The following is a 72,089-nucleotide window of genomic DNA, read 5'->3' as shown; positions in this document are numbered from 1 at the left end:
CGCAATTGCATCCTATCCCCTTACCTCTCGCATTCCTTCTTTACCTCTTTCCCTCATTGCAAGTCATTCCTTTGCTCTCTATTTGTCCACTACTTTGCTACTCAAATAGTGATTTTAAGGCTTGAAAATGTATGTGCTTCATGTGTATGTGACTTGCCGACTACGCCACTCCATTGTCTGCCGATAGCCCTATAAAGAACCCATAAAAACATTAGTGGCTTTTAAAATGGACACTTATTGCTGGTTGGAACCCGTGCCTCGCTGGCAAAGTGGATAAAGGCCATTATAACGAAAAACATTTAGTAGCAGCTATTTTGAAGTCTTGGAAAAATAGTTATTTGGCAAGATGTACTTTTCCCATCAAGAAATAAATACACTTTTGCGAAAACATGGAGGTTGAGATTGGATTGAAAAATGGGTAACATTTTATTTGGCACCTAGGGTCATAATACATTATGACACGTTCATAACCATGTCATAGAAGGTCATAACAGCTGAATCAACAAACTCATTATATGGTCAGAACATTGTCATGGCACATGTATTTAGACCTGTTGTGACATTTTTATGGCTGATTATGAAACCCACAAAACCTACCACAAAAAGCAAACAATTCCATTACATCATAGCCTACTTGTAAACAGTATGTTTATGTTATATTACATTTTCTAATGTCGTGAAGTGTGGTCATAATGGTCATAATGCTTAATGACAGTGTCATAAACTGTATTTTCTTAGTCCAAGTAAAGTCACACAGGATGGTCATAATGCTTCATGACAGTATGTTTTTTCCATGGGTTACTCAAAATACGATGAAAAAAAAATCATTGCAACAACATCAAAAGGACTTAACTCTAAATTGTATTATTTATTCAAATGGGTTTTTTCCCTGCCAAGAAGCCCTTGGATGCAGCAGATGAACATAATAGACTATGCTGCAATGCAGTGACACCACTAAAGAAAGCTAAAAACTGAAACTTCATACCAAATATACTGCATTATGGAAAACAGCAAACACTTTCACACATCCTCAAATACATTACAATCCTGTTTTCTAAATGTTTTATTTTCTAAAGCTAGCTCTCAACTACTTATGTAGCTAGCTACTTAAATGTTAGCTACCATCTAGTTACAGTGGTGTTTGTTTAGCTAAGGTTAGCTGCCCTACCACTAAATATGGTGGTGTTCAAAACAACTCATTACACTCAATGCTGTTGTTGAGAAAACAACAGTACATCAGAATCACTTTCTCTATATGGTGCTACTTGTACAAATTAATTACAGAAGAGTCTTGTGTGCTAAATGTAACAAAAACCCATTGACAACAAACAACAATTCGCTAGCTATGGTTGGCTTGCTAATGTTAGCGGTTAACAGCGGTGTACATAATGTTGTGAACAAACAAGCTTTGTTGCCAAAATATGGAATTGTTTTGTTGTTGTAAGGGTAATAATAATATAATTCAGATATGTCTATCACGTACATGACCATATGTCAGTTATAAGTTCCAAAGAGGGTGTTTGGTCCTTCTCCTGTTTTCATCCCAATCATCAGTGACAGAGCATTGGGCTAGGCACATGTTTGACATCAATGTCTGTACAATTGCAATGGTGGTGAAATTGCCAATTTTAGGAAATGTTATATAACATACTATTTACAACTAGAATGGATTGGTTTGCCTTGTGTGGTAGATTTTGTAGGCTTTGACACATAGATGACATAACCAGACATAACATATTTTAACATACAATACCAGTCAAAAGTTTGCAAATTCAAGGGTTTTTCTGTATTTTTACTATTTTCTATTTTCTACTATGAAATAACATATATGGAACCATGTAGTAACCAAAAAAGTGTGAAACAAATCAAAATATGTTATATTGTAGATCCTTTGCCTTGATGACAGCTTTGCACAGTCTTGACATTATATTAACCAGCTTCACCTTGATTGCTTTTCCAACAGTATTGAAAGAGTTCCCATACTTTTTGAAATCTGACAAAGTGGCTGGATTAACAAGAAGTGAATCTTTTAACCGATGTATAACACTTATTTTTTCATGTTTTTTTATTTATTACTATTTCTGTCATTTGAATTTGGCGCTCTGCAATTTCACCGGATATTTTCAAGGTGGGTCGCTAGCGGCACGCCTGCGCCAGAGAGGTTAAATAAAAACAAAAAAAAATACAAATTTGACCATGAAGGCCTGATTCACGCAGTCTCCTCTGAACAGTTGATGTTGAGATGTGTCTGTTACTTGAACTCTGAATTAGTTATTTGGGCTGCAATTTCTGAGGCTGGTAACTCTAATTAAATTATTGTCTGCTGCAGAGGTTACTCTGGGTCTTCCTTTCCTGTGGTCGTCCTCATGAAAGAGAGTTTCATCATAGCACTTGATGGTTTTTACGACTGCACTTGAAGAAACTTTCAAAGTTCTTGAAATGTTCCATGTTAACTTTACATCATGTCTAAAAGTAATGATGAACTGTTGTTTCTCTTTGCTTATTTGAGCTGTTCTTGCCATAATAGGAACTTGGTCTTTTACCAAATATGGCTATCTTCTCTATACTGTACCACCGCTACCTTGTCACAAGACAACTGATTGTCTCAAACGCATTTAGAAGGAAAGCATTTTAACAAATTAACTTATAACAGGGCTGTTAATCTGTTAATTTACATGCATTCATGGTGAATCTGGTAGAGAGAATGCCAAGAGTGTGCAAAGCTGTCATCAAGGCAAAGGGTGGCTACTTTGAAGAATCTCAAACAGAAAATCTATTTTGATTTGTTTAACAGTTGTTTGGTTACTACATGATTCCATATTTGTTATTTCATAGTTTTGATGTCTTCACTATTATTCTACAATGTAGGAAATAAAAAAATAAAGAAAAACCTTTTAATGAGTAGGTGTGTCCAAATATTTGACAGTTTTTTTTTATTTTCTTTTGGAAAAGTTTTGTTGTTGCATGTCCTTTATAACAGCCCATATATTTTGTGCACATTTTATACACATAAAAACTGCATAAAAAACATAATTTAAATGTGTTAAAAAGTAGATGTTGTTAAAATCAATAGAAACAACCATGAATAAAAGTATGTTTTCTTGTAAAAACCATCCAACTCTGTAAAAGCCATTTAAAATGTGTGCAAATTATTTAACAAAGGTAAAACATTTTTAAGACATGAAAAACATGTTAAAAAGTCACTGTTAAATGGCTGTCTTCGGTCGTTTGTACAGGAACTGGGTGAGTCCTTATCAAACTCGCCTCCTCCTGCTCCTCCGCGGCCCAGAGGAGATACCTCCCCTAGGCGCGTCGCCCTAGGTGCCGCAGCGCTGTCAGGCCGTGGCCGCCAGGACCTTGGGTGTTGTGGGGGACCTTTCGCCTTGGGTCAAGGCCCCCTTTCTTCTGTACCACCCCAGTACTTCCGGGGCTACCATGGCCACTGTCTGGGGGGGTGGTCTCTACTCCGCAACCAGCAGGTTGTGGGAGGATCACAGTGCATTTTTTAGACACGTGAGGGTAGACCAGAGCTTGGTGAAGGCCTTTCGGTGGAATAGGCCTTCGGCCCACCCCATACAGCACAAGCTGGGGCGTTAGGTCCTCCCCTGCTAGCAGACACTGGGAGATCAGGGGGGCACAGGGTGATCAGGTCCCTGGTGGCTCTGCACACCCAGAGCAAGTGTTTGACTGGTACTGTGTGTCACAACAAGTCTAAATATATGTGTCATGACAGTGTTATGATAATGTTATGACAAGTTATGTAAAATGTTATGACAGATTATGACATGGTTATAACCGCGTCATAATGTATTATGATGCTAGGTGTCAAATAAAGTGTCACCAAAAAAATTAAGTTGTATTAATGTTGACTTGTCATCTATTGGTTTAGTGACATGTTGTAACATTGTTTACCTGGAGGTTGTATTGGTTATTACCACATCTTGGTCATGCCCAAATGTATTTAATTGTCACCTCCCTCTCCTTTGATTTCAAACATATTACATATTAATATAATCTAAGGGCAGTAATTTGGACTGTAGATTAAGAATACCATACAAGTATGAACATATTGTAACAGTATTGTCAACAGGTGTCAGACTTTCCAGAGGGTCAGCTATTGTTTGCAGTGTTTCCAGGTGTGCCAATGGCCGCTGAGCTCTTCCTGTTACCACACAAGAACCAATCAGAGGGCAAGAAACAGAGTGAGGTGGAGCTAGAGCAGGTATGGGATAGTTAGATTGGACACAGACATTTTGAGTGTCATTGTAAATCTGTCATTGCATGTATGACAAATTGTTTCCAATCCTTCACGCCAATTCACACAATAGGATAAAGACATTGTCATGGCTGAAATGACAGACACAGACACATTAATTCTACATGCCCGAGTCTGACAATTGAGACAAAATATCCAAAGTGGTCAGTATCATGACAAGATGTATATTTAATTATGCAGTGTGTGTGAATTGAAAGAGCTGTAAAGGGTGATAATTGTTTGACTAAATGATGTTTCTTTCATCTCCTTCAACAGATCTCTGAGATACTTGCCAGCGCTCTGAACCAGAATCTGGTGGAGTTTGAACTAAAGCCAGAAGCAAGAGTAATCGTTTACATCACACAGCTAACTGTGGGTAGGGAAAGAAGTTAGTATCAATCAGGAATCAAGGTAAGACCCAGAATCAGACACGTAGAATTGGCAATGGTTTAATATTCCAACAGGGGCAAGCAATAGACAGGTCAAGGCAGGCAGGGGTCAGTAAAACAGAGGTGGGGCAAAGGTACATGTCAGCAGGTAGGCACAGGGACAGGCAAGGGTCAAAAGCAGGAGGGCGAGACAAATGAGAGACTGGGAAAAGTAGGAGCTGAGAACAAAAATGCTGGTTGACTTAACAAACAAGACAAACTGACAATGGACAAACAGAGAACACAGGTATAAATACACAGGAGATAATGGGGAAGACGGGCGACACACGGAGGGGTGGTGGAGACAATCACACGGACAGGTGAAACATATCAGGGTGTGACAATATCAAAATAATGACATATATTAACTGTATGTACTTGCAAGAGAAATAATTATTTTCTCTACACATTCACCTGTTTCTTTAGCTGTGTTTGTTTATTTTTGTAACGTCAGAAATGCAATGTAATTTACTGGAGATAATGTCTTCATGAGCCATATTTGGATAGGATAAGCCAAGCACATGTTTTGTTCTGTTCTTAAAATGCATTATATGTTCGTCATAATCCTTGGTGTATGAAGATTGGAGGAGGACAATGGAGGAAAGGAAGGATCGATTTTATTTTAAAGTGGAACTTCTTGAGACAAGGCATATTTTATATCTACCATCAATATGCCCAACATCTGTTCACTGTCTTTACCATCCAACCACAAAATTTGTGTTGCACTGAGAATAATTTGTTGAAAAAAAAAGAAAAGTTTGGTTATAAATATATGCAGAATTCAGAATGTCCTAAAAATGATCAACAACATTACATCAGTTTGAGTATTGGCTCAAAATGAGACGAACAAATAACTACTCTTGGCTGCAAATGAAATGATTTGCCAGCGTCTACCCAAAAACAACACAAAATCTCCTCCACAATGGAAAATAGAGTATATTGAGAGTTGAGAGTATTGAATGGATTCAGAGCAGTAGTCCAGCCTCCTTCTATATACTCATATAACACCATACGTACGACACCAGCTGGGTCCATATTGAAGAGTTGAGGGTTAAAGTTGGAGCGTGGGTGGGGATAGGTGTGTGTGTTTGTTTGTGTTTGTGTGTCTCTCACCTTAGAAAAAGTGGGAAGAGCCTTCAAGCCGCTTCAGAAAGGCCATTGACATCAGAGGCCACCTCTCAGAGCTGGGGCTGGAAAAAATACAAAGTAGAAAATATACTGTGTGCTAGCTTTGATAATAGTTATTAATATGCATTACAAAGTCAATGTATTACCCCAGAGAGAGGGTGAGATGAATGTGTTGAATAGTATAATTAGCATCACAATATTCCAGTTTATTCCACAGTAACTGTTGCACTTTATTTGTGACAGTTCTCATTTTAAAAGGCTTGTTTTTAGCATTATTTAGCATTTACCTTGGAATATGAATGTCGCTATGCTTATTTTAAGCAGATGGCTTTTAGTTAGAGAAAAGGGCGCAAGGGCGAAGCATCAGGGGCGTGCCCGAGCGCAGTGATAGCACAGCTCCAACACCAGCCTCGGACACGTCTACCTCCACTATGAATGCCAAAGAGGGGCCCGGATGCGCCAATATGGGAGCATCGGTAAACAACGCCTTCAGACGACCAAAAGCCCTGTCCGCCTCCGCCGACCACCGCAAACGCACTGCCTCCCCCCTTCAGCAGTGAGGTAATGGGAGCAGCCACCTGCCCAAAACCCGGATAAACCTCCAGTAGTAATTGGCAAACCCTAAAACCGCTGCACCTCCTTTACTGTGGTCGTAGTCGGCCAATTACGCACGGTCGCAATGCGGTCACACTCCATCACCACCCCAGATGTGGAAATGCGATAACCCAGGAAAGAGATGGCTTGTTTGGAGAACACACATTTCTCGGCCTTGACTTACAGGTCATGCTCCAACAGTCGTTCAAGTACCCTAATCACCATAGACACATGCGCGGTGCGTGTGGTGGAATAGATCAGAATATCATCGATGTAAACCACCACAGCATGTCCGTGCAGGTCCCCGGAGAATCTCGGCTACAAAGGATTGGAAAATGGCTGGAGCATTTTTCAACCCATACGGCATGACGAGGTACTCATAATGGTACTGTGGTACTAAACGCAGTCTTCCACTCATCTCCCTCCCGGACTCGCACCATACAAGCTCCTGAGATCCAGTTTTTTGAAGAAGCATGCTCCGTGAAATGACACCACCGCCGTGGCGATGAGAGGTAGCGGGTAAAATGAACCCCACTGTGATGGAATTTAGACCTCTATGGTCAATTCACGGATGCAGACCTCCCTCCTTCTTCACAAAAAATAAACTCGAGGAGGCGGGTGTCGTGAAGGGCCGAATGTACCCCTGTCCCAGAGATTCGGTGACATCTGTCGCTCTTCCTGGGAAGAGCGGCGTTCACCTGGAGGTTTTTCGCACAATCCCCTCGTCGATGAGGTGGTAATTGGGTCGACCTCTTTTTACAGAAAGCGATAGCTAAATCGGAATATTCGGGGGGAATGCGCATGGTGGTGACTTGGCCCAGACTCTCCACCGTCGTAGCACCAATGGAAAATCCCACACACCTACCTGAGCACTCCTCTAAGAGCCCCCTGTGTCCACTAAATTTTGGGATTGTGATAAGCCAACCAGGGAATCCCCAGCACCACTGGAAACGCAGGAGAATCAATGAGGAAGAGACTAATCCACTCCTCATGACACCCCTGCGCTACCATATCCAGTGGAACCGTGGCCTCCCTGACCAGCCCTGAACCTAACGGTTGACTATCTAGGGAGTGCACGATTAAGGGTTGGTCCATCTGAACCAAGGGAATCCCTAACTTTAGCACGAACCCGCAGTCCATAAAACTCCCCGCTGCGCCTGAATCTACTAGCGCCTTATGCTGGGAATGAGGGGAAAACTCAGGAAAGGAAATCAACACATACATATGACCAACAGGGAGCTCTGGGTGAGCCTGGTGCTGACTCACCTGAGGTGTCCAAGCAGTGCTCTGCCTGCCCTCTCGACTCCCAGATGAGCTCCTCCAACACCGATCAGAAGTGTGCCCTCTCAGACTACAACTGGTGCAGGAGGAGGCTCCTCCTCCGGTCACCCCAGCTGCCACCCCTCCTAACTCCATGAGTGTCGGAGAGGGAGCGCTGGGAGGTGGAACGAACAGACCCCTATCTGGACGCCTGTGAGCAGCCAGCAAGTTGTCCAGCCTGATGGACATGTCGATCAGTTGGTCCAGAGTGAGGGTGGTGTCTCGACAAGCAGATGTCCTATCGCAGGCTACACCTATAGTGGTCCATCAGGGCCCTGTCATTCCAACCCGCACCGGCGGCCAGGGTCCGGGACTCCAGCGCGAAATCCTGTGCGCTACTCATCTCCTGCCTCAGGAGAAACAGCCGGTCACCCGCCGCTCTGCCCTCCGGTGGGTGATCGAACACAGCCCGGAAGCGGCAGGTGAACTATGGGTAATGGTCCCTCGCCAAATCTGGACCCTCCAGGCCGCGTTGGCCCACTCCAGGGCTTTGCCCAAAAGGCAGGAGACGAGGACGTTGACACTCTCCTCTCCTGAGAGAGTCGGGTGAACGGTAAAGCTCCAGGGAGTCGGGTGAAAGGTAAAGCTCCAGCTGGAGCAGGAACCCCTTGCACCCGACAGCCGTCCCATCGTAGTCCCTCGGGAGCGCGGGCCGAATCCCGCTGGGTCCGGACGCCGCCGGAGAAGGTGGTGGTGCAGGCTGGAGAGTGGCTGAAGACGGGGTAGGGAGGCTGCACCTCTCCCATTTCTCCATTCTCGCCATCACTTGATCCATAGCCGTCCCCAGACGGTGTAGCACGTGTCTATAATTTGACGTTTTAAGATAGTTTTGTTTATATATTTCATGTGTTCCAAGGTTAACGACTGGTAGGTTTTATATTTGTATTAAATGCTGGAGGACAAGCTCCCCCATGGACGGGGAGGGCGCGTCCGTTCCTGCTGACTCCATGATTTGCGGTGCGGGATTCTGTCAGATTCTCCCTAGGAGAGGTGGGTGTGGAGTCAGGCACAGGAGAGAGCAAATTGCAAGAAAGGGCATTTATTTACAAGTCCAAAGAACAGGAACAGGACACCAACAGTAGCCACAAAACGACAGGAACGAATTCCAGAAAAGAAAAACACTTGTTCCACAGAACAAACCCAAACAAATGATAGTTACACAAACAATCCCGCACAAACCCAAGAGGGTAGGGCGAGATTTAATATCCCACTAATAACCTAAACTAGAACCAGGTGAGCAACAAGAGAGACAAAACCAAACGAAAAAGAAAAGGGATCGGTGGCAGCGCCGCCCGAACAGGGAGAGGAGCCACCTTCGGTGGAAGTCGTGACACATATCATCTTTAGATATCTGTTATCGCTCTGTATATAATATATGTATATTAACTTTCCACATTCTTGTAGTAAACGTACAATGCCGAACACAGCAGATCTAGTTATGGCCTGTTATCAGTTCTTAAAAGTTTGTTAAAAAGAATTATGTTATTTATAGAAAGAGTCCAACTTTGTTTTTAATGAGGTCCTTGACTTGTGCATGTTATTATTAAGTACGAGATGTATGTGTTGTAGATAAGCAAGTGTTGTAAATAGTTATTTTCTATTAATTAAAAGAGCTCAGACATTTTTACATACAGTATATATAAAGACTTGCATATTATTAATTTAGTTAATTTACAATGTATCTGTCTTGTACAAAGGGTTTAACTGTTAAGATGGGCATCATTTTCTAAATATCAAACCAGGTTTACACAAAGCCACCCCTGCTTGAAATTTAAAAAAAACACAGAATTGGTGGTAATTTTTACCTGCATCTCAACAGTTAAACTCTTTGTAACAGACAACACCTGCCATAAACATCATGGGATTATTTTTATTGTTTGCCCTTGAATGTAACGAGAAAAGTGGAATCAACCATTTATGATTCATGAATATAATGTTTGTCTGACTCATCATGTCACGCCCTGGCCTTAGTTATCTTTGTTTTCTTTATTATTTTGGTTAGGTCAGGGTGTGACATGGGGGGATTTATGTGTTTTGTCTGTTCTAGGGGTTTTGTCTGTTTATGGGGTGTGTTCTAGTCTAGGTGTTTATGTAAGTCTATGGTTGCCTAGATTAGTTCTCAAATAGAAGCAGGTGTTTATCATTGTCTCTGATTGGGAACCATATTCAGGCAGCCATGTTCTTTGGGTATTTTGTGGGTGATTGTCTTCTGTCTTTGTGTCATTGCACCAGATAGGACTGTTTTGTATTTTGTAGTGTTCTCGGTTATCGTCTATATTAAAGATGTTGAACACTAACCACGCTGCAATTTGGTCCTCCTCTCCTTCAGAGGAAGAAAACCGTTACACATCAAGATGATCACACATTGTTGTACATATCAGTTATTATTACTGATGAGTATATTGTATAAGGCCTATCAGCGTCACAGGGACAAGTAGCTTCGGGGTATTTTGCAGTGATGTATTTGATCATGTCCTTTGCTGGAATCTGTTCATAGAGTGTTCTGTCTCTGTAAAGCATATCAACTCTCATAGAGTTTCATTTTAATCTCCTCAAACATTGTCTCTCAAACATTATCTTTCAAACATTATTTCCATACAAGAAGGGAACAAAACAACTTTGTGTTGACTTTCCACTCATCTTATGAGGTGTCTAGAGTAAACACTACACAAGACAATGATTTTCAACCACCACCCCATCCATATGAGTCTTATCAAATCATCCCACTATCAACACATTTCATCAGCTTCTTTTAGAACTGTCCAACTGTCGAGTCAAGTTCCACCACTTGAACTCCCTACTGTAGTGAAATAATGTACACACAATAGTGTGCATGCTAGCAAGTAGCTAGGTTCCTCCACTACACCGCTGTGCAATGCAGTCCTCTGAAAGCTGTCACTAGCAGGAGTAGCAGGAGGTCCAGTCAGCCAGCCAGCGGCTTGAAGGCACGCACAGGTCCCTGGCAGCAGGTGTAGCCAGTCTCTCGGTAAGCGGAGCACCCGAGCTATCCCACAGAGCTATCCCACAATGCCGTGCCTGGAGTCGGCATGTGACTACACACATGAGAGTGAGAGGAGAGAAGGACAGGAATGTTTAGAGATTGTTTGTTGCACAAGGAAAGTGATTCCCATGATCGTGTATATAAGTTCAGTAGTAAAGATAAGAGGTGGAGCTTCTTTGTCTGTAGTCCCTTGTTACATTGTAACAAGAGTGGAGTTACGTTTTAATATGAGTGTTATAGCAGTTGTCATAACAAGCTGTTGCAATAGCAACAATCTAACGTTGTTATGATGCATGAAACTCCATCCACAGAGGCATTCTTCCTGACATGACATAACACAACACTTTGTTTTGTTGAATGATAATTGCATCATCCTCACTCATCTGATTGTCCCTATTTTGTTTGTTGTTGACAACTCACTTTGATGTTCTCAAATTTCACGCCGGATTTGTTCAAATACTTATTAAAAAGAAACATGATTAACGTAGTGACAGATAACGGGAACATTAAAGTGTTTTTTCTTTGTGTCATCTCTGCCACCACCAGTTCCTACGGCAACTCCTCCGCGAGCAGACAAAGCTGAACTAGCTGAGTGTTATGGGATTTTTATGAATAATGACCAAATGATGTATACATTTAACGCAGAAATATAAATAACCGACTACCACCCTGTCACTGTATGATTGTATGAATCTTATTAGAATCATTACACTAAATATAATGTGTGAAGTTTTAGTTCTGAATTAGAACAAGGACTTTCTGTTCCTTGTTAGAAACAAATGGAGCTATCGTCAGACCGACTGGAATACTGTGTTCCTTACAGGACATTCTGTCCCCACCCAGGGAGGGGAAAGACCTTGGGCTTGTAGTAGATTGTTTAACAGGTGGCAGACAAGGTGAGAAGACTTGTGAACTATGTTGCTATTGTATCTGAGGAGGAGGGACATTCATGACAAAATGTGAGATATGTAAACCAATGTGGTATTTGATCAGAGCTCTGGAGAATAAACGCTATTGGTTAATGTTGATGACTGGTCTCTGTCTATTTTATGTAAATGAGAACCTTACAATTTCTTATAAACGGACAGAGTGTTTTAATTGAATTGGTTAATGAACACACAGGAACTAAATTCCTCTAACACTGAGCTAAAAGGTCACTCAGAGTTCATCCACATGTATAATTCCTTTTATTTCTCCTGAATTTCTTCGGAAAGACTTTCCTTTGACATGTAAGGCCATTAGAACGGTGGATTACAACCATTCATCCCATGAGCCTCGAAGCTCCTTTTACCCTATGAGCGGGAAACATAGGTTGGCATTTTATCCTTGGTCGTTGATCATTCAACAGTGCTCAGTTCTTCATACATCCTTCAGAAGCAAGACCTATTTTGAAAATATATTTGTCTGTACTGGTGCAGGTTTGTAGGGAAAGTAGTTGGGTTTTGTTACATTCGTTACAGTGTGTGTGCTTATTTATTGGTTTAGATATTTTATTCTGCAAGGTTGGTTTTAATAGTTTTCTCTTGTGTTCATTGCTATACATCAGATTATATTAAGTTGGTTTGATTATTTTTTGGTACAAATGTTGAAAACCTATTAAATCGGAAAGGGAATCAAGATTGTGGGAAAGGGAAATTAAGAAATGTTAGTGTACACAGATGCAGTAATGAGGTCAGTTGAACTCGACCAAATTAATGGAAATGCCATGAACACGCGTGAGGGAAAGATGACATGGGAAAAATTTCCTGAAACTCCTCATTGCCCCACAGCAAAATTTGCATACATTTAGGCTTTTGTTTTCTTCACTATGATGAGGTAGAAATTGGAGTTCAAGCCTTGTATGGATGTCATCTTGACCAATCAACTGCAATACAGTTAAAACGACGTTGACTACCATCACAGATTTCTATCTCTCTTTCGCACACTTGCTGTCTCGACCTCTGAACGTTCGGCTGTTAAAAGCCAACTGACATTTACTCCTAAGGTGTTGAGCGGTTGCACCCTCTATAACCACTGTTTATATTATTTGACCCTGCTGGTCATCTATGCACGTTTGAACAGCTTGAAGAATGATCTAGCCTTTATGGCCATGTACTCTCATAATCTCCAACCGGCACAGCCAGAAGAGGAGCCACCCCTCAGAGCCAAGATCCTCTCTAGGTTCCTTCCTAGGTTCCTGCCTTTCTAGGGAGATTTTCATAGCCTCTGTATTTCCACATCTGCATTGTTTTTGCTCTTTGGGGGTTTTAGGCTGGCTATCTGTCTAAGCACATAATGACAACTGCTGATGTTAGAAGGGCTTTATAAAATACATTTGTTTGATAGATTGATGGTTGTTAAACTGATGTTATGCAGATCATTCCTTCTTCATAACAGTTGTCCAAGTATTACAGTGTTAAAACAGTGTAGAGAAAAATATTGTTTTGGGAAAACCAGTGCTGAAAAACAGTGTCAACAGTGTTGTGGAAAAAAGTGTTCAAAAAGCCAGACTTCAGCAGATACCTTTACTCAAAGTATAACAACTCCAGTTCCTCCTAGTTCATCAGCACTGAAGTCGTTAAGGAGCCAGCAAATCGCATCACTGTACACTGTCTGACAAACCTTGATACATTACACCTGCTTCAGCCAGCTACAGAAGCTACAGACGGGAGTTAAAGTGTACACAATGCTCTCCCTAGCACCAACACTGCAGATCAGAATCAGCCATCACTTACTTTCACTGCTGCAGGCATTTAGACAATATACTGCTGTATTCCTGTCCGTCACAATGTTACTGTGTGGAGAAAACATTATCTACAGCTATTAGGGGGATATGTATGTGTGTGTCTAGTGACGGGCATGCAATTAGCAAATAGCAGCTACAACAGTTATTGTAAAATACTTGCAAAGGCGGTAAGACAAAGGTAGATAATTAATCTTGTTAATGGGATAGTTTGTGATAGCAGTCACCGACACTTGTTCAGTAATGATAAAATCAGTTATGTGTTACAAGTTAATCTTCCGATATTGCAGGCATGTTATACAGTAAGTTCCTGTTAAACCTACTGCATCTTGTTACTGTAGATATTATACTGTATTTCATTATTGTAGATACTAGACTGTATCTTGTTATTGTAGATGCTATACAGCATATTGTTATTATATATACAATACTGTATCTGGTTATTTTAGAGAAGTTTCTCAAATTCCTTTATGGTAGCGAGGTCACTGAGTGTCTCCTTCCTGAACCCAAACAGGTGATGAGGTATTGCTATGAGGCACTGGTTTACTTATCACCACTGCGCCAGGATGACTTCACGGTGTTATGGGATGCCACTTCCCCTTCTGATCTGTTCTACTGCCATTCTTTTGACACTGACAGGTAAATCGTCCTTAATTTGACAGCCACGTCATGTGACACCTTCTACCACTCGAACATCAACAATGAGTGTTGTCTAAGTGGCTACTCTTCTTTCATTATCCTCTAGCCACCTATAGACGGTAAGAGCGGACGAAGCGGTGAAGTATTGATTGGAGGCAGAGTTTTTGCAGTTGATAAAATACCCTTTATCAATAAATATTTCAGCATTGTCATCTGCGAAGCCACCGTCCTCTCAAGGGATTGGGCCTTCACCAGACTTTAAACGTACTCTGTCAGCAATTGGCGAATAAAGACTGTCCTTCGAATACAGTTTATTTATGTTTCGCAGTTTCTGGCGTAGTTGGCAGATCGGCAGACTTGAAAATTAAATGAATGCCGCTGGACAGCAAAGCCTGGCATAAACAAGGGCCTTTAGAGGGGAAAGCCTTCAGAGCAGCCTCATTATACCTAGGGTTAGATTAATATTGGGGCCTTTCTCCCTCTTTCACCTTGGGACCCATCACACTGTTATGCATGTCTTTTAGGCTGCGTTTACACAGACAGCCCAATTCTGATATTTTTCCCACTAATTGGTATTTTGACCAATCAGATCAGCATTAAAAAAGACTGAGGTGGAAAGATCTGATGTTATTGGTCAAAAGACCAATTAGTGGACAAAAGATCAGTATTGGGCTGCCTGTGTAAACACAGCCTTAGAACCCCAAACACATACTCTAGTGATTGGCGAGGGTTGCTGTTAGACATGTGGGTAGGGGAATAAAAGCTATGCAAAAGTGTATTTACACATTGTTTCAATGTTAGCTGGGCTCCCATGCATATGCAAAGCTCCCACATGTAGGATAACACTGATTTTGGTTAGGATGGCAATACTGTGAAGAGGTGGTTTGATCATAAGGATGTACATTTTGAGACCGCCCAGGGCCCAAGACTGTTGTGGTGCATAGGATAGTTGACTGTGAGTAAGCATAACAAAAATAAAGATTTCAACAGCTATTTTTTTCTGTTATAAATTATTTTAGGATTACTCCATACCTCCCACATGTTGTTTATCATATGTCAACTAAAATGAACTTGGCTTTCAGTATAATCACTCAAACGTTGACTTCATCAAAATAAGTATTATATACAGTGCCTTGCGAAAGTATTCGGCCCCCTTGAACTTTGCGACCTTTTGCCACATTTCAGGCTTCAAACATAAAGAAATAAAACTGTATTTTTTGTGAAGAATCAACAACAAGTGGGACACAATCATGAAGTGGAACGACATTTATTGGATATTTCAAACTTTTTTAACAAATCAAAAACTGAAAAATTGGGCGTGCAAAATTATTAAGCCCCTTTACTTTTAGTGCAGCAAACTCTCTCCAGAAGTTCAGTGAGGATCTCTGAATGATCCAATGTTGACCTAAATGACTAATGATGATAAATACAATCCACCTGTGTGTAATCAAGTCTCCGTATAAATGCACCTGCACTGTGATAGTCTCAGAGGTCCGTTAAAAGCGCAGAGAGCATCATGAAGAACAAGGAACACACCAGGCAGGTCCGAGATACTGTTGTGAAGAAGTTTAAAGCCGGATTTGGATACAAAAAGATTTCCCAAGCTTTAAACATCCCAAGGAGCACTGTGCAAGCGATAATATTGAAATGGAAGGAGTATCAGACCACTGCAAATCTACCAAGACCTGGCCGTCCCTCTAAACTTTCAGCTCATACAAGGAGAAGACTGATCAGAGATGCAGCCAAGAGGCCCATGATCACTCTGGATGAACTGCAGAGATCTACAGCTGAGGTGGGAGACTCTGTCCATAGGACAACAATCAGTCGTATATTGTACAAATCTGGCCTTATGGAAGAGTGGCAAGAAGAAAGCAATTTCTTAAAGATATCCATAAAAAGTGTCGTTTAAAGTTTGCCACAAGCCACCTGGGAGACACACCAAACATGTGGAAGAAGGTGCTCTGGTCAGATGAAACCAAAATGGAACTTTTTGGCAACAATGCAAAACGTTATGTTTGGCGTAAAAGCAACACAGCTGAACACACCATCCCCACTGTCAAACATGGTGGTGGCAGCATCATGGTTTGGGCCTGCTTTTCTTCAGCAGGGACAGGGAAGATAGTTAAAATTGATGGGAAGATGGATGGAGCCAAATACAGGACCATTCTGGAAGAGAACCTGATGGAGTCTGCAAAAGACCTGAGACTGGGACGGAGATTTGTCTTCCAACAAGACAATGATCCAAAACATAACGCAAAATCTACAATGGAATGGTTCAATAATAAACATATCCAGGTGTTAGAATGGCCAAGTCAAAGTCCAGACCTGAATCCAATCGAGAATCTGTGGAAAGAACTGAAAACTGCTGTTCACAAATGCTCTCCATCCAACCTCACTGAGCTCGAGCTGTTTTGCAAGGAGGAATGGGAAAAAATGTCAGTCTCTCGATGTGCAAAACTGATAGAGACATACCCCAAGCGACTTACAGCTGTAATCACAGCAAAAGGTGGCGCTACAAAGTATTAACTTAAGGGGGCTGAATCATTTTGCACGCCCAATTTTTCAGTTTTTGATTTGTTAAAAAAGTTTGAAATATCCAATAAATGTCGTTCCACTTCATAGAGTGTGTCCCACTTGTTGTTGATTCTTCACAAAAAAATACAGTTTTATATCTTTATGTTTGAAGCCTGAAATGTGGCTAAAGGTCGCAAAGTTCAAGGGGGCCGAATACTTTCGCAAGGCACTGTAAGTATTATATAAGTATAGGTCTAGGTCAAGTATAGGTCCACTTTGGTATGGCACAAACAGTGATGTCATGTGATGTGCAATGGTATGGTCTTGCTTGAAAACTGCAATATCATCATCTTGTGTCTCCCATTGAGCATAACGTAGAGGAAAACAACCTCCATAAGCATCCATTGCCTCTTACTTCGGGTTATTTTCCTCTGCTAACAACACGCAGGCTAGAGGACAGCTTTCCCTTGTCTTACATCCCACAGGGACCGGAAGAGGACATGAAGCCATTACAGGGGTGGCTTATGCATATTGCAATAATAATAATCCATTTATTAAATCTACCACAAAATCACATTCACAAAGAAGCCTATTACATGAACAGAGGCACTTAGCTAGATGAAAAGCCCATCTAGTCACTCTGTCATGACTCCCGCCGAAGTTGGCTCCCCCGCCTGTTCGGGATGGTGCTGGGCGGTCGTCGTCACCGGCCTACTAGCCGCCACCGATCCCTTTTTCTTTTCAGTTAGTTTTGTCTCATGAGTTACACCTGTTCCTATTTTGTGTGTGCTTGATTTGCTTCCCTATTTAGCGTGTGGATCCCGCCCCTTTGTTGTGCGGGATTATTTTCATGTTCACGTTGTGTCGTTGGTGTTGTTTGTGCTCTGGACCATGTTACCTGCTGTTTTGGGTTGGTCAGTGTTTTGCGCCCTGCGTGTTTGGGCATTTACTTTGGTGTCACATTAAAGTGCATCTTTCCCCTGGACCTCTCTGCGCCTGATTCCTCTCTACACACCTAGCCAGCCGTGACACACTCAAGAGTTCGGCAAACACTTACACTGAAGAGAGGGGATAGACATCTACCTCTGTCGACTATCATAAGAGAATCGGTTTGATATCCCCTTAAATTAGCTCAGAAACTTTTTGAATCTTCAAGTGGGAGTAAATTTATACATTTAACATTAGAGATTATCTTAATGAAAAATGTGAAATGAGTGCTAGCCCATAACAGCAACATATTTAGTATTCCTTCTAGGGTCCTACTACAGACTGAAGAATCTGAGGAGACGTACTGCTGTCCACAATATTTGAACAATGTCTCTCAGAGTTTAGCATAAATAAATTCGTAAAATGAGTAATGAAACATTCATATTTATATAATATTTAAAAAACAAGGGAATAACTCATTTATTTATTGATGATTTCACACGGTCAGCAGACTAAAAAAAATAATTATTTACATCTCTTCAAAATGGAGCTGTCAGACATGCAGGCATTTTCGATCAGTTAGCATGACAACGCCGGAGGCTATTTGTTATAATTCAAAGGCTGACTATGTATTGTTGTCGCCATATCTAGGTAAACTTTGTTTGAAAAATGATCTGCACTAACACGTTTGGACATGAGCTCCATCTAAAGCGAAAAGGAAATACACTACGTTCTAGTTTAACTTTAATTTATGAAGGTAATATAATTGGCTAAGCCTGATAGTAACTCTATGACCTCATGATAACAGGTTCATGGAGGAGCATGGGTGAGCAGAAGGTCCAGCTTCACTGCAGAGATTTAGAAAATAGATAAATAAGGGAGATATGGAGGATCCGTTAGTTAGATAATGAGCTTACTGTCAATATCAATATATTGATCGTAATGTAGATATTTGGATTAGCAATATCCATTAAAAGACAAGCGTATGTACGTAAGAATATCAAGGCACATGCATAAACTTGTTAAGTTTGTAATATTCTGTCATGTATGTCTTTGAGAGTGAGAGAGAGAGAAAGACAACCAACTCGCTCTCTGGGGCCCTCCGTTGTCACGTGTTGTGGACAAAACTCTGAGGGTGACTTCCAGAGAGTGGGGATGGGATCAATAAACCCATCAACTTCGGGACACACTCCTGACTTGAATGATGCAATTCATGTTACACTTTTAAATAATAAAACAAGCATGAAATTCTAATGAACAAATCCCCCCTGTCGTTTCATATATAATTTCGGAACTATTTGGTCTTTTACATGTCAAATCTCAAAATCAATATTTAGTATAAAATTGAGCAAACTTAAAACATATGGCATTGCGTGCTGGGATAGCACTTTGCACTGAGGCCAGCAGGCTTGCTTGTCCAGTCGACGTGGCTATCTAAGGGTCTAGTTAGCCCCTCTATAGTTTTCACTCCCTCAGCTTTGGGACACGTGCATGCGCAAATGGTGGTGGCGCGCGTGAATGTGCAAATGGAGGGCCGAGTGGCGAGGGGAAGGGGGTGATTTGGGATGTAGTCAGAGAGAACATGGTGCTTTAACAGTTTATGGAATAGCTGCTTTTCATCATTGGGCCAACTAGATAGTTGGTTCATTGCTAGTTCAAGGACAAATCACTGTACATTTGTGTGAAAGAACCAGCACACACTAATGCTGCACATTACACTGTCTAACATTGGACTGTGGAGACAAGATAACATAACCTGCTTTCTATTGCTTTCCCTCAATGATATGATTCGACTGACCTTAGAGAGAAAATGTAACTTATACCTTATGTAAGTGGGGTTGTCAGCCCTCGCCTGCACTGAGCAGCATATACTCAATGGTTTTGGTATTTCGTGACACTTTTAAAACTCTTTGAGGAAGAGTGATCCCCGAACGTACTAAGACAGCATCTATGCTTTCATTTTCAATTTCGCCGCCACCAAAGGACCATACTGAATGTGTCTAAAGCTATTGTGTCTGAAGCTATTGTGTATTCAGATCATCGAGCTCCTTCCACAATGCCGCAAGGTTTCATCTCTGAGTTTTAGCACGGCATCTTCTCAGTGTGCCAGACACATAACCAATTCAGCGAGGCTCATAAATACAAATGAATATCAGTTGAGCTTTTGTTTTTGCTTTGTATCTGTCAGTCTCAAGAGTGGAGGCAATTTTAGTGGAGGAAGATACAGGTAACTGACAAAATAAAGGAAACACCAACATAAAGTGTCTTAATTAATAGGGCGTTGGGTCACCACAAGCCAGAACAGTTTCAATGCACCTTGGCATAGACACCGCTCCAGAATCTACCATGGGGGTTCAATTACGCTGAGATCTGGTGACTGAGATGGCCATTGCATATGGTTTACCTTGTTTTTGTGCTCCTAAAACAATTCAGTAACCACTTGTGTCCTGTGGATGGGGGCAATGTTATGCTTTGGGGGCATAGCCATGGTAGCTAAAATAATGGCATGCACAAACATTTTATACATGACCCAATTCATGATTGGATGTAAATTGCTTAACTAAGTCAGGAACCAGACATGTGTGGAAGAATCTGCTTTCAATATACTGTACTGTATCCCTTATTTACTTACGTGTTTCCATTATTTTGGCAGTTACCTTTATGTTAAATACATTATCAACGCAGCCACCTGTGCCGCTGAAGATATACACTCAAAGGGCTCTATTCGATCCGTAGTGCTGAAGATTAAATGCGATGTTCCCACATTTGTGGAGACTGTATTCATGGTAGGCCTAAACACTGCATTTGTCCATTTTTAAGCAGATTCTCCACGGTACTTCAGCGATACAAATTGATTCAGATTTGATATTCAGGTGACTCTAGGATTATTCACTGTCTATAACAGTGGATGGGTCTATAAAAGTAGAACATTTGTCGCCATCCACTTCCTTGTATCTGAAAAACAGGCTTCCAGGGAGGGGAATTTTGGGGTTTTCTCCATGTTCCATTGAAATGTACAGCTGTGTGTCATCGACATAACAGTGAAAGCTAACATTATGTTTCCAAATGACATCATCAAGAGATAAAATATAAAGTGAAAACAATAGTGGTCCTAAAACGGAGCCTTGAGGAACACCTACATTTAAAAATTGATTTGTCAGAGGACAAACCCAAACTGATATCTATCCAACAAATAAGATCTAAACCAGGCCAGAACTTGTCCGAGTAGACCAATTTGGGTTTCCAATCTCTCCAGAAGAATGTGGTGATCGATGGTATCAATAGCAGCACTAAGGTCTAGGACCACGAGGACAGATGCAGAGTCTCAGTCTGATGCCATTAACTTCTTTGGGGCACCCCCCCTTCTTCGCAAATTTCCGCCTAAAGACATACCCTAATCAAACTGCCTGTAGCTCAGGCCCAGAGGCAAGGATATGCATATTATTGGTATCGTTTGAAAGGAAACACTCTGAATTTTGTAGAAATGTGAATTGAATGTAGGAGAATATAACACAATAGTTCTGGTAGAACAAAATACAAGGAAATAAACAAACGTTTTCTGTTTTTTATTGCCGCTGCATCATCGTTCAAATGACCAAGAACAGCCAAACATACAGATAGGATGCTGTGGATGATATGAATGAAAAACATAAGATGGCAACAATAGCTGAGCAAAGTTTTGGACAGATAACTTCAAATAATTTAGCTTAAAGCCTCATCAAATTACAGAAATACTCATAATAAACATTGATAAAGATATGACTATTATACATGGAATTAGAGATATACTTGTCCTTCATGCAACCACTTTGTCAGATTTAAAAAAAACGTTAGGGAAGAAGCAAACCATTTAATAATCTGAGAACAGCGTTCAGACAACAAAGAAGCCAAAGCGATATACGCCATATTGGGTAGTCAACAATAGTCAAAAAGAGCATTAGAAATATTCACTTACCTTTGATGATCTTCATCAAAACGCACTCCCAGGACTTCCAGGTCCACAATAAATGCTTGATTTGTCTGATAATGTCCATCATTTATGTCCAAATAGATCCTTTTGTTAGGGCGTTTGGTAAGCAAATCCAAACGCGCGTGCAGGTACAGCAGAAGTGAGACGAAAAGTTATATAATAGTCCGTAGAAAACTGTCAAACTAATTATAGAATAAATCTTTTGGATGTTTTTAACATAAATGTTCAATAATGTTCCAACCGGAGAATTCCTATGTCTGAAGAAAAGCAATGGAACGAGAGCTAACTCTGCACTCTGCCAGACCACTGACTCAAACAGGTCTCATGAGCCTCTCCTTTATAGTAGAATCCCCAAACACGTTTCTAAAGACGGTTGACATCGAGTGGAAGCCTTAGGAGGTCAAAAATGACCCGATAGACAATGTGCATTCAATAGGCCAAGCTTTGAAAACCTACAAGCCTCAGATTTCCCACTTCCTGATTGGATTTGTCTCAGGTTTTCTGTTAAACTCACAGACATCATTCAAACAGTTTTAGAAACTTCAGAGTGTTTTCTATCCAATACTCAATACTGCCCCGCTGTCACCAAGAAGTTAACTGATTTTTGTAAATGGGTAGGTGGAGGGAGTCTGGAAGGGCATCTAGGAATCTTTGGGTTGTCAGAGATTTTATAGCACGGCTTTGGTCTGAGCAGATGATTTGTTGCGATTGCAAACGTAATAAAATGGTGGTCCGGTAGTCCAGGATTATGAGGAAAAACATTAAGATCCACAACATTTATTCCACGGGACAAAACTAGGTCCAGAGTATGTCTGTGGCAGTGAGTAGGTCCGAAGACATGTAGGACAAATCCCACTGAGTCGATGATGGGTCCGAAAGCCTTTTGGAGTGGGTCTGTGGACTTTTCCATGTGAATATTTAAGTCACCAAAATTATAATATTTTCTGCAATGACTACACGATCCAATAGGTATTCGGGGAACTCAGTGAGGAACGCTGTATACGGCCCAGGAGGCCTGTAAACGGTAGCTATAAAAAGTGATTGAGTAGGCTGCATAGATTTCATGACTAGAAGCGGGTGATATGGTCACTAGTGTAACCAGAAGGAGAGGCCTCATTTAACACAGTAAAGCCATTTTTCAGTCAGGCCAATCACATCAAGATTATGATCAGCGACTAGTTAATTGAATATAAATGCCTTGGAAGTGAGAGATCTAACATTAAGTAGCTCTATTTTGAGGTGTGAGATATCACAATCTCTTTCAATAATGACAGGAACGGAGGAGGTCTCTATTCCAGTGAGATTGCTAAGGCGAACACCACCATGTTTAGTTTTGCCCAACCTAGATCGAGGCACAGACACGGCCTCAATGGGGATAACTGAGTACTGACTACACTGACTGTGCTAGTGGCGGATTCCACTAAGCTGGCAGGCTGGCTAACAGCCTGCTGCCTGGCCTGCACCCTATCTCATTGTGGAGCTAGGGGTTAGAGCCCTGTCTATGTTCGTAGATAAGATGAGAGCACCCCTCCAGCTAGGATGGAGTCTGTCACTCCTCAGCAGGCCAGGCTTGATCCTGTTTGTGGGTGAGTCCCAGTAAGAGGGCCAATTATCTACAAATTCTATCTTTTGGGAGGGGCAGAAAACAGTTTTCAACCAGTTATTGAGTTGTGAGACTCTGCTGTAGAGCTCATCACTCCCCCTAATAGGGAGGGGGCCAGAGACAATTACTCGATGCCGACACATCTTGCTAGCTGATTTACACGCTGAAGCTATGTTGAGCTTGGTGACCTCTGACTGTTGCATCCTAACATTGTTGGTGCCGACGTGGATAACAATATCCTTATACTCTCTACACTTCAGATTAGCCTTAACGTCGGTAGCCCTGCCACCTGGTAAAAGGTGTATGATCGCTGGATGATTCCTTTAAAGTCTAATACTGCGGGTAATGCAGTCGCCAATGACTTGGGTTTTCCATTTGTAATGGTGGGAGGCTTCGGCGTCTCAGACCCTGTAATGGGAGGAGGAGAGACCAGAGAAGGCTTGGCCTGTGACCCGTTGCTTAATGGGGAGAACCGGTTGAGAGTTTCTGTCGGCTGAATGAGCGACGCCGGTTGAACATTCCTACAGCATTTCCTTCCAGAAGCCATGAGAAAATCGTCTTGTGCGGGGACTGTGCGAGGGGATTTATACTACTATCTGTACTTATTGGTGGCACAGCTGCTGTTTCATCCTTTCCTACACTTAAATTACCCTTGCCTAACAATTGCGTCTGAAGCTGGGCTTGCAGCATTGCTATCCTCGCCATAAGGCGATAGTTCTCCTGTATATTATGAGTACAGTGACCGAATTAGAAGGCATAACGTTAATGTTACTACTTAGCTTCGGCTGGTGGAGGTCCTGACGAACCACGTCCAGATAAAGCATCCGGGTTGAGAAAGTTGAATGAAAAAAGCTTGAGCGAGGGAAAAAAATCAAAACTGTGAAGTTGGCAGTTGGCAAAGTAAGGTTAGCAACAAACCTCATATCAGCACGTAACACAGCAGCACATAAACAAGTCTACAAGTTGTGACCGGAAATAACAGTGGATGGGTCTATAACAGATCTGTAACCTGTCATTATATTGTATCTCTCAGTTTCAATAGAGGAGGCAATTTCGGTGGAGGAATATATGTTAAATACATTATAAACTCATCCACCTGTGCCGTTGAAGATAGACAACCAAAGACTTGTCTTAAAGTTTAGGTACCAACAAAGTTGAAGCTTAGCTGTGTCAACAACAGTAAAGTCAAAGAAAAAATGGAACCTAGTTTTGGTTTTTAAGAACTGGATATCCCCTTCCCCAAATGTAATACCTTGGAGATCCATATAACTGAGTGGGTATTCTGATCCTCTCTGATGCACATTGATATGACACTGTTTTGATATAAGATTCCCTGACAGGGTTTTGCTTTGCATATGGTTAGCTACATATTCAAGATGCTTTGTATGTCAGAATGTGTGGGAAGTTGTACGATACACATTTAGTAAGAAAGGAGCCCTGTTGAATGGGATGAGCCAGTTGGCATAACAATGAGTGTGGCTTTTTCAAGTCTCACTTCCTGAGTCCCTTAGCATTTTAAGTCACCTGTCAAGCACAGTTCACCTGTGTACTTGAGGCGCTGAGTAGAGTCTCTCAACTGAACGTCACTTGGTCACAAGATGTTGTCATCTTGATGTGGTTTTGATCTTTACGAACAAACAAGCTTTTAAACATATTACTTTTCCATCAACAGTGGATGGGGAAAGAGGACTATGATCTCATTTATGAAATGAAAAAAAAGACCAAAGATGCTGGAATTGTAATTCATGTCCCTGATCCCTGATGTTTGATGTTAATGACTTTCGCATAATTTGAAATAAATAAACACTTTTTATTATTACATCTTGAAATCCACAGATAATGTAAAATAATCAACAGGCCAGCAGGCCATGTTTGAAACGTGAATCATTAACAATAGAATAAAAGAATACATTCTGAGTATGTTCAGATGTATATCAAAGGGTATTAAAAGTGTTGCACCCACAGAAGTTGTTTTGTCATTTCAAACCAAAAATAGAGATAAATAAACACGCATATGGATCTGCCTGCGGTTGTCCTCAGTCAACGGAAAATGAAAGACACACATCTCAGCTGTGAAATGTATCCAGATTTGTAACTCCAGATCATTGGGCAAATGTTACATCAATGTTAAACAGTAACTTTCACCTCATGATTTCAGCAATTGCTGGAAGATTCTGAAATATTCTAGTACTTTTTCAAAGCCAGAGTGGAGTGCAAGCTGAGTGGAGTGCAGATGCCGCGCACTACAGAATAACATGAAAGTATAATGATGAAAGACATCAAGTCCTAATGAAGCATCTGGAATCATCAAATAAGAAGATAAACTGGTGTACTCCTTTTCACCCTCCCTCTCTTGTGGATGCTTGTCCTTGATGCTTGGCGCCTTGTAAAAAAATCAAGGTGGATGCCGTGGGGAGTTACCAATAGTTCATGTGTCGGGGGGCTAGGGTCAGTCTGTTATGTCTTGAGCATTTCACCTGTCTTATCTGGTGTCCTGTGTGAATTTAAGTATGCACCCTATAATTCCCCCCCCCCCCCCCCCCCCCCCCTCCCCTCATACTCCCCTCCCTTCCCCTCCTGGAGGACCTGAGCCCTGGGACCATCCTCAAGAATCCTTGCTGTCCCCAGTCCACCTGGTTGTACTGCTGCTCCAAATTTAACTGTTCTGCCTGCGGCTATGGAACCCTGACCTGTTCACCGGACGTGGTACCTTGTCCCGGACCTGCTGTTTTCGGCACTCTCTCTACCGCACCTGCTGTCTCTAACTGAATGCTCGGCTATGAAAAGCCAACTGACATTTACTCCTGAGGTGCTGACCCTTTTGCACCCTCTACAACCACTGTGATCATTATTATTATTTGACCCTGCTGGTCATCTATGAACGTTTGAACATCTTAGCCATGTAACATCTTGGCCATGTCATTTTCTATGAGTTTGTCTGACGTTTCTTAAATGTTTGAAGTAGGCAATGAAATTGATTACAATCGAAGGTTGAACTAGACCCTGCACATTTGAAACTGAGCGTTTAAGACGTACTTTGTATTTCACAGAGTTGTGTGTCGAGTGGGGAGATATGGTGGTATTTGTTTCATCACAGCAGTGATAGATACCAGCACACAGGGGGATCTTTAATGCAGGTATAGCTGTCTGTAACGGTGTGTGCGCACGTACATGAATGTGTGTGTTGAGAGGATGGACAGTATTTTCAACCTTCCTCCCTTGATTATTTATGCCTGTATTTACATTGACACAAATCAACAGAGCTAGGCAAGGACAGCTTAAAAGCTTACCCCGCAAGGTTCAAATATCAGTTAAAAGGTCAATTAACTTTTATATCCTCTCTGACTCGGCACAAAACGATGTCTCGTGGGCAGTGGTGGAAAAAGTACACTCTTAACTGTTGGGTTGAGAGCCCTGACACAAAGATTACAAAGATACACCCTCTTAGTCAACATGACAAACAACAGATGTATGGAATGAGTCATAAGGTTAGCGTCTGTATGAAAGAAAATAATAATTCACAGCAGGCAGTATCTGCTGTGAAGACTGTTCTCACTGTAAGGAAAACAGGGTTTGGCCCCCAAAACGAGGTTCTTCTCAACACGAGCCATCTCTTCCTGGTACCTTCCATTACACAAACACCAATTCAGTGTATGTCCTGCAGGCTCAGTTAGACCGGAGCCGTCTCCCTCACATTAATGGAATGTGGCTTGTTAGGTTTATCACCTAAGGCATGGTAAATCTACTGTCAGTTTAGTTCTTAGGGCTAGGCCTCTTTTATCTCAATTTCTGCCTGAATGATGTGCCCAAAGTAAACTGACTGTTGCTCAGGCCCCGAAGCCAGGATATGCATATAATTGGTACCATTGGAAAGAAAACACTTTGAAGCTTGTAGAAATGTTAAAATAATGTAGGAGAAAATCCAAAGAAAAAACAACCAGATTTTTTTTGAGAGAGACCATCCTCTTAGAAAGGCAAGTAAAAGGTCATGTTGAAAATTAGCTCCCTGCATGCACTTCCTATGGCTTCCACAGGGTGCAAGCAGTCTGTGTTCAAGGTTTCAGGCTTGTAACTTCAAAACCAAATAAGATATATCAGTTTTAGTACAGGGACACTGTCTTGGAAATTTGTGTTTGAGCAAGCCATGAAGACAGTACGCACCTGCTAAAATCGGTTTCCTATTGAACATAGTTCTTTCCGCAAGAAATATTATAGTTTGATTATATTTTAGGGTATCTGAGGAGTAAATTGAAACGTATTTTGATTTGTTGAAACAAGATTTAGGGGTAGATTTTTGAATTTGTTTCTCTGCATGTTGAATGAGTGGATTACTCAAATCGATGGTGCCAACTAAACTGACTTTTGGGGATATAAAGCAGGATTTTATCTAACAAAACGACACTACATGTTATAGCCGGGACCCTTTGGATGACAAACCAGAGGAAGATTTTCAAAAAGTAAGTGAATATTTAATCGTTATTTGTTAATGTATGAAACCTGTGACAGTGGAAAAATATTTTGACGTGGGGTGCTGTCCTCAAACAATCGCATGGCATGTTTTCGCTGTAAAAGCTACTGGACATCGGACAGTGTAGTTATATTAATAATTAACAAGACGTTAAGCTTTCAGCCGATATAAGACACTTATATGTATCTAAATGTTTAATATCCATACATTTTATGATTATTTATTGAGATGAGCGCCCTCCAGCTTCACCGGAAGTTGTCCCCTTAGCAGGACTGTCACGTTCTGACCTTTATTTCCTTTGTTTTGTCTTTATTTAGTATGGTCAGGGCGTGAGTTGGGGCGGGCAGTCTATGTGCGTTTTTCTATGTTGGGGTTTTGAGTTCAGCCTAGTATGGTTCTCAATCAGAGGCAGGTGTCGTTAGTTGTCTCTGATTGAGAATCATACTTAGGTAGCCTGGGTTTCACTTTTGGATGGTGGGTGTTTGTTTCCGTGTGAGTGTTTGTTGCCACACGGTACTGTTTAGGTTTTCGTTCACGTTTATTGTTTTATATTTCATAGTGTTCAGTTCATATCTTATAATAAATGTTATGGACACTTACCACGCAACGCATTGGTCCTCCGATCCTTCTCGCTACTCCCCCTCAGAAGAGGAGGAAGAATGCCGTTACAGAAACAGCCACCAAGAAAGGACCAAGAAGCGTGGTAAAGGGCAGCAGCAGCAGCGGCAAAGAACACAGGACTCCTGGACATGGGAGGAGATTCTGGACGGCAAAGGACCCTGGGCACAGCCAGGGGAATATCACCACCCCAAAGCAGACCTGGAGCCAGCGAAGGCAGAGAGGCGCTGGTATGAGGAGGCAGCACGGCGGCGAGGCTGGAAGCCCGAGAGGCAGCCCCAAAAATGTATTGGGTGGGGGGGGGGGGGGACGTGGCGAAGCCAGGTAGGAGACCTGCGCCAACTTCCCGTGCTTACCGGAGAGCGAGAGGGACCGGGAACGGTGCGTGTTATGTGGTTGAGCGCACAGTTTCCCCAGTGCATGTGCATATCCCGGTGTGGTACATTCCAGCTCCTCGTATCGGCCGGGCTAGAGTGTGCATCGAGCCAGGTGCCATGAAGCCGGCTCTACGCATCTGATCTCCAGTGTGTCTCCTCGGGCCAGCGTACATGCCACCAGCCTTACGCATGGTGTCCCCGGTTCGCCAGCACAGCCCTGGCTACGGTAGGTGTCTGATAGGTGTCTGAATTAGACAATTTCCTGTCCTGCTAAGGTTGGGCAGGTAAGGTTGGACAGGCTTGGTGCTCAAGAGCTCCAGTGCGCCTGCACAGTCCGATCTACCCAGTGCCACCTCCACGCACCAGCCCTCCAGTGGCAGCCCCCCGCACCAGGCTGTCTCTCCGTCTTCTGCCTACCTACTCTCCAGCGCTGCCAGAGTCTCCCGTCTGTCCTGAGCCGCCAGAGTCTCCCGTCTGTCCTGATCCGCCAGAGTCTTCCGTCTGTCCTGAGCCGCCAGAGCTGCCAGTCAGCCAGGAGCCGCCAGAGCCTCCAGTCAGCCAGGAGCCGCCAGTCAGCCAGGATCCACCCAAGCCGCCAGTCAGCCAGGAGCCGCCAGAGCCTCCAGTCAGCCAGGAGCCGCCAGTCAGCCAGGGGCCTGTCTGGCGCTGACGGAGTCTCCCGCCTGTCTGGCGCTCCTGGAGTCTCCCGCCTGTCTGGCGCTGCCGGAGTCTCCCGCCTGTTCGGCGCTGCCGGAATCTCCCATCCATTCGGGACCCATTTCTAGGGTCCCCAGTCCGAGGTCGGTGGCGAGGGTCGCCGTGTTTAAGAGGCCACGGAGGCGGACAATGAGGCAGAGAAAAACTGTGGTGAAGTGGGGTCCACATCCCACGCCAGAGCGTTTGAAAATCTATGATTTACTTTACTATTTATATTTTTGACAACTTGTACTTTTACTTGACTACATTCCTAAAGAAAATGATGTACTTTTTACTCCATACAATTTCCCTGACACCCAAAAGTACTAGTTACATGTTGAATGCTTAGCAGGACAGGAAATGGTCTAAATCAGACACCTATCAAGAGAACATCCTTGGTCAGTCCTACTACTTCTGATCTGGCATACTCATGGCAGTAAAATTGAAAGTCACCCAGTGAAATACTACTTGAGTAAAAGTCTAAAAGCATTTTGTTTCAAATATACTGTTATTGCAACAATGTTTGTTTTATGCAATAGAATACAGTTCTATTAGTACACGCTTATCTGTGTCTGTATTAAAAAAAACTTCTTAGGGATAGGCGTCCTTGTAACGGCATTTTTCCTCCTCTTCTGAGGAGGAGTAGCGAGAAGGATCGGAGGACCAATACGCAGCGTGGTAAGTAACGTTTATTATAAGATATAAACGGAACACTATGAAATATAAAACAATAAACGTGAACGTGAACAAAAACCGTAACAGTACCGTGTGTCAACAAACACTCACACGGAAAGGTACACCCACCATCCAAAAGTGAAACCCAGGCTACCTAAGTAGGATTCTCAATCAGAGATGTAAATGTTTAAATATGAAACTATTTGTGAAAATATGAAATGTAATTTTTGTTTTTAAAATGAGAGAATTGGTTTTCATGAATAAAATATGCTAATCAGTGGCCATGCCCACGTGAATAGGCATTGGTTGGAAATGATGAGCCAACGCCTTTTCTACAATTCTATAAGAGCCCCCGTGACCCAATTCATGGTGAACTAAGTCAACCTCAGCGTGAGCTCTGGTTGCGAATAGTTGAACGACTACAACCTAACGAAATTAACATTGGGTTCTCGATGACGTGAGGACTGATATCCATAAGTTGAGAAGGGTGAATTTCAATGTGGAGGTGACGATCGCCACGCTGGAAGGATGAATTGGACTACACCAGCCAGAATATAGCATGAGCTTATAGAATGGCAACTTGGTATGAACTTTGAACTCTTATTCACTAATGATACATCCTAGATGTCGAGTTATCAGCAGCAGCTGTAAATGTGCGTGGCCTAGGAAAGGATGGACAATCTCTTCAGAAAGACAGGTTACTACAACGTCTCCGTTCTACGACAGGACAACATACCACAATGTATCCGCCCAGAAATGTTCTTCAAAGGACAAGGGTGATCTCTGGTGGGCAACACAGCCTTCCATCTTCGACCAATCTATCGAAGCGCAGCTCAGAGTAAATATATTTCTTGCAATGTCCTTACCGAATGGGCGGTTATTTAGAATGCATAAGATTCTGTATTTACGATGGCATAGCTTCATAAGGTCCGATAGAGACCAAATCCTTTTGTTCCTCAGTCTTCCCACGTTTTCATTCAAACCCAACGACATTTCTTTGTGTAACCAGCCGTCATATAAATTTGTCTGCCAGGGATGCTTTCTTTTATTACATAATTAGTAATTAATGTATGATCCCTTATGTGTATATGTAGTTCTGTGTGATTATTTAGGTATTTAGTAAATAAATAATTCAACCAAATGCTGTATTGCTGATTCAACTTGTTAGCCAAGGTTCGTGAAGATAACCAATAATTTTACAATGTTCAGATGAGACTGAATAAGGTGCAGATTAATAATTGACTGCCATTGATATAAAAGATTACCAGGTCTTTAAGAGTTTATTCGGAAGACAACAGCTCTATAAACATTCTTCTGTAGTGCCCCGACTTCCTAGTTAATTACATTTGCATGATTAGTTTAATCAGGTAATATTAATTAGAGAATTTATTTAATAAAATAGCATGTTATATAATTTAATCCATAGTAAAGACACGACAACATTGTGCAACATCAAAACCACATTATTTCCATATTTTTGCAACATTCACAAATTTCGATACTCTCGTCTTGCCCTCTGCTCTCCTCTGCTGACTGACGGATGGATTATTGAGTAATTAATCAACTCACGAGTCGGCCGCATAATTCCAAATGGGGGCCGATATGAGTCTGAACGGCACACTGAAACATGCACTGTGACTCGACGTTTAGGACTTTGCAATTAAAAATGCAATATCTAGTCTTCTCCTCCAATGATTCTCTTGGTGGAAGTGGATGACTCTGGGTTATGTCCTTGCGAAGGGGAAAAACTGTCAAAAGTGTCAAAAGTGAGTGTTAGTTTGAAGTTTTACTGTCATGTGCACAAATACAGTGGAATGCCTTTCTTGCAAGCTCAAAAACCCAACAATGCAGTAACCAATATCAATGTTGTACCAAAAATAACATAAAGTAGAACAAAAACATGAGTAATAAAAAAAGAGAAGCAAGCTATACACAGGGTCAGTTCCAGTATCATATTTACAATGTGCAGGGATTCTGGAGTGACCGAGGTAGATATGTATGTAGATATGTGTAGGCCGTCATTGTAAATAACAATTTATTCTTATTAAACTGACTTTCCTAGTTAAATACAGGTAATTAAGGTGATTAAGCATCAGGATAAATGATAAACAGAGACGTAGCAGTGTATATGATTATTGTATGTGAGTTTGAGTGTGCAGAGTCAGTATAAAGGTGGGAGCAAATGGTGTGTGGGTGGGTGTGTGCGTGCATGTTTAAGTGTATGTTTAAGTGTAAGTGTGCGTGAGTGTATAGAGTCCTGTGAGTGTGCATAGAGAATTTGTTTTATAAAATACAAGGGTCAACTCACATACTTTGCCAGTTTGTTGGCTATTTAGCAGTATGCTTTGGTATTGGGCTGCTAATGGGTGAGAACTAACACTAATTTCTTGGCTAATGTTTCTGACAGTCTTAAATGTCACAGTGATTTCATGTAACTCTGGTGGTGTAGATCTGCTGGTAGAATACTACAACATGATGACTCATTGGTGTTTAGGGAATATGAAGCAATAAAAGGTGACTGCATGTCAAAATTCCTCTTGTTTTACTGCTTATTTACAACAAAACATGAATGCAACTATGATGATTGCAAATCTTTTTCATTTGGGTAATTTTCCATCAAATGTATTTCTTTGACTAAAGACACCAATTAGAACTAGAGATGTAAGATCTTAATTTGAGCTAGTTTGCTACAGCAGGAAAATAATCCTACAGCAACAAGAAAGGTCAGTTATTATGTGGATTATAAATCATGGACATTACATAGGGGTTAATACATTTTTCGTTAGGCCAAAACAAGTCTAAAATGTCAAAGTGGAAATTACAAACTCTAGAACTTTTTTTAAACCTCAAATACACAAATAATTTAGCATTTCCTATAGTGTAGGAACATTCCCATCAAATTAAGATCCTACATCGATAGCACACAAACAATACATTGAATTCCAAAATCCCTCGGTCCAGTTGTACTACAGTAGGTTCGGTACTAGCCATGCATAATTAGAGATCAAGTCACTAAATCAATACTTTTTCTCCAAAGGTCATGCATTACCAAAACTTCCTGTAGCATATGTCCTGCATCAATTAGAGAGATAAACATAATTAGCTGAGAGAAAATGGCACAGAAGACCTGCTGAGAGATGCTGTGTTAATCGAGTTTCAACCACTGGTGGTTCACATCTGAACATAGAAATATAATTACTGGCATGGGTACACAATATGGCCGCTAGCGTATCCGTCACAGAACATTTAGTTGTAGTTCTAGTAATCATATATTCTATGTACAGTATGTGATGTCACAAGCTGGGCCAGACATGAATGCCTCCTGTGAGTCCTCGACACTGCAGCTGTGGAGATTGACAGTTGGCAGTGTCAGTGGAACGTCAGTTTCCTGCTTGGAAGCCGTTTGATTAGAGGAACAACTGATGCTCTCGTTCCAGCGGGGGCATTTGTTGGTACAAAATTGTTATAGGGTTTTCACTTCTACCATTTACGACATTTGACTCCAGCCCTGTCTTGTTTATTTCAGATAATGTGTTATTGGGCATCATGAATGACTGTATTTAGCAGGTTGTTGACAAGGGATGTTCTGACATAAGAGGTGGAGCACAGTGTGCGTTCACATATGAGACATTGGCATCCCATACGTATGGTACTCAGGCTGAACTACCTGGTGACAAAGTACCATAAAGGTATTAATTAACCTTTTTGGGATGGGGGCAGCATTTTCACTTTTGGATGAATGGCGTGCCCAGAGTGAACTGCCTCCTACTCTGTCCCAGATGCTAATATATGCATATTATCATTAGTATTGGATAGAAAACACTCTGAAGTTTCTAAAACTGTTTGAATGATGTCTGTGAGTATAACATAACTCATATGGCAGGCGAAAATATGAGTAAAATCCAACCAGGAAGTGGGACATCTGAGGTTTGTAGTTTTTCAAAGCTTGGCCTACCGAGTACACATTGAGATATGGATGAGGTTGCACTTCCTAGGGCTTCCACTAGATGTCAACCGTCTTTTGAAACTTGAATGAGGATTCTACTATAAAGGAGGGACTCATGAGACCGCTTTGAGTCAGTGGTCTGGCAGAGAGCCTTGTTCTCATGAAGCGCGCTCCCGACAGAGTTACCTCGCATTCCAGTGCTTTTTCTGAAGACAAAGGAATTCTCCGGTTCGAACATTATTGATGTTTTATGTTAAAAACATCCTAACGATTGATTCCATACATCGAAAAACATTTTCCAGTTTTTGTCTGGATGAAATGCTCGCGCCTCATGAAGATGGATTACTGGGCTGAACACAATAACAACAAGTGGCTATTTGGACATAAATGATGGAACTTTATGGAACAAAATCAGTCATTTATTGTCGAACTGCGATTCCTGGGAGTGCCTTCTGATGAAGATCATCAAAGGTAAGTGAATATTTATGGTGTTGTTTCTGACTTTGTTGATTCCAAAATGGCGGATATTCCTCTGGCTGTTTTGGGTTCTGAGAGCTGTTCTCAGATTGCTTTTTCCGTAAAGTTTTTTTGAAATCTGACACAGCGGTTGCATTAATTAATAACAAGTCCAATACAGCAAATGAAAGATAACCATCTTGTTAATCTACCCATCGTGTCCAATTTCAAAAATTCTTTACAGCTAAAGCACAACATATGATTGTTAGATCACCGCCAAGTCGAAAAAACACACAGCCATTTTTCCAGCCAAAGATTGGAGTCACAAAAAGCAGAAATATAGATCAAATTAATCACTAACCTTTGATGATCTTCATCAGATGACACTCATAGGACATCATGTTACAAAATACACGTATGTTTTGATCGATAATGTGCATATTTTTATCCAAAAATCTCAGTTTACATAGGCGCCTTACGTGCAGTAATGTTTTGTTTCCAAAACATCCGTTGATTTTGCAGAAATACTCATAATAAACATTGATAAAAGATACTAGTGTTATTCACAGAACTAAAGATAGACTTCTCCTTAACCCTTTCATGCGTGAGTTCCAAATATCTCTAACGGTCGCCCCAGCGTGAGTCTTTTTATGCACGTGATGTTAGAATGTCCTCTCCATTCCAGAATGTGATTGATACGTAACAGTACATTTTATCCGCGCTGCCCTCAAACTAAAGCACGCAGACTGTTTATATGTATAGGTTGTTTTAACTCCAATTTCAAATGATTTTCTAACAAGTTTTTATTTTCTAAAAACAGTTTGAATTTAGGTGTGTTCCGCCTCCTCATTTATTCACATAAAAATAGTCATTTTTACTTTTGCGGATAATTACATTTTTGGGACATTTCTGACACGGACAAAATTCCCCAAGCACTTCCCAATTGTTTGTGCAGTTCACGTCTGCAGCTCATCTCCCGTCAGAACAGGATCTGCACACGTGTTCACATTTTCCATTCCACATTTCTATTGTAGCGTACTGTATGTATGGAGCATAATATATTTGTGTATATTCTTTATCACCGCGGACACGTGAGGTAACGTTACTCATTGTATAACCTTTATGGTGTTATAGTCAATCGTGCTTATGTAGCCACATTCTTCTATTAGCTCTGTAAAACAATGCTAAATGCGTCAGAAGTATTATCTTGTGTTGCATTTTGAAGCTACCATGGCCTTATGACTCCCAAGTGGCGCAGCGGTCTATGGCACTACATCTCAGTGCTAGAGGCGTCACTACAGACTCCCTGGTTCAAATCCAGGCTGCGTTTCTATCAAAGTAAGTGCCTTATTACGTTATAATAGTTATAATAATAGTTTCCGTATGCCGTTTCTGCTGTAGCTGTAGATCATAATATATTCCTTATAACTGCGGACACGTGAGGTAACGTTACACATTTTATAACCTTTGTGGTGTTATTGTCAATCATGCTTACCTAGCTACATTATTCTATTAGCTCTGTAAAACAATGCTAGTTGCGTCAGAAAACTATTAGCTTGTGTTGTATTTTGAAGCTACCCTGGCCTTATGACTCCCAAGTGGCGCAGCGGTCTATGGCACTACAGACACCCTGGTTCAAATCCAGGCTGTATCACAACTGGCTGTGATTGGGAGTCCCATAGTGCAGCCCAGCGTTGTCCGAGTTTGGCCGGTGTAGGCCATCATTGTAAATAATAATTTGTTCTTAAATTACTTGCCTAGTTAAATAAAATAAAAATATGACCATGGTTTGTTTATTTGGTCTATTCAGCATAGCTCTGTTCTGCCCTGCCTTGCCCCTTGTGGAGCTCAAAAGTTAGTTTCTTACAGTTATAACTCAAATCTGTGATTTTATCAATGCAATAAACTATTTTTTATAGCAGTGTTTATTATGTTACTTCTTTGTAGTATTGTTTTATTGCTATATTCTTATATTGTATTCTAATGAATAATTCATCTTTATTCTGTACTTTCAGAAACCAGAAACATTATTTGCCAATATTATAACTGGAGCTGGACATCTTTGGAGCTGAAGAATGAGGACAGCTTTTGTATGCTAACGTACACTCTTTAACAGTTTTACTGGATGAAAACACAGCAAGAAAACACATATGGCAATATGTAATAGTCATCTATTTTATTGCAGTATTGGTAGTTGGTTCAACAACTTGTTTTACTAGAGGACAAAAAAATGAATATGCATAACCCATATTTAATATTCATGCAGTGACTGAACAACAACTGCATTTCCACCCCCATCTCTAAAGGCATAGTATCATGGCAAGTCACATGTCAGATCACCTGTCAGGTCAGTCAGTCACTTATTGCTGCAGATGCTGGAAGAATGTGGGACTGCTGTACCAATTGTCCACGTACAAAGTGTGTCCCTTGCCGAGATGAGGAGCCAGCATGGTCATCACCACGGACCCGGACACCCCAAGCCCCTCATAATGTTGGATGTCAGTGGTGGACCCTGTGTAAACCAGTATTCTCTTAGGGAGTTCTTCTTTACTATTCCAATGAGAAGGACTGTCACCAGGAAGGTATACATTTCACTAATTGTGGTTGTCACCCATTTAGCGAGTTTCCCCCTCACTCCTGTCTCTCTTTTCTCCTGTAGCTCTAAGGCATAGCGATTGGTCTCCTCAACTATGTCTCCCACCAGCTCCTCTGTCAGAAAAAACTTGAAGCACTCTGCCTCAGTTGGAAATGGCAAGGGGCGTTGCACTCCAGACTGGGACTCGTCAAAGCAAACAGCAGGGCCAGGAGGGGAGAAATGACTGGTGGCCTTCCAGCTACCACAGAACTCCTGTACTTTATCCACTGTCGGTCTGTCTCCATCACCACCAGCATCTTCAAAGGGAACTGGTACTTCCTCAATGGACAAGGGAAATTCAGATTTAGGGTTCTCAATGACTACAAGGTTGGGGGGGAAGCTCCTCTGTCAGAATCTGATTCCTGACTTTCATACTCAGACTCATTGTCAGAATTTTAAAAAATCTCCAGAATTTCCACATTTGTGAGTTGTCTCCTTTTGAAAGACATTGTTAATGCTACAGCTTAGCTCACTAGCAACATACATAAATAACAACACTGAATGGCGCAGAGTGGGAGGTTATGTGGTTGACTGCCAGCACGCGCCACTTGTATCAATAAATCACTATCAGAAAATGTTTTGTGTGGCAATTATTTGTGTATTTATGGTTTTATTCACATGTTTTCAATTCTAGGTGACAAATCATGCATTCCGATTCTTGCACAGATTGTAATGGGCACATATTATGTGTGTAAAATACTTTTTTGAAGGTTGTACTGGTTATGATGAGCTAAGCTAATTCCAGCTGTGTAGTCATGTTTGTTGACATACAATGCATTCTGGGATTCACGTCTGTTTGACCAAAGATGTTATAACAAAATGAGGTGAGTAACAGTTCACACATTTTTTTGAGGACTTCCGGAAATTAATAATGGGAAGTGAACGACGGTAGATGACACACCCCTTCAACATGCATACTATAAACAGACCAAACTCATCTCGTCTTCTCTTATTATCTTCGGTTTCTGTGAGGAAAAAATGCATGGCTGCGCACTGAAACTAATCGTCGGATTACTTTCGATTTCTATAAAGTGTTTTACCTAGTTATTTCGATCAATGGTGAGCTCACCCGTGATGTGATTAATTATATATTGCTATTAGCTAATTCATATTGTAGTTTATGTCAGCCGAGAGTTAGAAAATATGACTGCTTGTGTTGGGTCAATCTTTCCTCAGCGCTAAGACAAATGTAGCCTACATTTTTCCGGTTAGGATGATTGTGTTATGCTATATTTACTTCTGTGAATATCTGAACAATGCATCCAAAAATAAACTGCTGACATTCTGGACATAACTTTGTAAAGACTGTGTTTGTGTAAATAGTTTCTGAAAAAAGTGTGGTCAGCTCAAACGCTGATTGTTGCGTCATTCGAAACTGCCGTTCTAAACGAGCATTCTAAATGAGTGTTCTAAACACACAGGTGTGATCGTACGCTTCAGGGACCACTGTAGAACGATCACACCCGTGTGATGGTACGTGTGAAAGGGTTAAAACCTCTTAGAGATAGGGGGCAGCATTTCTACTTTTTAATAAAAAGCGTGCAAAATTTCAACTTCTTGCTACTCATGCCAGGAATATATTATATGCATATGATTAGTAGGTGTGGATAGAAAACACCCTGAAGTTTCCAAAACTGGTTAAATCATGTCTGCAACTATAACTATAACTTATGTAGAAGGCAAAACCCCAAGGAAAAACTGTTCAGAAAAAAAAGATCCCTCTGACAGTTCCCTGAATTGTCTTTGTCAAGGTAAATTAGATAGCGCCCATTTTACAGTTCCTACAACTTCCACAGGATGTCACCAGTCTTTGGAATTGGGTTGAAGTTAACCTCTTGCGCTGAGCCATGCCGGATCCGGTAGCGTAATGATAGCCTCAAGCTCAATACCATAACGCAACGTTAACTATTCATGAAAATCGCAAATGAAATGAAATGAATATACTAACTCTCAAGCTTAGCCTTTTGTTAACAACACTGTCATCTCAGATTTTCAAAAATATGCTTCTCAAGCATAGCAAACTAGCATTTGTGTAACAGTACTGATAACTAGCGTAGCATTTAGCATTAGCATCAACAGGAAACATTTTCACAAAAACCAGCAAAAACATTCAAATAAATATTTTACCTTTGAAGAACTTCGGATGTTTTCAATGAGGAGACTCTCAGTTAGATAGCAATGTTCAGTTTTTCCTGAAAGATTTTTTGTGCAGGAGAAATCGGTCCGTTTGGGGCGTCACGTTTGGCTACCAAAAAAAAAACGAAAATTCAGTTATCCAAACGCCAAACTTTTTTCCAAATTAACTCCATAATATCGACTGAAACATGGCAAACTTTGTTTAGAACCAATCCTCAAGGTGTTTTTCACACATATCTATTCAATGATGCACACTTCCAGGAACGATACTTCGCTGTCTGTATCGCATGGTAAAATTTTTGCCACTGAGAGTTACGCACCAACGTAGACTAAGGACACCGGACGGGCCCCTGGCAAATGTAGTCTCTTATGGCCAATCTTCCAATGATATGCCTACAAATACATCACAATGCTGCAGACATTTTGGAGGAACGGCAGAGCGCATAAGCTCATTCACAGCATATTCACAGCCATATAAGGAGACAACGGGAAACAGAGCCTCAAAAATCCTGCTCATTTCCTGGTTGAAGTTGCATCTTGTTTTCGCCTGTAAGATCAGTTCTGGGGCACTCAAAGATAATATCTTTGCAGCTTTGAAAACGTCAGAGTGTTTTCTTTCCAAAGCTGGCAATTCCATGCATAGTCGAGCATCTTTTTGTGACAAAATATTGCGCTTAAAACGGGCACGTTTTTTTATCCAATAATGAAATAGCGCCCCCCTAGCTTCAACTGGTTTTAATCATTGGTGAAACGAAGAAAATCGTGCATGTATTGTTGACTTGCTGTTATTGAATACAGATTGCCCTGTCAACAATTTGATCGAATATTAACGTTTAACAATACCTAAAGTTGGGATTACAAAAGTAGTTTGAAATATTTTGGCAAAGTTTCTAGGCAACCTGCTTCATAAATGGACATATTGGGTATACATGGACGGAATTAATCGAAAAAAAGGACCAATTGTGATGTTTATGGGACATATTGGAGTGCAAACAAAGAAGCTCGTTAAAGGTAATGCATGTTTTATATTTTATTTCAGCGTTTTGTGTAGCGCCTGCTAACGCTAGTTCTATTGTTTACAACTGTATCAGCTGGTTCAGGGGGTGCATGCTATCAGATAATAGCTTCTCATGCTTTCGCCGAAAAGCATTTTTAAAATCTGACATGTTGGCTCGATTCACAACGAGTGTAGCTTTAATTGAGTACCCTGCATGTGTGATTTAATGAAAGTTTGAGTTTTATCGCATATTATTTGAATTTGGCGCTATGCATTTCCCGAGGCTATTGGCCACTTGAGACGCTAGCGTCTCACTATCCCTAAGAGGTTTTAACAGTTTTGGAAACTTTAGAGTGTTTTCTATCCAAATCCTAACCAATTATATGCATATCCTAGCTGCTGGGCCCGAGTAACAGGCAATTTACTTTGGGCACCTCAGTTATTCAAACTTCCGAATACTGCCCCCTATCCCTAAAAAGTTTTAAGTAATAATAATAGCAGATCCGTACCACATTGGGTGAGGCGGGTTGCAGGAAAGTATATTTAGTTCGTAGATAGAAAGTGAGATTAAGATATATATGAAAATACTGGCTATTGACACGGGATAAGACAAAGACATATGCACACATCCTACTTCTACGCCATCTTGGATAGTTGAGAGGAAATGTGGCTATAGATTAAGTTAATCGAACTGATCGAAAAACCTCTATTTGAAAAATCTAATTTGACTACATGGAGAATTTAAACCATTTACTTGTGTTACGAAATGTTTTACTTTTATATTAAGTGGTACTGTCTGATAGACTGTCTCTTAGGGGTAAAAATAGAACCCCGTTGTCTCCTTTAAGCAAAATATGTTGTCGCTTTTAGGGTTAACTTTAACTTCACTCAATTAAATATCGGTACAATTTCTTCCGAAGAAGGTACCAACATTTTGTTATTGTTAGCTAGACTTAGCGGAAACACCTCAGCAGTTTTTAACCTTTACTATGTGCTAGATACATCTATTTTATTAGACTTTCTGTCACAACAGTGGCAGAACAGATAATTGACCTCTGTGTTCTTGGCAGCAGGTCAGTTGCCCTTTAAAAGAGGCTTTAAATCTGACTTTATGTGCAGATCTTAAAGAGACAAATCTGTTAGAGCAGGGGTTCCCAAACTTTTTATCAAACATTCAACCTCCAGCTGCGCACCAGAGTCAGCGCACTCTCAAATATTGTTTTTACCATCATTATAAGCCTACCACACACACACTATGCATTAATTAATAAACATAAGAAAGAGTGTGAGTTTTTGTCCCAACCCAGCTTGCGGGAAGTGCCAAAGAGCCCTTATAGGACCAGTGCACAAGTAATAATTTAATAATAATCAATAATTTTGTTCTTTATTTAACCATCTTACATATAAAACCTTATTTGTTCATTGAAAACGGTGAATAACGAACCACAGGTTAATGAGAAGGGTGTGCTTGAAAGGATGTACATAACTCTGCAATGTTGGGTTGTATTGGAGAGTCGCAGTCTTAAATCATTTTCCACACACAGTCTGTGCCTATATCTAGTTTTCATGCTAGTGAGTGCCGAGAATCCACTCTCACAGTACATGATTGCAAAGAGCATCAGTGTCTTAACAGCGCGATTTGCCAAGGCAGGATACTCTGAGCTCAGCCCAGTCCAGAAATCTGACAGTGGCTTCTGATGAAATTATATTTTCACAGAACCTCTTACTGCAATGCTGATGAGGCTCTCTTGTTCAGATATCGTTAAGTGGACTGGAGGCAGGGAATGAAAGGGATAATGAATCCAGTTGTTTGTGTCATCCGTTTCGGGACAGTACCTGCGGAACTGCGCACCCAACTCACTGAGGTGCTTCGCTATATCACATTTGACATTGTCCATAAGCTTGAGTTCATTTGCACACAAAAAAATCATACAATGATGGAAGGACCTGTGTGTTGTCCTTGTTAATGCAGACAGAGAAGAGCTCCAACTTCATAATCATAGCCTCAATTTTGTTCTGCACATTGAATATAGTTGTGGAGAGTCGCTGTAATCCAAGAATCAGATAATTCAGGTGATCAAACACATCAGCCAGATAGGCCAGTCGTGTGAGAAACTAGTCATCATGCAAGCGGTCAGACAAGTGAAAATGATGGTCAGTAAAGAAGACTTCAAAAACACGTGCCAATACTTTGCCCCTTGATAACCAGCACACTTCTCTATGTTGTAAAAGTGTTACACGGTCACTGCCCATATCATTGTATAGTGCAGAAAATACACTAGAGTTCAGGAGCCTTGCTTTAACAAAGTTAACCATTAGTGTCCAAAACGTCTTTAAAGCTGTCAGGCATTCCATCGGCAGCAAGAGCCTCTCGGTGGATGCTGCAGTGTACCCAAGTAGTGTTGGGAGCAACTGCTTGCACGTGCATTACCACTCCACTATGTCTCCCTGTCATGGCTTTTGCGCCATCAGTACAGATACCAACATGAGCAGCAGCTACGTTTGGCTACATACGGATCGTTAGTGGAATTCCTGTGAGAGAGTAACGGTTAATGTGATTGGATGTTAATTATATGACTAGGCTACCTGTATTTGACATTGTTGTTATTTCGCTGAACACTAGATGGTTTAATTTTATTTTTGGCAGTGAAACAAAGCTACTCAGGCGAGAGAAAAACCTCACCCAAATGCATAGCCCCGTTGGAAAATATAAATGGACCGTTTGGAAATGTGAAGATATTTTGTCATTTACATTTTTACATGTACCCCAGTTTGGGAATACCTGTGTTAGAGGATACATTTTCCCATTGTTATTCATCATATCAGAGACGTAGTCAGAGACGTGTGTATAGATGGCAGGGAAGTCAGGCGCAGGAGAGTCAAACGGAGTGTAAAATGGAGTCTTTTAATAAATGTCTAAGTAACATGCTCCATAACACTAATAACAAAAAGATTATATAAACAAATATGGGTACGAAGACCCGTCGCGCACCTATACAAATAAACAATCTCTGACAAAGACATGAGGGGAAACAGAGGTTTAAATACACAACAGGTAATGGATTCGATTGAAAACAGGTGTGTGGGAAGACAAGACAAAACCAATGGAAAATGAAAAATGGATCGATGATGGCTAGAAGACCGGTGACGTCGACCGCCGAGCACCGCCCGAACAAGGAGAGGCAACAACTTCGGCAGAAGTCGTGACAGGACTGTTTGTTGCCCCCTTCAAACTATATATATTTTATTACTTGACACCAAATTATCTTTTGGCAGTCAGAACTTTCTGTACACATTTATCATTTAAAGTAAATGGAAAGTCTTTTATCAAACATAAGGTTTCAATGCAGAGGAAGGAAACATGGTAACCTTGTTCATCCAAGGCTGTGGCATAACACTTTAATTTACATTTCCTTTAAACCTTTGGACTGAATAACCTCACAAAATAAATACTAAACAACCTAATAGTAGTCGCATAGCCTCTGTGTATAGTAAACTTACTATTTGCCATTCATTTTCTATGGTGTGGCATTCTCTTTGACCGGACATAGGTCTATCCCAGCAGCGGCGCTGCCATTGTGAAGGGAAAATCACATTGCCGTGACAAAAATGGCACACTTTTTATTTCCAGTATTCGTCTTGGGGATGATTTACAATAGCATAATAAATGACCAGTGGCATGAATCACATCATAGTGTAATGAATACTGTGAGTCACATCCCAAGCCTGATAATGCTGACGTTTAACGATAAGGCTATTACAGTACAAGCTGGATTGTCTTAACTCTTAGCTCAATTCCAATAATACAAGGGTGTGTGTGTCTGTGTGTGTGTGTGGTGGGAGGGGTTTAGGGTTTCTGTATGTGTGTGCTTGTGTGTGTATCCATTAGACCTGCAATTGTTTCCAAGAACTGCATTTGTGGTGTTGCTGCGATAACTAAAATAAGACTGTGTTCGGAATAGCTTTCCTTTCATCTGCTGATTGGGAAGTGGTCTTTGCTGGCTTACCTCCTACAACATTAATTAATAGTCTAGTCTATGATTGATGATCAGCTTTAGCAACCTCACTCCCATTTATCACAAGCAGTGTAGGAGGATGGGACCCAAAATCTTTGTTTTTTCCGGTCCCTTCCTTTTTCCTCTGTGACATGAACGGAGCCGGAGTGGCATTATGTGCCAAAGTAGTCACAAAAAGGCTTGTTGATTTGATCAAGTCGGGCTTGTTGGTTAACATACTGTTGTTGTCCTACAGAGGCAGTGTATATACCACCGCCAATGAATCATGTGCTGTCATATTGTTTCTGGTATGAATTATGTAGACTTGCAGGACAATTGTTGCAGTACAATTGTTTTGGCTGACAAGAGGATTGCAGGGATACATTTATCACATTATACACGCATTGTAATAGGTATATTACAACTGTTTACTGATGATTAATAATAGCTGCAGAATCAAATCATACAACGTCGTAATACTACTGTAATTATTAAATTGTGTGGATTGGCAGTTCAGTATATACCAACCTGGACTCAGGGATAGGCTCTCTCCATTTTGTTTGATATGTTACGTTTCGAATGTTATGTATTAATTTGTCCATCACACAATTTGTATTATATGTTAGCAATTACAATTTGTATAATATATTTTGAATTCCAATTTGCTATTGATAATGTTAGCTAGGTGGCTAGGTGCCGAATGTTAAACTAGGCTAGGGGTTAGGGGAAAAGGTTAGGGTTAAGGTTAGGAGAAGGTTTGGCAAACATGCTAAGTATTTGAAAAGTAGCTAAACCATAGCAAGTACTTATAAAGTTGCCAATTGAAGACAATTAGACAAAATGTCTGTGATGAGATTCAAACGCGCAACCTTTGGGTTGCTACACATTTGCATGATACATCTACCCGTCCACCCTGACCCACCACTGTCCTTCTGATATATGTAACCATACCAAACTTAATATATCATACTCATTTGAGTGTCACGGATTTACAATTACTATGTTACGCCTATTCTATGAGACCAGACTGTATATACAGATGAATAGGGAGGTAGTTAGCCCAGTGACCTTTAGCAGAAAGGTGGACGGTTCGATTCCCAGGCCGAGGGCTGGAAGAAGGGTGGAATTGATCTGTCATCTGGAGTTCGGCTGGGTTCACATCCTCACGACGCAACTCTTTGTGAGAAACTGTCAAACAGTTTAATGGTGTTATATATTTGGAATGCCCCCTACCAGCTCAGTGTCACTCACTCAAACACTTGACTGACGCGATGTCATTCACGTTTGACATAAACTCCACGGCGCCACATGAGATAAAGTTTTTGATCATATTTATTTAAGAACGAAAAACCGTGTTACAATTATTAATTCCCCCAAAAAACAATTTCATCTAGTCTGTTGTTTAGTATTCCAAAAGGTAATCTGGACTTCTTTGTAGCCAAAATACTGCAGTCTACAGGCTTATGTTAATTACTAGTACTGTACATGTTCTCCTTTGATCATCTCTTCTGTTTTCTATACTGACTTTAGTTTAGACTGGTGAATCAAAGTTGGTGAAAACTCCTCCTGACTGTCCAAATGACGACAATGAGGATTTAAAACATTCAATGTTTTCTTCACCATTCCACTCTTTTCAGATATGGTTATTTGGGAATAGCTAAAAAGAGAGAGATGCAGCTATTTAAGAGTGACTGTCCAATGGGGTTCAAGGTGGATATAAAACATTGTTTACCCCCTGATCCACTCCCTCAGATCTGTCCACTTAGGAAAAGCTAAACAGGGAAATGCAAAGAGATGCAGCTATTGAAGTGTATTGGAGCGTAGCTGCTCTAGTTCAATGACAGCTAGTGTGACCTCTACAGCTAAATTAAGTTTGGCCTTTTAATTACAGAGTTTGCATGACAGGGCTAATGATCATCTGTTAGCGCTGCCAATGTGATATAGATTGAGTTAGCCCCAGAGACACAGGGCGACAATGCATCTGTCTGATGCCTGTGTAGACGTGGAGAGGGCTACCTCGGTAGCAATGGAGGGAACTGAAAAACACATACAACTGATACGATTAAGATGCAAAGATGTGTCATTGCAGACAATCTTGTCTTTGTTTCTGTGGATGTCAGTTGGGGTAGGGCAGGGTAGCCTAGTGGTTAGAGCGTTGGACTAGTAACCGGAAGGTTGCGAGTTCAAACCCCCGAGCTGACAAGGTACAAATCTGTCGTTCTGCCCCTGAACAGGCAGTTAACCCACTGTTCCCAGGCCGTCATTGAAAATAAGAATTTGTTCTTAACTGACTTGCCTGGTTAAATAAAGGTCAAATAAATAAATAAAATAAAAGTTGTTGATGTGAATCAGATGTGTGATATAACTAGAATAAATGGAATGATATGAAGGTGTTGGTAGGATTAGAATTTGACCACAAAAATATAGATATTTTTTAATAACAAGACATGAAAGCTGACTTCATTGTGTGGTTCATGTCCTTTTACAGTGACGTAAACCTGGGTCGCTGCCGTGAATGGCAAATATCCTACACATCACTCCACTAGTGTTTACCCACTTGATGGGAATTGTAAAATGTCTCGTATAGCGTGTATCACTACTCAGCCCAATCACACTTCCGGGCTATGCTATTCCAACGGCTTCACAGCCGCCATCCCACTTCTGACACCAGTGTAGCAAACGGCAGGACAGGAAACCTGGGTCTCTGCTGTGAATAGCGAACAACCTACACATCGTGCTAGTAGGGTAAACACACTTGGTGGGAATTGTAACATGGCTCATATATAGCAAGGATCGCTACAATATGTTAGATGACAGAAGGATATTTGTTTTTTGAGCTGTGCAAACCAAGACCTGTTGACTTAAGCCTCTTTCAGACTGAGTTTTGACTGCTTGTGCAGAATATTCATCTGACATTCCTTCTCTGGGTGTCAAAGCAATATCTATAACTGTTCTTTAACCTTTGCGCTCTGGCAGCTCATCCAACACACATTGATACTTGCAAAATAATACTGCTAAAAGAAAGAATATATTTTAGTTTGAGATGTGACCTGGCTTTGCCTCTGCTCTATTTTGTAGGTAAACTATTTTTCACTCAGGTGTTGACCATTCCCAAGAGAAGAGAAATTCTTGCAAGATCATCAATCGGTTTCTTGCAGCAACCGTCTGTTTATGTTAGTGAAATTACACAAATTGAGCTTGTTTATTGGACCAACTTGACTTCAATCTATTTGGAGATGCAAAGTAAAACTTATGCTGAAGCACATTAATTGATAGTAATTACCTAATCCAAAGAGAAGAAGAAGGGGGGAGGGCAGAGAGAGAGAAAGAAGAGAGGGAGGGGGGCTGAGCGAGTGAAAGAGAATAGGGAGGGGGCAGAAAGAGAGAAAGAGAAGAGAGGGGCAGAGAGAGCGAAAGAGAAGGAGGGGGCAGAGAGAGTGAAAGAGGAGAGGGTGGGTGCAAAAAAGAGAAAGAGGAGAGGGAGGGGGCAGAAAGAGGAAAGGAAGTGGGCAGAAAGAGAGAAAGAGGAGAGGGAGGGGGCAGAAAGAGAGAGAGGAAAGGGAGTGGGCAGAAAGAGAGAAAGAGGAGAGGGAGGGGGCAGAAAGAGAGAGAGGAAAGGAAGTGGGCAGAAAGAGAGAAAGGGGCGAGGGAGGGGGCAGAAAGAGAGAAAGAGGAGAGGGAGGGGGCAGAAAGAGAGAAAGGGGAGAGGGAGGGGGCAGAAAGAGAGAAAGAGGAGAGGGGGCAGAAAGAGAGAAAGAGGAGAGGGAGGGGGCAGAAAGAGAGAAAGAGGAGAAGGAGGGGAGCAGAGAGAGAGAAAGAGAAGGAGAGAAGCATAGAGAGAGAAAGAGGAGAGGGGGGCAGAGAGAGAGAAATAATTTACTCTTGGTATACACTACAATGTAAAACACCCTTAATACATGTTGACAATATATAAATAAGCTGTTCATTGTTGACATTAACCCAATGAGTCTCACCGTAACGTCGGCGCTCTTTGGACTTCTAACCTCTTTTAAATAATGTGTGTTTGAGCTACAGACTTATGGGATGGACCATTGGATTAATCTCTCTCTTGATTACTGAGTGCTGAGCTAGAACGGTGTTTTGAGACAACGGTGGATACCGAAGGAGACCGGGGCTGGGTGTTTTTACAAAAACATCTGTAGTGTCTGAATGGTGCAACAAACTATAGCAGTAAACACTTTCTATGATAAGCTGATTCTCACGAACATGCACATATAACATAATTTTGTTCACAAGAGTTGTTAGAAGGTAACGGTGTCTTCTACATAGAAGATCATAGGAAATTCCCTGACGTAGTGTTTATAATACTGTAATAAGCTCATAATTGCTGTCACAAACTCCCAAATCCACACAGTTGTCACTGACTAGATGAATATTAATTTCCCACTGAGAAACACATTTCTGTACTTACAGGATTCATATAAATTCATTTTTATCAAGTTTTTTCTTTGACAGATGTTCTTTTTTTATTGACATTTGTCATTTTATTGACATTTGTCAATACTACTCATGAATGCAACCGTTTATGTAAAATTATCTTGTTTTGTACTTGTAGCCCAGGTTATCCTGAAAAGAAAATGGTAAAATACTTAATTTTGAGGCTAAATTTAAGGGCTGGATATACAGATAAATGAAACTCAGATAAATTAAAAGCCAATTTTTGCTCGTGTCTCGGGACCGATACTGTTAAGGGGAGAAGTTTTTATTAATGAATAGTCATTTCAAGTGCTGCCTGCCTGTGGGTGCCTGTATTTGCATTTCCAAAAACAACCCTATATGTTTCCAGGCTACGTTGTGTGTGTACTCATGTGTGGGTGTACACATTAAAAATGCTATCTAATTGGGGCGGGGAAACCAATAAGTTGTAGCTATTGCTGAGTCAACATTTAGTTTTGTGTCTATGTCTGGAATGAATTTGATAATGTTCTCTGAACTTTTGATGAGAGTCAAACTTTAATTGACTGCCCCAGTTTGGTTAGCATTTGATTTTCTACCTTGCTGTCCATTGCAGGCTACTGTTTCTGGGTAAGATCCATATTAAAACCTCTTAGGGATCTCTTCGCCCCCATTCCCGCTGCTTTTCTTCAGCAGGGACAGGGAAGATGGTTAAAATTGATGGGAAGATGGATGGAGCCAAATACAGGACCATTCTGGAAGAAAACCTGATGGAGTCTGCAAAAGACCTGAGACTGGGATGGAGATTTGTCTTCCAACAAGACAATGATCCAAAACATAAAGCAAAATCTACAATGGAATGGTTCAAAAATAAACATATCCAGGTGTTAGAATGGCCAAGTCAAAGTCCAGACCTGAATCCAATTGAGAATCTGTGGAAAGAACTGAAAACTGCTGTTCACAAATGCTCTCCATCCAACCTCACTGAGCTCGAGCTGTTTTGCAAGGAGGAATGGGAAAAAAAATTCAGTCTCTCGATGTGCAAAACTGATAGAGACATACCCCAAGCGACTTACAGCTGTAATCGCAGCAAAAGGTGGCGCTACAAAGTATTAACTTAAGGGGGCTGAATAATTTTGCACGCCCAATTTTTCAGTTTTTGATTTGTTAAAAAAGTTTGAAATATCCAATAAATGTCGTTCCACTTCATGATTGTGTCCAACTTGTTGTTGATTCTTCACAAACAAATACAGTTTTATATCTTTATGTTTGCAGCCTGAAATGTGGAAAAAGGACGCAAAGTTCAAGGGGGCCGAATACTTTCGCAAGGCACTGTATATCCAGTCACAGTTGGAGGCAGGCATCATTGAGCCAGTCAACGCTGCCCCTGGATTTGAAACTTGGTCATCACACCCAAATAGTTAGGTGGAATCCGGACCTGTGTGGATCTCTGTTCTGAGAACAAGGCTGTTGTCCTGGAGAAGTACCCCTTGCCTACAGCTGAGGAGCTGACCGCACAATTTCATGGCTCAAAGGTCTTCACGAAGCTCAACCTGCGTCAGGGTAATCTTCAGGTGCCCCTCCACCTAGCCAGCAGAGACCTCACAGCCTTTGTCACACATGCTAGTGTGTTCAGATATACACGCATGCCTTTTGGACTTAGCTCCGCCCCAAGTTGCTTCCAGAAGGTGATGAGCACCATCCTCGGCTGGAATACCCAGGGTGGCAGGCTATCTGGACGACATCGTGGTCCACGGCCCTGACCTCCCCATCCATGACCTTTGACTGCACAGAGTTATCAGTGATCTACTGCGGAACAACCTGACCCTGAACGCTGGAAAGTGCACATTTGCAGCTCCAGCCATCAAGTTTGTGGGTTTCCAAAGGCATTTACCCACTGATGTTGAACATTGAAGCCATCCTCTGCATCCCGGAACCAACCTCAGCCTCTCAGGTGGCCTCATTCTTGGGCATGACAGCCTACGACCTCCGGTTTCTACCCCACCACTCTCAGACCACAGCACCCCTGCGCAAGCTTGTCAAGAAGTATGAGCCATGGGGCTGGACTGCAGCCTGCTCAGACGTTGTCCGCTCACTGAAGAGCCAGCACACCACAGCTCCAGGTTTTGGCTCACTTTGACCCCATCACGCCTCAGTTGGAGCACTAGGAGCTGTCCTCTCACAGCTGCAGAATGGCACAGAGAGGACCGTCGCCTTCACCTCAAGGGCCTTGAGCCCCACTAAAAACGGTATTCTGTGGGGGAACAAGAAGCACTGGCCTGTGTCTGGGCGTGCGAAAGGTGGCACCTCTACTTATAAGGCCGGCTGTTCACACTCCGAATTGACCACCAGTCCCTTACAATGCTACTGTCAGCATCAGGAACTGGCCACAAGCCACTTCGGCTGCACAGATGGGCCGACCGTCTCAGACAGTATGACTATCAGCTGAAGTTCACTCCGGGGAGGGATAACGTGGTGGCAAATCTCCTCTCATGCTCCTTTGATGCTCCTACTCCGACCGTTTTGCCAGAGGACAACGAAACAGATCTCGTACAAATGCTCTACGCTCCCCTTCAGTCAGCCGTCTCACTGGAGGAGCTGAAGAAAGCGTCGGAACAGGATCCCACACTGTCTACCCTGCGCAAATAGATACGCACTGGATGGCCAGCACGTATGCCGGAAGAGCTGGCGACTTTCGCTAGTGTGAAGCACAAACTTTATTGCTGGGAAGAAGTATGTGTCTCTCAAGGGTTTTGCACTATGGTCCCGAGTGGCCTTCGTGCGTGTGTTCTATCAATGGCACACGATTGTAACATGGGCATAGTGAAGATCAAGCAGTGATGTCGAGACCTTGTGTGGTGGCCAGGCATCATTGAAACCCTGGTCAGGGATTGTGCTGAATGCCTCCTCAGTGGGAAAACAGGGAGGGTCCTACCCCCCTCCCCCCTGCAGCTTCTCACGTGGCCGTCCCACTCCTGGGAGCACATCCAGCTAGACATCTGTGGGGATATCCATGGGCACGCAGTCCCTCACCATCAGCAATTCCTGGTGGTGGCATATGACCTCCACTCTAAGTAGCTAGAAGTGGTTCCTGTCAGACTGTCACAACACAGGCCATCGACAGCATGTTCACAAGGTGGGGCCTACCTCTCACCCTCACCACAGACAATGGACCCCAGCTAACATCTGTCGAATTCTCCTCCAATCTCAGCAACAAGTGAATCAAACACATCCGCACAGCCTACTACAACCCACAAGTTAACGGAGAGTTGGAACGTTTCAATTAAATGCTGAAGAACGGCATCAGAGTATACCTGGTCCATGGGTGCACGTTCCAAACTGCTTTGAACCAAATGCTAATGCAATACAGAGCATGCAAACAGACAACAACACAGGTCTCCCCGACATCTCTCATACTAGACAGACTCAGAACACAGAGAGTAGCAGAACTGGCAACTAGGCACACCCAAGAAAGGCAAGCAGTGACCAGGCACCAAAGAACAATGAAAGAGCGTTTCGACAAGACACACATTGTGAAGAAGCCAATCATCCAGGTGTCAGACTGTGTCCGAGCCCGACGACTTCAGCGGTGCAATAAAATGGCCTCATTCTGGTCGGACCCCTTGCAGGTCAGTCGACAACTGTGACTCGCCACCACGCTGAGCAATCGATCGCGCTGGCTTGCTAGCCACCTCAGAAAAGTTCCTTCCCCTCAAGGAACACTAATTCCCACAAAACGCCACCTGATGGACCTCCTCCACTACTACCACCCGAGCCGCAGCCTCTGTGGGCTCTCCAAGGGCCAGAGACACCAGCGGGGGCTACTGAAGAACGGCCTATGAGGGCATGAACTCGCCCTGCTCATCTGGGGGACGTCTTAACCTCCTTTCAATCTTAGGCTCCGTTAGCTGTCTTAGTCAACCTCCAGGTTAATGGACTGAACTGGCTAGTTCAGAGAGTCGTTATTTACCTCTTCCGTTTAAGGGTTAATCTTTCTTTCTTACAGGTATCACTCTAGGTACTTGCCCTATGGGCATTTTATATATGGTACCAGTCCTTGGTCTTGGAAAGGGGGGGGGGGGGGTGTTATGTATGGTACGACGTGCTGTTTGTCGTACTGTACGTTGTTATGGTATACTTTAAGATGGATAGGTTGTCAGAATGAGTGGCACATGTCATTAAACAAGAGAGTAATGTGCAATGTGAAACTGTGCAGATGTGCGTTCTTTGACAGCTAAGCTAGATATAACAGTACTGTCTACCTCCTTCCTTGCTGCCTCTGTTTCCCCTTAGTTGTAAATCTTTAATAATTATTTTGAAGATGGAAACTGGCATCGGTTTTGAAATATTTTCTTCTTGCCAGGCGAAAGGGACTGACTGCCTACTCAAGCATGTTTTCTCCAGCTCTCAGACACTAGTACTGGGCTACTTTATCTTCATTGGGCTTTAGATCCTGATTGTATGGGTGATGAATTAAGCCCTCAAGGACAGCCTGATGGAGCCTGAAGTGCTCTAACTCTAACTTAACCAGCAGTTGGGGTTGGTGTGTGTGTGTGTGGTGGGGGTGGGTGGCTGAAAGGGGGACTGAGTCTACTCTGGCCTCACCCATGCATTCACTCACATGTCGTTGTGCCACCATTGCTTTTCCCTCCTTTTCTCTTTTATTCCCTACCTCTACAAGAATGTCCTGCTCTGCTTGTGCTGCCCGAGCTGAGCTGTGGTGTGTTTTGCCACTATTCCCTCTAGGATGACCTGGTTAGTAGTGGTGTTATGTTCCCCAAGACAGGTTGTGTCCTCTGAGGCGTGTAGACAAGGCTAATGTGGTCTCTTCATTGTCTATCCATCTGTCTGTCTGTGTGCCTAAGCCCTGGGTGGATACTAGCTTAGCCGAGACACCTTAGGGGGAGAGAGATGGGCTGAGTGTCAAGTCTCTCAGTCTCAGTGGTGTTTATGAATATAATGGCAGGATTTCTTTTACCTGACAGTGTGGATTAAAAATGGCCGCCATTATTGTGCCTCATGCTGATCGTTATTATCATAAATGCCACTTTTTTAAGTTGATGGTTCCAGTAATGCACTTCGCTGGTAGTAAATATCTACACATTTGTCAATATTGCACGTAAGTCTGCCAGCCTTGGCTTGTTCAATGTTAATTATTTTCTCTTATTTTTTCATCATGCAACACACGGTTTTCTCTTGGTCTTCATACATCTAGTGGGGAAAATCTAAATATGGATTTGCATAAGATGCAGAATGGCACACTGTGAGTAGTCTTTAATGTAAGGGACCTCATGGAGAGTTAATTATATATTAGTTATCAATGAAGTGAGTGAGCTGGTCTTCTGAAATGTTCATAGGCAAACACATGAACACACACACACACACACACACACACACAAGGCCCATTTTGTAAGGCTACTGTACATGTGGAAGTATTTTATTCACATTCAGTAAGTAACTATCCACTGCAATATTTAGGCTGTAAGTCCTAATTGCCATACCGTAGGCATGCTGTATAGGACATAGTTGGATAATTTGTTTCAATAATTGCAGAGCATTTATTAGACTCAGTCATGTGGCTCCTCAACCCGAACAAAGGAATATCCTGGTACAAAAGGATTCTTCCACTCTAAATAAACTGAAAAAAACTGAAATGATCTTGAAATAAACTGAACTAAACTAAAATGAACTGAACTCAACTGAAATTAAATGAAATTAATTTAACTAAACGGAACTGAACTGAACTTCCTTAGTCAAAAACATCCACTCGTCTGGAAGAATATCGTTGTTCGCCAACCCCCTTACTGCACCCACCAACCAGTGAGGAGAGGGTGGCGTAGTTGGTTGGCATAGCTGAACACAGCTTTGGCATCCATGCAGTGGCCTGGAACATGATTTAGGATGTACACAGGGGGCTTGTTCCTAGCCCTGTCTGTGTCTCGTCTCACCACTTGGTTGGCTTCCCTTCCATTTAGTGATGCTAAATATAAAGTTGCACTATTTTGCTTCTTAGTACTGTGGTGGAACTAACTGCTCTGGAGGAAGAAGGGAAGAGAGGAGGATAGGATGGGGTGTCATAAATAATGCCCTCTTCCAAAGGGACTCTTCCTCTTTTCATACGTCCATCCCCTCCCCTCTTTGTTTACTTTGTGTTTACAAATGTGTTTTCCCAGCCCTTGTTTCCTCTCCTCAGTGGAAGTAGTGAAGCTTGGTGGCAAGACGCCATGCGCCGCCACGACTAGACAGAGGATTCGTCTTGACTTGCACCCCACAGCTAACATCTTGGCCCGGGATTCGAGATGGGGCACTTGGCCCAACCTTTTCAGGCTAGCGCTGAGCTATGTGTTTGTGTTTAGCATCTTGTTTAGTCACTTTATCAATTTATATTAGGGTCCTTATTATAACTAGGGTCCTCGCTTTACCTTGGTGAACTTTCCATGGTCGGGCCAGGTCATGAAACTCCTTGTCATAATTGCTCTCCAAGACCTACCAATGAAGCTAGTTGAATGTAGCTACAGATGGCTTATCAGCATTTGAGAGCCACCACAGGAGGTTGGACTTAATTGGGGAGGATGGGCTCGATGTAATGGCTGGAGCGGAATCAGTGGAATGGTATCAATTACAACTTGATGCCATTCCATTTGTTCTGCTCCAGCCATTATTGTGAGCTGTCCTCCCCTCATCAGTCTCCACTGATATCAACACATTTACCAAGTATGCCTGAATTGATGCTGCATTACAACATATTCAGGGTCAATTACAATCACATTACATAGCACCTGCTGCCAAAACAAAATATGATCTAAGACCACAGATTTCCCTAAAAGCCTTGAGATTCACGTCTCCTGCATGACTCAGAGATACTCATTGGATGATAGGCTTTGAAGGCAGCCAATCACCAAGCTAATGGTCTCAATATGTTTACTGTACCATCGCCACGGTAGCGGTACTAGAGTAGGCCTTGGTGGAAGGATACGTTAAGACTGTATGACTTGAGTGTAATAATACGCTTGGCCACTGATCCATTTCTGCTGTACAAGGGTGTCGACAGAGCACCGAGCCGCATGTCTTTGTGGCGTACGTCTGTGTGAGTGTGTTAGAGAGAGTCTGTGTGTGGGTGTTAATTACATTTATATAAAAGAGTGTAAAATGTGATTTAGTGCCATCTTTATTCTATTAAACCCCTTTTCCCACGGGGGGGTATCTCAAGATAAAGTAGCGGCTGACCGTGACCTTGTCTCTGGCTCTCTAACTGCTGATCCTGGTACAGTTTGGATGGTAGTGGTTTCACTGACGAAGTATGACTGTCTCTAGTTCTCTAACAGCTGATCTCAAACCAGTTTTGCATGGTAGTGGTTGGACTGTGTCATGACGTTGGCCTGGGGTGTAGGTTTATGACCGTCATAAATACCGCTTCCCCCCTTTTTCCTCTCTCTACCCTACTAAGGTTACATGTGCAAAACCCCTTGGTTAACATAGAGATTCTGGAAACGTCAGAATGTGGGGGGATATTAACTATATTCTGGTAATCCGAAAAATTGTACATATGCAGTGGTACTTAATGAATATGATGTCAGTTCGGTTGTCATCTGAGACATTCTCATCAATGATAAGATGACATAAACTCCACAGTGGAAAGTCTATACATCAGAGTTATCAGATTCACATGGAAATGTTGTTCAATTTAAATGTTTGAATATGAAATTATTTGTGATGGGATGAAATGTGATTTTAGCTTGTAAAATGTGAGATGTGGGTTTTCAGAAGTTAGGGCTGCTCACTCGGTGGCCCGCCCCTGTGAAGAGACAGAGGTCGTAAACTTTTCACAGACACCCCTTCTCTTCCTTCCTATATAAGCTCTTAACGACAACATAACTTTCTGTTCCGTGGATGTGAGATGACGATCCCATGTCAGAATGGTTCAGATAAAAACTACAGAACGAAGCCAACATCAGCATGAGCTTTGGTTGCGAATGGTATGAACCTTGAACTCTTATTCACGACAGAAGTGATACCTCCTAGCCGTTGAGTTAGCGAACGCAGCTGCAAATGCAGGTTAGGAAGGAACAGACAGAGTATCCCATCTACCACACAACGACGTTACTACAACTTATCCAATTTACCACCAGAGACATTCTTCAAAGGACAAAGGACTCGGTTTGGCAACACGGTATTCCATCTACCACCAACCTACTGAAGCGCAGCTTAGAGTATATATTTATTGCATTTTCCTTTTCCAAATGGGCGGTAATTTGGAATGCATAAGATACTGTATTTACGATAGCACAGCTTCGCATTTGTTCCAGTCTCCCGCTCTTTCGCTAAAACCCAGCTCCTTTTCCTTTGTGTAACAAGCTGTCATATCTGTTCCGCCCACTAGGGACGTTTTCCTTTATGACGGCAATTAGTAATCAAGTTATGAATTAATTATTATTGTATATTATTGTTATTGTATATGCTATAAATAATTAAACCCAATTTTGTATTGCTGATTCAACAACAATTTACAACTTTCAGAATATGAGACTGAAGTAAGATGACGATTAATGTTGACTACTATTGATGTAAAATATATATATTAAGTTTATTCGGAAGATAACAGCTCTATAAATATTATTTAGTGGTGCCCAACTCTCTAGTTAATTACATGTACATGATTAGCTCAAATCAGGTGATATTAATTACGGATAAATTATTTTATAGAATAGCATGTCATAGCAATTAATCCGGCATAGCCAAAGACACGACAACTGCATTGTGCAGTGTAGTAGATAGATTGAAGTTGGTGGTATATGCAGCATGCTTCCCCTGGGCATAGAGTCATGACCTTTACCGCCTGCTTTTGAGGCAAAGAAGGATACCTTGTAATGTCGATCTCTCTTGGCATTTCCTGAACATTATCACACAGGCAGAACGAGATGAGTAAGTAATGATGTCAGAGAAGATGTTGATGGGGGAGATCACCTACCTCTTTATCTGTCGTTCTCTTCTCACCCTCTCTCTCTTTTACTCGTTCATCTCTCATTCATCTGTCTCTCACACACACACACTCCCCCTTCCTCTTTCTGTCACTCTCTTCTCTCTTTCTCACTCGGTCGGGTGACTGGTGTCACACTCGTGAGGGGTTGCCGTTGATGCAGACTAATAATGACACATTATACCCCAGGGCCCACACTCAATTAACACACTGTCTAATTAAAATGATCTAGCGGTTTATCAATGAAAAAGACTGCGAATGGCCGTAAAACGGGGCCACGCCACATTAACTTTACTGTCCCCTTCTCCTTCCCTTTTTATTCCCATTTAGATTTTAATGATAATAACCTGTTTAAACATCGACCATTACCAAACATATTGTGTAAGCATCTTTCATTTAGTGGAGGGAAAAATATGTGGCTTGATGATGGGAGATTTGCTAACAGACTCAGTCTGGGGAAGCAAGAAGTACGTGACTTTGAACTCCTGTCTCTCCATTGTATTCACTCTCGCTCTCTCTCTCTCTTTCTGATCTTGACTACACTCACGAAAGTAGCCCCTAAAAAAATGATAGTTGTTTTTCTCCTTCTCCCGAGCCCGCTATTAACTTATGGAAATAGATCACACTGTATTTATAAAGTTTATTTTACACTAGTATTATATCTTTATTTTTGTAATAACTCTTTGTAATAGCCCATTTGTAATAACTCTTTAAGAGAAGTAAAGACGAGCTTGGTTTGAAACCTAATAATACAACTGTGCTCAGTAAAACAGAGAAAGAGAGGGTGTTTATAGATATCAATGCATTATTAATTTGCCTTCTCTTCAGAGGAGTTTTACTAAGTGGGAGGGGCATCAAAACATGAGTTGCTCGGTTTACCGTTTTTTTTACAAAATGTGGTATTGTTATGAATGAAAAGGGCCTTGAGTTATCCCTGACTGTGTGACCCAACCAGGAAATACTCTGAGCCCTTGTGATAGTCTATACTTAGTGCCTAAGGTAATACTCTGGGCCCTTGTTCATTAGGCCCCACAGTTTAATCAAGTCAGGAAACGCTCCAGGGCCTAGTCATGAAAACACTTCACCACTAGAAATGCGTTGTCAATGTGAATTATTGGCCTTGTGTGAACAATGTCCTTAGGTAAGGTGTTAATTGCTTCTAAATGTCTTTGATATGTAGGCTAGCACCTGTCTGGTCCATTGGAGAACAGACTATTTCTACCTCCAAACAGTCTACATATACGCAGTTTTTACTGCTTTCCTTGCATATCTTGTTATGCCTTGTCTAGGGGTGCATCCCAAAATGGCACCCTATTCCCTATGTAGGGCCCATTGAGCTTTGGTCAAAAGTAGGGCACTATATAGAGGATATGGTGTCATTTGGGACACATTTTAGCAGGCTTCAATACAAAGACACGAACATTGCCAGATATCCTGGTTTGTCTGGGTGTGTCCCTTGAAGTTTCCTCAGTCCCCAGATTGATTATAAATAGCTACTACCACTGTTGCTATTGAGATGTGAGGCCATAATGGACTCACACAGAGATAGGCAGAACGGAATAGAGACCTTCACAGACACAGAGAGCCATTATTAGCTGGAGTTCGCTCATGTTTAATATGCCTAGTCTCTACCACCACTGACTCAGTCTCGGCCTTAGTCTCTATTTAAATAGCTTTCTCTTACTCTCTCTCTCCTGTGTCAGGCTGAGGCTGAGTTTGTCCGTTACCATTCCCATTCATAGCTCGCTTACCACATATGAAAATATTTATGTGGGCCTAATTGAATTTAGTGATACATGGCTTGAAAGATAGGGACGCATTTGTAGAGCAGGTCAGCTATGAAAGATGATGTAATCTAACATTGTCCTTCTGTGTATTTTTCATTCATATTGGGGTGCTCTCATCTCACCTATGAACATAGACAGGGCTCTAACTCCTCAAGCTCCATAATGAGATCGGGTGCAGGCCAGGCAGCAGGCTGTTTGCCACTAGCACAGCCAGTGTAGTCATCTCAGCTTTCCCCATTTGAGACTGTGTCTGTGCCTCGATCTAGGTTGGGCAAAACTCAACATGGCGGTGTTCGCTTTAGCAATCTCACTGGAATAGAGACCTCCTCCATTCCTGTCATTATCAAACGAGATATGTGATATCTCACATCTCAAAATAGGGCTACTTAATGTTAGATCCCTCACTTCCAAGGCAGTTATAGTCAATTGACTAATCATCGTATTATTTAAGTGATTGGCCTGATGAATTTACTGTGTTAAATGAGGCCTCTCCTCCTGGTTACACAGGTGACCATATCCCCCGCGCATCCCACAAAGGCGGAGGTGTTGCTAACATTTACGCTAGAAGATGTCAATTTCCCCCCCAAAAATGTCTGCGTTTTCTCCTTTTGAGCTTTGAGTCAAAATCTATGCAGCCTACTCAATCACTTTTTATTGCTACTGTTTACAGGCCTCCTGGGCCATATTCAGTGTTCCTCACTGAGTTCCCTGAATTCCTATCGGACCTTGTAGTCATGGCAGATAATAGTATAATTTTTGGTGACTTTAATGTTCACATGGAAAAGTCCACAGACCCACTCCAAAAGGCTTTCGGAGCCATCATCGACTCAGTGGGTTTTGTCCAACATGTCTCCAGACCTACTCACTGCCACAGTCATACTCTGGAACTAGTTTTGTCCCGTGGAATAAATATTGTGGATCTTAATGTTTTTCCTCATAATCCTGGACTATTGGACCACCATTTTATTATGATTGTAATAGCCACAAATAATCTGCCCAGACCCCTACCAAGGATCATCAAAAGCCGTGCTATAAATTCTCGGACAACCCAAAGATTCCTAGATGCCCTTCCAGGCTCTCTCCACCTACCCAAGGATGTCAGAGTACAACAATCAGTTAACCACCTAACCGAGGACCTTAATTTAACCTTGCGTAATACCCCTAAAAACAAAAACCATTTGTCATAAGAAACTAGATCCCTTGTATACAGAAAATACCCTAGCCCTGAAGCAAGCATCCAGAAAATCGGAACGGAAATGGCGCTACACCAAACTGAGAGTGTCCAATTAGCTTGAAAAAACAGTACCGTGCAGTATCGAAGAGCCCTCACTGCTGCTCGATCATCCTATTTTAACTTAATTGAGGAGAATAAGAATAATTCTACATTTGTTTTTGAAACTGTCACAAAGCCAGCTAAAAAGCAGTACTCTCCAAGAGAGGATGGCTTTCACTTCAGCAGTGATAAATTCATGAACTTCTTAGACGAAAAGATCATGATCATTATTAAGCAAATTATGTACTCCTCTTTAAATCTGCGTATTTCTCCAAAGTTCAGTTGTCCTGAGTTTGCACAACACCGCCAGGACCTAGGATCAAGGGAGACTATCCTATCCTATGTTGAACATAATATCCCTATCCACCGGATGTGTACCAAACTCACTAAAAGTTGCAGTAATAAAACCTCTTGAAAAAGCCAAACCTTGACCCAGAAAAAAAAAAAAAACTTTCAGCCTGTATCAAATATCCCATTGCTCTCATTTAAAAAAAAAAAAAAAGCTGTTGCCTTCCTGAAAACTAACAATGCATACGAAACGCTTCAGTCTGGTTTTAGACCCCATGATAGCTATAAGACTGCACTCGTGAAGGTGGTAAATGACCTTTTAATGATGTCAGACCAAGGCTCTGCATCTGTCCTTGTGCTCCTAGACCTTAGTGCTGCTTTTGATACCATCGATCACCACATTCTTTTGGAGAGATTGGAAACCAGAACTGGGCTACACGGACAAGTCCTGGCCTGTTTAGATCTTATCTGTCAGAAAGATATCAGTTTGTCTCTGTGGATGGTTTGTCCTCTGACAAATCAACTGTAAATTCCGGTGCTCCTCAAGGTTCCGTTTTAGAACCTCTATTGTATTCACCATATATTTTACCTCTTGATGATGTCATTCGGAAACATAATGTTAACTTTCAATGCTATGCGGACGATACACAGCTGTACATTTCAATGAAACATGGTGAAGCCCCAAAATTGTTGGCAAAATGTTTACTTTTAAACTCGGACAAAATAGAAATGCTAGTTCTAGGTCCCAAGAAACAAGATCTTCGGTTGGATCTGACAATTAATCTTGATGGTTGTACAGTCGTCTGAAATAAAACTTTAAAGGACCTCTGCTTGTCACGGTTTTCTAGGTGTGAAGGAGAGTCGGACCAAAATGCGGCGTGGCTATTGAGATTCATGTTTAATGAAAAAACACACTAAACACAAACACTACCAAAACAATACGTAATGAACGTAACGAAAACCGAAACAGCCTATACTTGTGTAAACTAACACAGAAAAAGGACATCAGGACACTAAGGACAATCACCCACGAAACACCCAAAGAATATGGCTGCCTAAATATGGTTCCCAATCAGAGACAACGATAAACACCTGCCTCTGATTGAGAACCACTTCAGACAGCCATAGACTTCACTAGAACACCCCACTAAGCTACAAACCCAACACACCACATACAAAAACCCATGCCACACCCTGGCCTGACCAAATAAATGAAAATAAACACAAAATACTTCGACCAGGGCGTGACACTGCTTTACTCTAGACCCTGATCTGTCTTTTGACAAACACATCAAGACTGTTTCAAGGACAGCATTTTTCTATCTACATAACATTGCAAAAATCTTTCTATCCAAAAATGATGCAGAAAAATGAATCCATGCTTTTGTCACTTCTAGTTTAGACTACTGCAATGCTCTACTTTCCGGATACCCGGATATAGCACTAAATAAACTTCAGTTAGTGCTAAACACGGCTGCTAGAATCTTGACAAGAACCAAAAAATGTGATCACATTATTCCAGTTCTAGTCTCTCTACATTGGCTTCCTGTTAACACTCACTAAAGCGTGAGAACAGGAATGACAAGATACCCATGTATGGGCACTCCAGGATGTCCTGACAGGATGCCCATATATGGGCACACACACGTGACCCATGACATAGTGTCACGCCCTGACCTGAGTATTCTTTGTTTTCTTTATATATTTTTGTTAGGTCAGGGTGTGACATGGTTGATGTATGTGTTTTTGTACTGTCTATGGGTTTTGTAGGTTCATGGGGTTGTTTACCATCTAGGTGTTTATGTATGTCTATGGTTGCCTAGATTGGTCCTCAATTAGAGGCAGTTGTTTATCTGATTGGGAACCATATATAGGCAGCCATCTTCTTTGGGTATTTCGTGGGTTATTGTCTATGTGATGTTGCATGTTTGCACTCAGTATTTATAGCGGTCACGTTCGTTTTGATATTTTGTTTGTTTGTTTGTTTGTTTGTTTGTTTGTTTGGTGTACTTCGTGTTTGTTTTCATCTATCATTAATTAAAGGGATGTATTCATATCACGCTGCGCTTTGGTCTCCTCAATACGACGATCGTGACACATAGGGTCATAAATCACACGTTTGACATGTGCAATCTACTGTATTCTCTCTCTTAGGAGAAAGCCCTGCCTCCAGCTGTTTACTTAGAAATTCCAGGGACAATAAAGACGCCTGCGTCTTATGACCGTAGTGTACGTGTAGGTATGTACAGTAGGACCAAATCGTAAAGATAGGAGCAAGCCCATGTAATGCTTTGTAGATTAGCAGTAAAACCTTCAAATCAGCCCTAGCCTTAATCCAGCCGCTGTGTCAGATTTCAAAATGGCTTTACTGCGAAAGCAAGCCATGCGATTTTCTGAGGACAGCTCCCCGCACACACAAGTATTACTTGTTATTTCCTTCAAAATGTATCACTGTACCAATTTGGCCACTTGTGTACATTTGGGTACATTTGTGTGGGACACCTGGTTGACTTCATGCTCAATGTCATGTAGCTCGCTCATTTTTGAAGTTATCTGTCTAACACTTTGCTAAGCTATTGTTGCCATCTTATGATCTTCATTCAAATCATCTCCAGCATCCTATCTGTATGTTTGGCTGTTCTTGTTCACAGAAAATATGTATGTTTATTTCCTTGTATTTTCTTCTACCAGATCTATTGTGTTATATTATCCGAAATTCAATTCACATTTCCATAAAATTCATAGTGTTTCCTTTCAAATGATACCAAGAATATGCATATCCTTGCTTCTGGCCCTGAGCTACAGGCAGTTAGATTAGGGTATGTTTTTAGGCGGAAATTGAGAAGAATGGGGGGTACTCCAAAGGAGTTAAGAAAGGATGCTCTACTGGAGAACAATGGTTATGTGAAATTATTACAACTCATGAAAGATATAATGAAGCTAAACAGTTCGTATCTATGTGTAGAGATCTGTTGTCTTCAAAATTCTCAACTAAAGAACTATGTTAAGAACTATGTCAATATATGAGTAAAGAGCATTACATTGGCTTGCTTGAGACTCCTTAGAACTCTGATTATGCAAAATAATCACAACCCTCAAATGATGAAAGATTGAGAATGACACGCAGAAGTGTGCATCTGGGTACCGAGAGTTCATTATGTCTCTGACGATTCCACTTTTTCCTATATGACAGGGAAAACAGAATGCATTGATCTTCTCATTTCCAACCCCTTGGTAAACGGCTCACACCATCTGTTCCCAAATCCAATGGATTACCTTTCAACTTGTTGATATGCCATGGCTCCCAGTTTGCCAGAGGCATGGAGCATCCAAAGCCTTTCTCCCCATGTTCCTGACATTGTTTGCGGATGGTCAGGACGTCAGCTGTTGGTGTATGGAAGTGGCTTGGTTTCATATCTCTCTCTGAGACAGTTACTTACAGACTATCCAATTGGATTATAGAATTTACTTGGGAGTGTACGGCTGTGTAAGAACATCGACATCCTAGCTAACCCCACCCTTGATGTTGTCTCAATGTTGTCTCCAAATTCTAAATTCTATGAATTGAGTTGATCCTTCTCTGAAGCTTCTGATCATCAAAACAAACATATATTGTGTGTTGCCAAGATGCGTCTCAAAAAACTCAAATGTATCTGAGCTTGTAAAGAGACTTCTAAGAATGTGCATTGATGTGTGTAGCACTGGAGAAATATAGAGTGGGCTTAAGGTCATTTTCAACTCTGGATGGAGATATTATTTTGTGAGATTTAATGCATTAACACAATATTCACTCTTTGAAATTGTCAAAGGAGTAAAGGGGAAGGGATTACCTACTCAGAGAGGATGTAAATGTGTTTTAATGTGAGAGAGGACAGCAAGGAGGTGGAGGACACCCTCAGGTAGTTGGCAGAGATGAACAGGAGGAGAGGAGTCTGTGACCAGCTTGATAGAAGGACAGACGTAAAAAAAAACAAAGAGCGAAAAAATGAGAACTTGTTTAACTGCACAAGTATCATGCGCATAGGGGTGATAAGAGGCAACTGGGAAAGGCAATGAGATGGCCCAGTGAGAGGCGTCAAGTGAGAAAAAACAGGGTCGAGACCAGAGCACAACAACAACAACAACAGTAACATTTAATATTATTGTCACAATCTTAAAACGACATTCATTATTCATTCCCCAATATTTTCCTTTTAACCAGGCACTGATGCAAAGTTAGGGAGGGTGCACTGAGGTATGATATCACCATCAAGGCCCACATTGAGATGAGAGAATGATCAATGCAATTGACTAAATGACAGAGCAGAACATATCCCTTAAACCTCTTGTGGGACAGGTGTTAGCTTGAGTGACAAGTCACAATTATACACCAACTAACAAGGGACACTCACCCAGAGTAAAACTGATTATTTCCTGGAAGATTTCAGATCAGGTGAAAAGGAATAAAAACCAAACCCAAAATATGTTTTATTCTGTGAAAGTCAGTCACTGTGTAGATGTTAATCACAGTGTTGAAGGTGTTTGTGACAACAGATCCTAGAAGTTACTCTAAAACTATTCAATCTACATGAAATACCTGCAGCCTTCATCACACTTTTGTTGCTGATATCAAAATATAGTTGTGAACTTCTGAATTATACAAAAACAAGCAAGGGTTGTCTCAGGTCGCACTCATTGCGATGCAGCATATTCTCATTGATGTCAGCTGGTTTGGAAGTGTACCAGTCTTGCAGTCACACCGACTGGTTGCACTTGACCTCTTAAAACCGGTTATGGCTGCGATCCCCATACAGGGATCAACATCAGGGGAAATGTCAGAGTGACAACTAAAAATACAACTTCGTAACATTAAACATTCTTGAAAATGCAAGTGTCTTACACCCTTCAAAAGATTAGAATATTGGTAATCAAACTATGTTTTCCAATTTAAAATAGCTATTACAGAGAACAAATCCCATGCTTTTGTTTGAGAAGAGCAATCAACAACAGAAACATTTTCCGCCATGACAGTTTTTACACATTCACATCAGAAGGTAAATGTATGACTTACATTCTGATATCTTGTTCTTATTTCTCTTCCTGAGGGTCCCAGTGATCAAATGAAGTGCCGTTTTCTTTGATAAAATCCATTTTTATAGCCTAAATCGAAACATTTTGTAAACCGTTTGTGCCGTGAATTCCATCTCTATCAATTTTTTACGGAGCATTCGACGTGATTACCCCCCCGTAAACAATCGTTTATCAAGTCATGGTTGGTTTCAGTGCATTCCTCTGGATGTTTGCAACACAGCCAAACGTCATTGTTTTTTTTGCGGGAGTATTGACCGAAGTGAACTGATTTGAAGACAACGAGCAAGTACTACCTTGCGCACCAATAATTTTAGCGAAGCTTCATTGATTGACTATATTTCTGCCCAATGACCACTGATCTTCTTGAAATCTAGCTGAGTAGATAGCCAATGAGCTGAGGTAAACGCCAGTATGTAATGGTTTTGGGTTGGACCACAATTCCTTGTTTGTAATCACACGCGCAGGGAACTCCATTCTCGCCTTGACGATCAGAGGAGTTGCTGTAAGGCTTTTTACGTGGAGCTGTATTTCGGAAAGTTGTAGTTTCAACGACTTCATTGAAGATATCATGGCGAATAAATCAGGTAAAGCGAAGTCAAAGTCTAAAGTGAAAGTGAAAAAGTGAACGTGAGACAGATTTTTTGTTTGAGGAATCTTGGAGTGTTATGATTCAAAAGAACTGAGGAGCTGTTTCTGCAAGGACAGGATGTACTTCTGGACGGGTAAGTGCTAATATTATATATATAAAAAATAAATATATATAAAAAAAATTGTAATGAAATGTGTGGTTTGTTTTTGTATGTGTGTGTGTTGTTTTGTGTGTGTGTGTGTGTGTGTGTGTGTGTATATATATATAATCTGACTTGGGAAAAAAAAAAAATATATATATATATATATATAAAAAATGTTTTTCCCAAGTCAGATTATATTTTCAATTTTTTTATTCAAATGGAATGGAGTAGAACAGCAAACACACACATGGCCACTGCGCCTGCTACTCCTCTTCATTTCCATATGAAAAAGCCTTTGGGTGCTGGGGGCGAGGCCCACAACAATGGCCGGAGTTGAATGGAACGGCACTTCATCTTAGTCACTGTTCCCTCTGCTCTATACAATACATATCGGTTTATTTTATGTGATGATAAAAGGCTCATACAATACAAATATTTTTTTAATGTTTTCTTTCACAGTGATAGCGACTCCGACTTGGAGCCCCCGGTGGCAAGCTGCCCGCTCTACCTCTGCCCCCAGTGGTGTTCATATGCCACAGTTCATTACTGCAGGCATGACTGTGCCTCAGGGCCAAAAGGGCACAGCATGGAGGCGTCGTTGTGTTCTGTGTCGCATGAAATGCATCACTTGTTCAGTTTGCCTCTGCTTTACATCAGAAAGAGACTGCTATGGGACATGGCACAGGCAGCAAAATATTGTGACGAGGACTTCCAAAGGGTGTACTGTTTTTTTTTTATATTTATTTTCTAATATAAAAAAAAAATTGTGTGTGTGTGTTAGAATTGCTTTTTGATATGTTGTATATAGTTATTTGCACTGCTGTATATAGTTAGGTCATTTCACCAATTCGGCCACTTGGGTACATTTGGGCAACTTGTGTGGGACACCTGGGTGACTTCATGCTAAATGTCATGTAGCTCACCCATTCCTGAAAGTATCAGTCTGAAACGCTGCACACCTACAGTTGCACACTTGTGTTATCCATCAACATTATCTCCAGCATCCTATCTGACTGTGTGGCTATTCTAGTACATGTGAAAGATGATACTACAACATTAAAAAACAGAAAACGTATGCTCTTTCTTTCTCTTTTCTTCCACCAGATCAGATCTACTGTGTTATATTCTCCTACATTCAATTAACATTTCCACAAACTTCAGAATGTTTCCATTCAAATGATACCAAGAATATGCATATCCTTGCCTCTGGGGCTGAGCTACAGGCAGTTAGATTAGGGTATGTCTTCAGGCGGAAATTGAGAACAAAGGGATGCAGCCATAACAGGTTTAAGGCGCTCTTTCTGTCTTTCTGTCTCTGTCTCGCAGACAGACATGGAAAGCAGGTGTTTGACAGCTGATGTGTCTAGCTAAGTCAGGTAAAGAACGCTCATCCTAGTAATGAGGTACATGAGTGGGATTGTGTCTTCATCCTTCATTTGACTTTAACACAAGTCGTTTAACTTCTTAAGGTATAGGGGGCAGCATTTTCACTTTTAGATAAATAGCATGCCCAATTTCAACTTCCTGCTACTCATGCCAGGAATATAAGAAATGCATATTATTAGTAGATTTGGATAGAACACACTCTGAAGTTTCTAAAACTGTTTAGAACCAGATGGTTTATTTGTGAAACGGTGATTGTGAAACGGTGATTGTCTGTGACGTATGGACATCTGATGAGGATACTATAATTCTGTATTTGGAGATCAAGGGACGGCAAAGTCACATGGAATGACGCTGGAGAGACGAAGCAGGTACGGGGCAGGTACGGGGAGTAAAACATTTAATATATAACGGACATGGAACGATACAGGAACAGCGTCAGCAAACAGGTAAAAGAACAAAAGACAATCAATACAGCAGCAGAGAACAGAGAAATGGAACTAACAAATAAATGGGAGGAAATAAACAGATGAGTGAGTCCAATATTGCGAGGGAAGGCAGGCAGGTGTGCGGAATGAATGGAAGGAGTGTGTCATGCAGGGCAGCCTGGCGCCCTCAAGCGCCAGGGGGGAGGGGAGCAGGTGCCGACTTGACAGGCAAGTAATTTCCAGTTTGATGTGTAATGTTGTACAGGTGCACTGATGCGTTGCCATTCTCTGCCCTAGTATATAACTCCTTTGTTGCTAATATGTTTCTTAACTAGTGACTCCCCATACCGCATGCGTAATCATCGACTGACACTAATTAGCATAACGCAACAGACATAAATATTCCTAGAAAATATTCCTATTCAAGAAAATCACAAATTAAATATATTGAGACACAGCTTAGTCTTTTGTTAATCACCCTGACATCTCAGATTTTCAAACTATACTTTACAGCCAAAGCTAGACAAGCATTTGTGTAAGTTCATCGATAGCCTAGCATAGCATTTTCCAGCTAGCAGCAGGTAACTTGGTCACGGAAATCAGAAAAGCAATCAAATTAAATCGTTAACCTTTGATGAGCTTCAGATGTTTTCACTCACGAGACAACCAGTTAGATAGCAAATGTTCCTTTTTTGCCAAAATATTATTTTTGTAGGCAAAATTGCTCCGTTTGTTTTTCACATTTGGCTGAGAAATCGCCCGGAAATTGCGAAAAAGTCACGAAAACGCCGAAAAATATTCCAAATTAGCTCCATAATATCGACAGAAACATGGCAAAGGTTGTTTAAAATCAATCCTCAAGGTGTTTTTCAAATATCTATTCGATAATATATCCACCGGGACAATTAGTTTTTCAGTAGGACCGATTGGAATAATGGCTACCTCTGTATTTTACGAGAGAGTTACTCTGGGAGCCATCATGTGACCACTTGCGCAATGTAGCCGCTTACGGGTATTCTTCAACATAAATGCGTAAAACTACGTCACAATGCTGTAGACACCTTGGGGAATACGAAGAAAGAGTAATCTGGTTGATAGCCCATTCACTGCTCAATAGGGACGCATTGGAACGCAGCGCTTTCAAAACATGAGGCACTTCCGGATTGGATTTTTCTCAGGCTTTCGCCTACAACATCAGTTCTGTTGTACTCACAGACAATATTTTGACAGTTTTGGAAACTTTAGAGTGTTTTCTATCCTAAGCTGTCAATTATATGCATATGCATATTCTAGCATCTTGTCCTGACATAATATCCCGTTTACTACGGGAAAGTTATTTTTCCAAAAATGAAAATACTGCCCCCTGGTCACAAAAGGTTATTAAGTACATGAATATTGCTTTGTGAGGCAGCCTCTGTGACCTAGACACAGACACCTACTGTAACGTCTGCTTTCAACTCACACTCTCAAACACGTAGATCTCCTGAATGCAGCTCACTTTCCAGCCCACTTTCCAGCTCACACTCTCAAACACATTGATCCCCTGAACGCAGCTTACTCTCCAGATCCCAATCACCTGAATTCTGATCACCTGTTCACACACCTGTATGTCATTATCACACACTATTTAGTTCAGTTCTTTGCACCCCATCATTGTGAAGTATTGTTTGCTTTGTGACACTTCTATTCAGTGCTCTGTTTTTCCCGTAATGTAATCCTCTCGTGTACGATAGTGTTTGCCTGCCTCACTAACGATGCCTTTTGCCTATTCCCTGCTTGTGCTTTAGCCTATCGGATTTCCTGTTATCAACATGTTGCCTGATCTCCCGGACGACGTTACTAGCCTTTTCCCTGTCTGCACTGTTGCCTTTTTGGACCCCCTGTGTATGACCTTCCTGGTCCTGGACCCAGCTACCTGCCTCCTCCTGTGGTCCTTTATAAATAAACACCTGCTGTGCCCTGTGCTTGAAACCAGCTCTCTGTCGCCCATCGTGTTCATTACACCTACTCCATTTGAACACACACAAACACATACATATTTAACATTACATTTTAGAACACACACACACGCCTATGCCTCCTCTATTTACAATCTCTTCCATATCCATGGCAAAATGAGGTAATAAACAGTTTCTCTTCCTACAGAATAATCTTATTAATAATTCACAGAGATAATTCATTTCTTAACTGCCTGCTTGTCTGTGTAACTAAGTTGAATATAGCCTTATTCTCTGCCTCTCAGGCAGATTCATCTCGATAATGTTCCTTTTTGTGTCATATTTAACCTCCATTTGTTAAAGTGCATCATATTCATCATCTCCAGCACCATAACAGTGTCTACATAATGTATGATCTGTGGTTAAAAAGAAAACAAGTAAGGTACAAAAAAAAACAGTGATTTTCAAAACCTGCAACAAATGTCTAGCCCAAGGGAGGGTATTTTTTGCTCCCGCAATTCTCATAGTGTTGTTAGGTTCTAATTCTTAGAGTAAATAACTCAACGGACACTAGAAAAGCTTAAACAAATGTAATTCTTCCTAAAGGGCCAATACAGCTGCATTCAGACAACATTTCACACAAACACTGATGTTTAACCCTTTCTCCTAGGCGGAGTCTCCTCCTACACATCTGAACAGCCAGTGCATCTCTGTTGCTAGACAGAACCTTAGATATCTGTTCTTCCTCACTTCATCTGACCTGACCTCTACCTCAAAGTCCTCACTCCTTCCCAACTAAAGGCTGTCATGGTGATTGATACCAGACTGTGTCTCTTCTCATCCCAGAGGATCCCTCCCATAGGACACCTGATGGCTAAAAATAACATATTCTGACATAATGTAAACGCTATACATTACCCTCTCTCCCTCAGTCACATTGTTAGGTTCTAAGATCTCAACCCGTCTCCCCTACACATTCCAAAGCCATCTGGCTCCTACAGACAACCATTCACTTCTGATGTAAAAACCAATCTCTTTTCACTCCTTGGAACACTGTTCCAAGTTTAACCCAGAATCTAACCGTGTTTAAAAATAATCAAACTTTGATGATGTCATCGGGTAAAACTTTTTAACTGTATATTTATTTTCTCCAAAACGTAGAAATGCACTTTTTTCACTTATGTTGATGCTGGTATTGTGCAGTAGATAATGAAAATGAAGTTGAAAAGTGGTGGAATTTCTCTTCAACTCTCAATTTAATAAAGAGGCTAGTCGGCTTCCATGTGGCTCGCCAAGTGTTTCAAAGGCCAAAAGTACAAGGGGAAGAGAGAGAGAGAAAAAGGAGATGGAGAAGGATGAGAATAAGTATTTTGTTGGGGACACCATATGGCACACACTTGACATGAGTGAAAACCAGCGGAGCCATGAGCCGAGACAAGAATGATGATGGATTGTGTCCCCAAGGTTAGAAGCAAAGGAAGTGAAGAAATAAGTAATATAAAAACACATCTTCATGATTTCATTTGTTTTACCGAGAGGCACTGGAGCTTGTTATGTTGTTAATGGTGTCATCTCTGACTCTGTCTTTCTCTTTGCTCACGGCACTGTTTTAGCTGCAGAATGTAATTGGAATGATCCATTTAATACTTGAGGATGGGGTCACAACCTCTTTCCTCATATAGTCCCAAACTCCCTCCAA

Source organism: Oncorhynchus mykiss, chromosome 17 (assembly GCF_013265735.2).
Source record: "Oncorhynchus mykiss isolate Arlee chromosome 17, USDA_OmykA_1.1, whole genome shotgun sequence".
Lineage (NCBI taxonomy): Eukaryota > Metazoa > Chordata > Actinopteri > Salmoniformes > Salmonidae > Oncorhynchus > Oncorhynchus mykiss.
This window is presented reverse-complemented; position numbering follows the sequence as displayed.